Genomic DNA, 72,089 nt, shown 5'->3' on the forward strand with positions numbered 1-72,089 from the left:
CTCCAATTGGAACCACACCTTTTAGACTTGTTTATGGAAAATCATGTCATCTTCCAGTAGAAATTGAACACAAAGCATTTTGGGCTTTGAAGACATGTAATCTTGATTTACATGAAGCTGGACGTCTACGATTAAGTCAACTAAACGAATTAGAAGAATTAAGACATGAAGCATACGAAAATTCGTTAATCTATAAGGAAAGAACGAAGAAATGGCATGATAAAAGAATCAGAAGTTTAAAAGAATTTAAAGAAGGAGACAGAGTTCTTCTTTTCAAATCACGATTCAAGCTATTTCCTGGAAAATTGAAATCAAGATGGTCTGGACCATTCATAGTCAAAAGAGTTTTCCCATACGGAACGATAGAATTAATAAATTCAAATGGGATTGAATTTAAAGTTAATGGTCACAGAGTTAAACACTACATAGATAGTCCAATGGAATTCGATGATGAAGTTAATCATAATTTCGACACCACAGCTAACTAAGTGTGGGGAGAATCAAGTCTTTAAAGGATAATATGTATTTCTGTTAGAGTTAGATTGTCTGTTTTCATGTAGTTCTCGAAAATGGAACCCGAATGGTCTTTCCCTAGTAGACCCTAAAGAACTAGTCTTCTCCCCCCATTCTGAATTTTTATTTTTTTAGGAAATGAAGACTGCCTGTGATCTAAACCATGGTCTAATGCTACACGCTTTGATCACTAAACGTAATAATGACACACTTCCGAGTGAAATAGTATCAGTAATCAGAGAAAGATTGGACGGAGTTAGAAAAGAATCCAGATGCGAAGATAATAAGTTACAATTTGGTAAAGGAAAATCAAAATCCGCAGCGAAAAGAAGAGCACGACACCTAGAACGATGTCACAAATGCGGAAAATGGTCACATGGAGGTAAATGTTCAAATAATCAAACCTATTCAAATACCGAATTTGTTACTTTATGCAGAGACGGACCGTTCATATGTTTAGAAGAAAAGACACTGAATGCTCGAGGTTACGCCTATGTAGCCATGGAAAACCAATTAAACCGACTATCTTATGAATGAGATAGATCATATAACTAAGAAATCTATTTCACAGGTATGTTTGTACAGTTTTTATTATTTTTATTTTTAACCTTTTGATAATAAACTGGTATTGAATAAAATTATTGATATCATTCAAAAATTTATTACATCACTGCGAAATTTAGGTTTGGCGACCGAAATTATTGATATCATTCAAAAATTTATTACATCACTGCGAAATTTAACGTTTATTCTTAAGATATAAATATCTTTAATCAATCAACTCAAAATATTTCAAAAATTCGTCATGAGTTAAATTAGGTCATGGAACCGAAATTACTTTACCGAAAAGAGGGGCGCATATTTTTGATAATATTTGATTGATTAAAGTGGGATAAAAAGCCAAAAAGATTTTTAATTTTATTTTTAGCATGTTTTTAAAATTAATATATAAATCTTAAATTAATATTGTAAACTTTGTAAAAATAATATATTTAAAGTTCTAAAAATTAATATAAGTTTGGTGTGAATTTATAATATGAATTTTTAAATTAAGTTTGGTGTGAATTTTTAATTTTTAAAATATGAATTTTTAATTTTATGCATTTCAAATTTTAAGTTTGGTGTGAATTTTTAATATTAATTTTGAATTTTATATTTAAGTTGTGTGAATTTAAAAACAAAAATTTACTTTATCTCATTAAGTTAAAAATACGATTTTTAAAATTCGTCGTAAGTTGAAGACTAGGTCTTTGAACCGAAATTGCTTTACCCAAGGGAGGGACGAGAACTTTTATTATCACTATTTTTAATCTTATTGAAGTAAGGTATGCCAAAAAAATTAAAAAACCCAAAAATCTAAGCTTTTAAAACAATCGCTTGAAAAAGACAAATTTTAAAATTTTTTCGAAGGACGGACTAGGACATCGATCCGAAACGACCTCGTCCTAAGAAAAAGGGAAACAAAATTTTAAAATTAATCACTTAATTGTTTTATAAGTTAAAGTAAAAAAAAAAGCTGAAAACACTGTACCCGGACTCCCATGCGATCGCATGGGATTTTCACTAGATCGCATGGAGGCAAAAATCAGACCTGATACAAGACAGTCGACTGGTCTGTCTTTCTCCACAAAAACACACACATACCCGAAAACACACTCAAATTCTCTCCAAATTTCACCAAAATTCACCATAATTCGTCATTTTTCTTACTCTAATCATGCCTAGATTCTCATTCTTCAGCAAATTGGTAAAAATTACACCCCTAAACTCTATAAATTCCTAGTTTTTGTGATAATTACCAATTTTTTACCTAATGCAATTTTGTTAATTTCTAGTGTAATTAGTGTTAAATTGTTAGTATTTTATGCATGTATAACCTAGATTGATGCTATTTAACATGATTTGAAGCCAAAAACTTCAAAATTTTTAGAAATCTAGGGTTTGTGTTCTTGAGCAATTTGGGGCTTTTTGATATAAACAGGTTATGGCCGATTTTTGTCATGAATTATTGCTAAATTGAGTAGTGTAACATGTTTAGATAGTTAAATGATCCAAACAATGATCCTAAACATGATTTTTGGAGATTAAAGTGGACTTTTTAAGTCCAAAATTCATGAACTTGATTAATTTGATGTAATTGCCATTTGAGACTTGTTTAATTATTAGTAATGAATATTTTGACATGTTATTTGAGTTAAAAGCTTATGAACTTTGTATACATTTTCATATGTGCTTATTTGAAAAATGTAGAATTGAGAAAAATTGTGAAAATGTGTATAAGTTTAATTTTGATTTAACATGTTATAGTGATTGTTTTAAGTTGTTATTTTGCTAACACTAATGCATATTTGGATGCACAAATTTTGTGTTTAATGTGTTTTGCAGAAAGCCGATACTGGAGGTTCAGGAGCATCATCATCTAGACGACCAGCACCAGCACCAGAACCAGAACCAGAAATGCAACACGAACAAGAACCACAACAGGAACAACAACAGCCTGATCAGCACATACCTTATTATGATCCGGTACAGTTTGTTGATGAATTCATAGTATTCCCAATGAGGCCGCCAGTAGAATTCCCAACGATTCCTGAGCACACTCTGCATCCTAATCTGAGATTTGATAGGAGATGGAGAGATTACGAGACATATCAATGGAACAAATTCAAATTGGTAACAAAAAATGTAGAGGTGCCAAGGGTAATCGATTGGGCCCCTTTGGAAACGGTCCATCTAGCTGACCGTGTTAGACAGCTTTGGAAAGAGTTCAGCTAGCTAATAGAGTCAGACTGCTACTGATTCTGAGGTACGGGAACTCTTCTTTTACAGATTGGGAATGTCTTTTCACCATTCGTAGACCTGTATATAAGGAATGGTGTGTTGAGTTGATGAGTACTGTATCACTTGATGCAAATATAGTTATAATAGATGATAGAAGATTTCTTAGGTTTATCCTTGGCGGTAGGATGTACAGAATGTCCATGTTGGACATGGCCAGGGCCTTACAGATATATACTCCTGGTGAGTTGCTATTACCCGATTGTACAAATTTGATTCATTATGGTGAAAGGGTAGATAGTAACTTTGACGCTGACGCCATTTGGAGGCGTATGTCACATTTTGATGTTTTTACACGAGCAGGAGGACACTCCTATACACATATTGACAGAGCCGAGCTTCGTATTATTCATAGTTTTTTTTCTAACTCGATTACACAGAGAGGTCATAATAAAGAAAAAATTACCTTACATGATTTATTCTACCTAAAGTGTATTCGGGATCCTAGAAGCTTTGTCAATATCCCTTACTGTGTTGCTTTTTATTTATCTAAAATGGTAGAGGGAATGCAGGACGGGAGTATAATAGGAGGAGGTATTTTTGTGACTCTCATTGGAGAGTATTTAGGTGTTGATAGGAACCAAGGGGGTCCATTACAGCTTTGTAGAGAACAGGTTGAGCCCTTAGGATTGAAAGTTTATGTGGGTGCTAAGGTATTGAAAAGTAGACGTAACCAGGCAGTACCCTATGAGGGATCTCATCCTCAGGTAGAGAGAGGCTCAGACGAGGAAATGGATGAGGCGGAAGACATTAGGGATGTCTTTCGAGATGCTATTCTTGACGTCCATGTTCGTATAGATGAGGAAGCAATGACGAACGCGGCCAGACATAGTATGTATGAGAGTGGAACTCCGAGCGAGTATACGAGGATTATAGGCGACGCCAACACGATAGCTGGTTAGTTCTTAGCACCAAATCATGAGCCAGCTATCATATCAGGTACCAAATAACTATGTACCTACTCGACCTGCTCATTTTCCGCCATATAGCCCCGATATCCGACCACCCTTTAACCGGTATGACTATAACCAAGCCTATCAAAACACCTATAACCAACAATGGAACCCACCTGACGAGATGAACTGGAACCCATATCCAGACTGATTTAGTTCCATTTGGTTATTTTTATGATTTTTATGTTTTTATCTTTTGACTTTTTCATGTTTAAACTTATGTTATTGGATATATTTGTGTAATTTTTATTATTTTTATTGTGTACTAATATTTCATATTTAGAATTTGAAAGTGGGATATTGAGTCCCATTTCAAATTGCCATGCATGATTATATTTGTATGTATGTATATTGTTGATTGTACAAAACAGGGTAACACAGCGCATTTTCAAAGACTGGCATTAAGTTCAGCAAAATCTACTAATTTTGACGACAAGATGCAAAATATATGTGAAATAACAACAAGACGGAATGAACAAATGATGTGCACCATTTATCATTCAGCAAACAAACGCCAATATATTTGGAAACTTTGGTAAAAATTTAATCATTTTCACACAAATCACCCTCATTAATTTAAATTGTTACTGATTTCTTGCAAATGAGGGCATTGCAAGATCTTAAGTGTGGGAAGGGGTTAAATTCTTTCGGATTTTTTAAATTTTTATCATAAACACTTGGTTACTATTAAAAATACTAGTAAAGCAGTAGTTGTATTAGAATCTAGTGCTCTCTGATAATAAAGAACAGCCCTAGTCTTATATACTGACTACCCAATTCTAGTAAAAAAATTTCAAAATTTTCAATTAAATGAACTCAAAATCATGTTTATACAATTTTATGAACGATAAAACTAGGTTTTAACACCGAAATTATTGTTACCTCAGAAAGGACATAAATTGAGAAACAAACCAAAATGTTAAAATTCATTTAAAATGGAATAGAGGACAATAAAAAGGAAAATAAAAGCCAAGTGTGGGAAAAATTACCAAGTTATCTTAAACATGTCACATATTTCTGTAACAAATAACTGAAAATACTTTTGCTTTGGACTAAACTAAACTATTTTACCCGATGAAAGAAAAGAAGAGATGGATCTACACGATGAATCAATTCCATCATTAAAAGGAAGTAAAGTCTTCCGAAAAAGACGCGCTTCTTGATTTAGGTCAAGAAGTTGTCGTCCAGACCAGCTGTAGGTTGACGAAAAATCTAGAAAAGTCATCACTAAAATTAGCAGGAAATCCACGGACCTCAGCATTAAACAGGGTCGCCAAGTGGTCAGATTTATCCTAACCATGAGAAGGATTTATCTCGTACAATGGGGGGCACCATGCAAATTAGCTGGATAAGACTAATGAATCAGATCCCCAGAAAGGATAATCTCCTTAAAGATTAAAAATCAGCTTTTAAGCCTGATATTACTCAATCCTAGAGATTGACCTTAAAGATTGAGAATTCAAACTCATGGAATTCAATGATATCTAAACTCGAGCTTGAACGAGAAAATATTTTGATAAAATTACAAACCGATTTGTTTTCTAAAAACCCATTTTCAATGCGTTCATTATCATTGAACGTAAAATCCTAGGAATTCACCTGGAATTCATTAGGTCACCTGAACCAAATCGGGTGTCAACCGTAAGAACGGTGCTTGCATAGTGGTCAAAGACAGGACCTTGTGCCAAACCTACAAATTATAAGGGTGAGCTTTACTATTGCTCCTACAAAGGATAGTAATTGCGTCCGACACATTATAGACCATAATTAAAAGCATGTCAGGGGACATTGCCTTAACAGTTGCTTGTTCAACGCTTTCCTTTACAACCGGACGGTAGTTTACCGAAAGGTAATATACGGGACAAGTAAACTGGACGTGTTGCTTTCCTAATACAAGGTTAGCAAGTGGGTGACACAAAACCGCAAGTTTTGAGCTAAAATTTTCAAATCTGAAACCCACCAAGCCCACAAAAATATTTTGCAAACACCGGTGAAGGGTTATTCCGAAAAACTTATCTAGGGTAAAAACTAGATTTAATTTTCAAAAGATCAAATGTTTTCATAAAGATCCAATTTCCTTAATGGATCTAAATTTTTTATAGTCATGTGGGACTGTAAACCATATCGTTACTACCATTGTTTATACCGCCGTATAGAAATCACTGATGTACAAAATGTGAAGAATAAAGAAGTGATTCTAGTATTTCAAGACGATATTGCTTGAGGACAGGCAACGCTCAAGTGTGGGAATATTTGATAATGCTAAAAACGAACATATATTTCATAGCATTATTCCTCAAGAAAGACAAGCTTTTAGTTGCAATTGTTCTATTTAAAAGTGATATTCGTTTAAATAATAAAAGGTGAAGACAAAAGACAGATTCGACGAATTGAAGACGCAAACGACCAAAAGGCTCAAAAGTAAAAAAGACAATCAAAGAGGTTCCAATTATTGATAAGAAACGTCTCAAAATTACAAGAGTACAAGATTCAAAACGCAAAGTACAAGATATTAAATTGTACGCAAGGACGTTCGAAAATTCGGAACCGGGACCAGAGTCAACTCTCAACGCTCGACGCAACGGACTAAAAATTACAAGTCAACTATGCATATGAATATAATATAATATATAATTAATTCTTAAAATTAATATATATATTATATTATATTTATAAAACGTCGGCACAAGGAAACAAGCAACATGTGAGCTCTCCCAGCTGGCCATGCGATCGCATGGCCAGGAAGAAGAAAGTCCATGCGATCGCATGGCATGAAAAGAAAGTCCATGCGATCGCATGACGATTAAGGTCGTGTACAGTTTTTGCCGCTGTATTCGGCTTTTTCAGAATTTGTGGTATTGATTTGTAGACTGGGTGCTTTTTAGAATTTCAGAATGGAAGACCATAATTCTAAGAGATAAATGTTATACATATAACTGTTGATGTAGATATGCTGTGAGTTTTTAAAGTACTGATTGCTGATTCCCGGTAATTGGTATGGCAGTTCTCGTTACAAGATGCGGATTAGTATATGATAGGGTTTCAATGAAAAAATATAATGATTTATCGGAGAGATTTAAACCAAGAAGCAATGAGGTTGCTGGTACGTCTGCTGGTAATATGGTAGAATATGAAAGGTTCCCCGGTAACAATAAAAGAGCACGCATATATATATATATATATATATATATATATATATATATATATATATATATATATATATATCAAGGTTATAATAAGGTTGTTTCGATCGAAAAGTCGAAGTTGGCTTGCTGGAGCTGTGACAAAATTTGCTACCTTGAAAAGGAATTGCAAAGTTATTTTTGGTAATACCAACACCAAAGGAGTTAGAATAGATACGTGTTAAACGTTTACTCAGGTTCCTAGAGTTTTTCAGGTGCATAACTATATGCATAAATCTTTCATTTCATAGATGAAGTGAGGTTGGTTCATCCTCTCGATTGAGGTGTTTTCAAGAATCATGAAAGGTTTGAACGCAGATTGGAATCGTCAAGATGAAAATGAGGTTTAAGATGAAATCAAGTGGCAAACTTGAAGAATTGTTTAGTTTCATATGTTATAATCAATATTTTAATTCTTTTTAATTGTCCAATATTATTAGTCCACAGTCGATAGTCCACAGTTGACAGTCCAATAATTCATATATAGTTTAATATATAATGTTCGAATTAATTAATACGTATCGTGACCCGTGTACATGTCTCAGACTCGATCACAACTCAAACTATATATATTATTGTAGAATCAACCTCAACCCTGTATAGCTAACTCCAACATTACTGCATATAGAGTGTTTATGGTTATTCTAAATAATATATATAGATGCGTCGATATGATATGTCAAAACCTTGTATACGTGTCCCGATATTTAAAGTGTGTAAAATAAATAACAGAAATTAAATGACGATAAATAAAGTGCGTAAAATAAATAACAGAAATTAAATGACGATAAATAAAGTGCGTAAAATAAATAACAGAAATTAAATGACGATAAATAAAAGTGCGAGAATGTAAATTGCGATAATTAAATTACGATAAATAAAATGTAATCAGTTAGCTAGGAACAATTAGCTAGGAACAGTTAGCGTGGATTCTTAACAAAATTTCTCATAGTTAATTTGTTTGTTTCTAACAAATTTTATTTTGTCAAATGTTTTCTTCATTATGCCACTTGTTGTATTTCTGATAAGTCAAAATCCAAATATGAAATTGAATGAAAATGATTATTCTGTGGTGAACGAATACGTATGTCTGTGGATGTAAGTAGGATAGTAAATGTGTAGTGACCCGAACTTTTCCATGTTTATATATATATATATTAAATGAAATTGTTATTTTACATGATTAAGTGTTTCTAACATGTTAAGCAATCAAACTTGTTAAGACTTGATTAATTGAAATAGGTTTCATATAGACAATTGACCACCCAAGTTGACCGGTGATTCACGAACGTTAAAACTTGTAAAAACTATATGATGACATATATATGGTTATATATATAGTTAACATGATATTATGATAAGTAAACATATCATTAAGTATATTAACAATGAACTACATATGTAAAAACAAGACTACTAACTTAATGATTTTGAAACGAGACATATATGTAACGATTATCGTTGTAACAACATTTAATGTATATATATCATATTAAGAGATATTTGTACATCATAATATCATGCTAATATAATAATTTAAAAATCTCTTTTGATATTATAAACATTGGGTTAACAATATTTAACAAGATCGTTAACCTAAAGGTTTCAAAACAACATTTACATGTAACGACTAACGATGACTTAACGACTCAGTTAAAATGTATATACATGTAGTGTTTTAATATGTATTCATACACTTTTGAAAGACTTCAAGACACTTATCAAAATACTTCTACTTAACAAAAATGCTTACAATTACATCCTCGTTCAGTTTCATCAACAAATCTACTCGTATGCACCCGTATTCGTACTCGTACAATACACAGCTTTTAGATGTATGTACTATTGGTATATACACTCCAATGATTAGCGCTTAGCAGCCCATGTGAGTCACCTAACACATGTGGGAACCATCATTTGGCAACTAGCATGAAATATCTCATAAAATTACAAAAATATGAGTAATCATTCATGACTTATTTACATGAAAACAAAATTACATATCCTTTATATCTAATCCATACACCAACGACCAAAAACACCTACAAACACTTTCATTCTTCAATTTTATTCATCTAATTGATCTCTCTCAAGTTCTATCTTCAAGTTCTAAGTGTTCTTCATAAATTCCAAAAGTTCTAGTTTCATAAAATCAAGAATACTTCCAAGATTGCAAGTTTACTTCCAAGTTTTCTAAATCCATTCTAAGTAATCATCCAAGATCAAGAAACCTTTGTTACTTACAGTAGGTTATATTTCTAATACAAGGTAATAATCATATTCAAACTTTAATTCAATTTCTATAACTTTAACAATCTTATTTCGACTGGAAATCTTACTTGAAATTGTTTTCGTGTCATGATCCTGCTTCAAGAACTTTCAAGCCATCCAAGGATCCTTTGAAGCTAGATCCATTTTTCTCATTTCCAGTAGGTTTATCCCAGGAACTTGAGGTAGTAATGATGTTCATAACATCATTCGATTCATACATATAAAGCTATCTTATTCGAAGGTTTAAACTTGTAATCACTAGAACATAGTTTAGTTAATTCTAAACTTGTTCGCAAATAAAAGTTAATCCTTCTAACTTGACTTTTAAAATCAACTAAACACATGTTCTATATCTATATGATATGCTAACTTAATGATTTAAAACATGGAAACACGAAAAACACTGTAAAACCGGATTTACGCCGTCGTAGTAACACCGCGGGCTGTTTTGGGTTAGTTAATTAAAAACTATGATAAACTTTGATTTAAAAGTTGTTATTATGGGAAAATGATTTTTATTATGAACATGAAACTATATCCAAAAATCATGGTTAAACTCAAAGTGGGAGTATGTTTTCTAAAATGGTCATCTAGACGTCGTTCTTTCGACTGAAATGACTACCTTTACAAAAATGACTTGTAACTTATTTTTCTGAATATAAACCTATACTTTTTCTATTTAGATCCATAAAATAAAGTTTAATATGAAACCATAGCAATTTGATTCACTCAAAACGGATTTAAAATGAAGAAGTTATGGGTAAAACAAGATTGGATAATTTTTCTCATTTTAGCTACGTGAAAATTGGTAACAAATCTATTCCAACCATAACTTAATCAACTTATATTGTATATTATGTAATCTTGAGATACCATAGACACGTATACAATGTTTCAACCTATCATGTCGACACATCTATATATATTTCGGAACAACCATAGACACTCTATATGTGAATGTTGGAGTTAGCTATACAGGGTTGAGGTTGATTCCAAAATATATATAGTTTGAGTTGTGATCAATAATGAGATACGTATACACTGGGTCGTGGATTGATTCAAGATAATATTTATCGATTTATTTCTGTACATCTAACTGTGGACAACTAGTTGTAGGTTACTAACGAGGACAGCTGACTTAATAAACTTAAAACATCAAAATGTATTAAAAGTTTTGTAAATATATTTTGAACATACTTTGATATATATGTATATATTATTATAGGTTTGTGAATCAACCAGTGGCCAAGTCTTACTTCCCGACGAAGTAAAAATCTGTGAAAGTGAGTTATAGTCCCACTTTTAAAATCTAATATTTTTGGGATGAGAATACATGCAGGTTTTATAAATGATTTACAAAATAGACACAAGTACGTGAAACTACATTCTATGGTTGAATTATCGAAATCGAATATGCCCGTTTTTATTAAGTCTGGTAATCTAAGAATTAGGGAACAGACACCCTAATTGACGCGAATCCTAAAGATAGATCTATTGGGCCCAACAAGCCCCATCCAAAGTACCGGATGCTTTAGTACTTCGAAATTTATATCATATCCGAAGGGTGTCCCGGAATGATGGGGATATTCTTATATATGCATCTTGTTAATGTCGGTTACCAGGTGTTCACCATATGAATGATTTTTATCTCTATGTATGGGATGTGTATCGAAATATGAAATCTTGTGGTCTATTGTTACGATTTGATATATATAGGTTAAACCTATAACTCACCAACATTTTTGTTGACGTTTAAAGCATGTTTATTCTCAGGTGAATACTAAGAGCTTCCGCTGTTGCATACTAAAATAAGGACAAGATTTGGAGTCCATGTTTGTATGATATTGTGTAAAAACTGCATTCAAGAAACTGATTTCGATGTAACATATTTGTATTGTAAACCATTATGTAATGGTCGTGTGTAAACAGGATATTTTAGATTATCATTATTTGATAATCTACGTAAAGCTTTTTAAACCTTTATTTATGAAATAAAGGTTATGGTTTGTTTTAAAAATGAATGCAGTCTTTGAAAAACGTCTCATATAGAGGTCAAAACCTCGCAACGAAATCAATTAATATGGAACATTTTTAATCAATAAGAACGGGACATTTCAGTTGGTATCAGAGCGTTGGTCTTAGAGAACCAGAAAATTTGCATTAGTGTGTCTTATCGAGTTTGTTAGGATGCATTAGTGAGTCTGGACTTCGACCGTGTTTTCTTTAAAAATGATTGCTTAACATTTTTGTTGGAAACTATATATTATTAACATGTATGTATTATGTGATATATTAATCTCTTAACATGTTTGATATTGTGTGATAGATGTCTACCTCTAGCACAAATCCCATTGACTCACCTAATAATAACGAAGAGTCGAATATATATTGGACTGATTCACAAGTTCCCGAAGAAGAACCGGAAGAAGAATCAGAATCGGAAGAAGAATCAGAACCGGAAGAGGAGGAACCGGAGGAGGAAATAGAACCGGTGGGGGAAATAATAAAACGGTTAAGTAAAAGAAAATTCTCAACCAACCGACCAAGGTTAATTATGGTCAATGGTGTTTCCGCCAAGGAAGCAAAATATTGGGAGTATTACCAATTCTCTGATGAATCGGATTCCGACGAGAATTCCGATGATGTTATAGAAATTACCCCAACTGAATTTAAAAAGGTAAAAGAAAATAATAAGGGAAAGGGCATAAAAATAGAGAAATCTAATTCCAGCCCCGATGAACTTTATATGTATCGTCAACCCCCAAAGCCCTTAAGTTGTAACAATGACCCGGGAACCTCTAAACCACCAGGTTTTTCTAAACCGTTGTGGAAAACGACAGCTCGTATTAGGGGAACATCATATATCCCTAGAAACTTGGCAAAACGAACCAAAACCGAAGAAGAAGAAACGAGCGAGTCGGAATAAGATAGTTGTATTCGTGTGGTGTAATATATGTAATATAGTGTGCTTATGCTTTATGATATATGTAAAAATTGCTTATATTAATAAGTATTTTTTTTATGAATCTAACTCTTGTCTATTTTACAGTATAAAAACACAAAATGGATAGACAACTCAATATTTTAAGAGACCTACCCGGAGACATGATTGATGAAATCTTGTCTAGAGTCGGTCAGAATTCTTCGGCACAACTATTTACGGCGAAATCAGTATGTAAGACATTCGAAGAACGTTCCAAGAATGCCTTAGTTTATAAGAGACTTTCGTTTGAAAGGTGGGGGATATCACATTGAGAAACCCATAAGTTACGATGTGTTTACTTTGATGCATATATTGCGGGGAACCCAAATGCTATTTTACGCAACGGGTTAAGAAATTATTTTGACTCAATGTATCCGAATATAGGACTTCATGATTTAGAAAAAGCGGCTAACATGCAACATAAAGAAGCATGCTATGCTTACGGGTTAGTAATGTTCGTTTCTCACCAAAGTGAGAAAAAGAACATCGGGCTACAACTATTAAACAAAACGTTCCCACAAGTGACGGAGTCGGTAATTGGGGTAAGAAATGAGGTTTTTAGATTATTACGAGACTGTTGGTCATTACGTAACCCTCGTCCCTTTGAAGACGTTACAACACGCTATCTTATCAACGGCCATAACGGTTATGTTCCACAAGACCAAGGATGGGAAGTAGTCCTAGTAAAACCAGAATGCATGACTTGTTTCTGGACGTATGAATTACGTGTCTTTATTGCCTTTGCTGAACGACTTGTATGAAATGTCCCGTTCTTATTGATTAAAAACGTTCCATATTAATTGATTTCGTTGCGAGGTTTTGACCTCTATATGAGACGTTTTTCCAAGACTGCATTCATTTTAAAACAAACCATAACCTTTATTTCATCAATAAAGGTTTAAAAAGCTTTACGTAGATTATCAAATAATGATAATCTAAAATATCCTGTTTACACACGACCATTACATAATGGTTACAATACAAATATGTTACAACAAAATAAGTTTCTTGAATGCAGTTTTTACACAATATCATACAAGCATGGACTCCAAATCTCGTCCTTATTTAAGTATGCGACAGCGGAAGCTCTTAATAATCACCTGAGAATAAACATGCTTAAAACGTCAACAAAAATGTTGGTGAGTTATAGGTTTAACCTATATATATCAAATCATAATAATAGACCACAAGATTTCATATTTCAATACACATCACATACATAGAGATAAAAATTATTCATATGGTGAACACCTGGTAACCGACATTAACAAGATGCATATATAAGAATATCCCCATCATTCCGGGACACCCTTCGGATATGATATAAATTTCGAAGTACTAAAGCATCCGGTACTTTGGATGGGGTTTGTTAGGCCCAATAGATCTATCTTTAGGATTCGCGTCAATTAGGGTGTCTGTTCCCTAATTCTTAGATTACCAGACTTAATAAAAAGGGGCATATTCTATTTCGATAATTCAACCATAGAATGTAGTTTCACGTACTTGTGTCTATTTTGTAAATCATTTATAAAACCTGCATGTATTCTCATCCCAAAAATATTAGATTTTAAAAGTGGGACTATAACTCACTTTCACAGATTTTTACTTCGTCGGGAAGTAAGACTTGGCCACTGGTTGATTCACGAACCTATAACAATATATACATATATATCAAAGTATGTTCAAAATATATTTACAACACTTTTAATATATTTTGATGTTTTAAGTTTATTAAGTCAGCTGTCCTCATTAGTAACCTACAACTAGTTGTCCACAGTTAGATGTACAGAAATAAATCGATAAATATTATCTTGAATCAATCCACGACCCAGTGTATACGTATCTCAGTATTGATCACAACTCAAACTATATATATTTTGGAATCAACCTCAACCCTGTATAGCTAACTCCAACATTCACATATAGAGTGTCTATGGTTGTTCCGAAATATATATAGATGTGTCGACATGATAGGTCGAAACATTGTATACGTGTCTATGGTATCTCAAGATTACATAATATACAATACAAGTTGATTAAGTTATGGTTGGAATAGATTTGTTACCAATTTTCACGTAGCTAAAATGAGAAAAATTATCCAATCTTGTTTTACCCATAACTTCTTCATTTTAAATCCGTTTTGAGTGAATCAAATTGCTATGGTTTCATATTGAACTCTATTTTATGAATCTAAACAGAAAATGTATAGGTTTATAGTCGGAAAAATAAGTTACACGTTGTTTTTGTAAAAGTAGTCATTTCAGTCGAAAGAACGACGTCTAGATGACCATTTTAGAAAACATACTTCCACTTTGAGTTTAACCATAATTTTTGGATATAGTTTCATGTTCATAATAAAAATCATTTTCTCAGAATAACAACTTTTAAATCAAAGTTTATCATAGTTTTTAATTAACTAACCCAAAACAGCCCGCGGTGTTACTACGACGGCGTAAATCCGGTTTTACGGTGTTTTTCGTGTCTCCGGGTTTTAAATCATTAAGTTAGCATATCATATAGATATAGAACATGTGTTTATTTGATTTTAAAAGTCAAGTTAGAAGGATTAACTTTTGTTTGCGAACAAGTTTAGAATTAACTAAACTATGTTCTAGTGATTACAAGTTTAAACCTTCGAATAAGATAGCTTTATATGTATGAATCGAATGATGTTATGAACATCATTACTACCTTAATTTCCTTGGATAAACCTACTGGAAAAGAGAAAAATGGATTTAGCTTCAACGGATCCTTGGATGGCTCGAAGTTCTTGAAGCAGAATCATGACACGAAAACAAGTTCAAGTAAGATCATCACTTGAAATAAGATTGTTATAGTTATAGAAATTGAACCAAAGTTTGAATATAATTATTACCTTGTATTAGAATGATAACCTACTGTAAGAAACAAAGATTTCTTGAGGTTGGATGATCACCTTACAAGATTGGAAGTGAGCTAGCAAACTTGAAAGTATTCTTGATTTTATGTAACTAGAACTTGTAGAATATATGAAGAACACTTAGAACTTGAAGATAGAACTTGAGAGAGATCAATTAGATGAAGAAAATTGAAGAATGAAAGTGTTTGTAGGTGTTTTTGGTCATTGGTGTATGGATTAGATATAAAGGATATGTAATTTTGTTTTCATGTAAATAAGTCATGAATGATTACTCATATTTTTGTAATTTTATGAGATATTTCATGCTAGTTGCCAAATGATGGTTCCCACATGTGTTAGGAGACTCACATGGGCTGCTAAGAGCTGATCATTGGAGTGTATATACCAATAGTACATACATCTAAAAGCTGTGTATTGTACGAGTACGAATACGGGTGCATACGAGTAGAATTGTTGATGAAACTGAACGAGGATGTAATTGTAAGAATTTTTGTTAAGTAGAAGTATTTTGATAAGTGTATTGAAGTCTTTCAAAAGTGTATAAATACATATTAAAACACTACATGTATATACATTTTAACTGAGTCGTTAAGTCATCGTTAGTCGTTACATGTAAGTGTTGTTTTGAAACCTTTAGGTTAACGATCTTGTTAAATGTTGTTAACCCAATGTTTATAATATCAAAAGAGATTTTAAATTATTATATTATCATGATATTATCATGTATGAATATCTCTTAATATGATATATATACATTAAATGTCTTTACAACGATAATCGTTACATATATGTCTCGTTTAAAAATCATTAAGTTAGTAGTCTTGTTTTTACATATGTAGTTCATTGTTAATATACTTTATGATATGTTTTCTTATCATAGTATCATGTTAACTATATATATATATCCATATACATGTCATCATATAGTTTTTACAAGTTTTAACGTTCGTGAATCACCGATCAACTTGGGTGGTCAATTGTCTATATGAAACATATTTCAATTAATCAAGTCTTAACAAGTTTGATTGCTTAACATGTTGGAAACATTTAATCATGTAAATATCAATCTCAATTAATATATATAAACATGGAAAAGTTCGGGTCACTACAATACCTACCCGTAAAATAAATTTCGTTCCGAAATTTTAAGCTGTTGAAGGTGTTGACGAATCTTCTGGAAATAGATGCGGGTATTTCTTCTTCATCTAATCTTCACGCTCCCAGGTGAACTCAGGTCCTCTACGAGCATTCCATCGAACCTTAACAATTGGTATCTTGTTTTGCTTAAGTCTTTTAACCTCACGATCCATTATTTCGACGGGTTCTTCGATGAATTGGAGTTTTTCGTTGATTTGGATTTCATCTAACGGAATAGTGAGATCTTCTTTAGCAAAACATTTCTTCAAATTCGAGACGTGGAAAGTGTTATGTACAGGCCCGAGTTGTTGAGGTAACTCAAGTCGGTAAGCTACTGGTCCTACACGATCAATAATCTTGAATGGTCCAATATACCTTGGATTTAATTTCCCTCATTTACCAAATTGAACAACGCCTTTCCAAGGTGCAACTTTAAGCATGACCATCTCTCCAATTTCAAATTCTATATCTTTTCTTTTAATGTCAGCGTAGCTCTTTTGTCGACTTTGGGCGGTTTTCAATCGTTGTTGAATTTGGATGATCTTCTCGGTAGTTTCTTGTATAATCTCCGGACTCGTTTTCTGTCTATCCCCCACTTCACTCCAACAAATCGGAGACCTGCACTTTCTACCATAAAGTGCTTCAAACAGCGCCATCTCAATGCTTGAATGGTAGCTGTTGTTGTAGGAAAATTCTGCTAACGGTAGATGTCGATCCCAACTGTTTCCGAAATCAATAACACATGCTCGTAGCATGTGTTCAAGCGTTTGTATCGTCCTTTCGCTCTGCCCATCAGTTTGTGGATGATAGGCAGTACTCATGTCTAGACGAGTTCCTAATGCTTGCTGTAATGTCTGCCAGAATCTTGAAATAAATCTGCCATCCCTATCAGAGATAATAGAGATTGGTATTCCATGTCTGGAGACGACTTCCTTCAAATACAGTCGTGCTAACTTCTCCATCTTGTCATCTTCTCTTATTGGCAGGAAGTGTGCTGATTTGGTGAGACGATCAACTATTACCCAAATAGTATCAAAACCACTTGCAGTCCTTGGCAATTTAGTGATGAAATCCATGGTAATGTTTTCCCATTTCCATTCCGGGATTTCAGGTTGTTGTAGTAGACCTGATGGTTTCTGATGTTCAGCTTTGACCTTAGAACACGTCAAACATTCTCCTACATATTTAGCAATATCGACTTTCATACCTGGCCACCAAAAATGTTTCTTAAGATCCTTGTACATCTTCCCCGTTCCAGGATGTATTGAGTATCTAGTTTTATGAGCTTCTCTAAGTACCATTTCTCTCATATCTCCAAATTTTGGTACCCAAATTCTTTCAGCCCTATACCGGGTTCCGTCTTCTCGAATATTAAGATGCTTCTCCAATCCTTTGGGTATTTCATCCTTTAAATTTCCCTCTTTTAAAACTCCTTGTTGCGCCTCCTTTATTTGAGTAGTAAGGTTAGTGTGAATCATTATATTCATAGATTTTACTCGAATGGGTTCTTTGTCCTTTCTGCTCAAGGCGTCGGCTACCACATTTGCCTTTCCCGAGTGGTAACGAATCTCAAAGTCGTAATCATTCAACAATTCAATCCACCTACGCTGCCTCATATTCAGTTGTTTCTGATTAAATATGTGTTGAAGACTTTTGTGGTCGGTATATATAATACTTTTGACCCCATATAAGTAGTGCCTCCAAGTCTTTAATGCAAAAACAACCGCGCCTAATTCCAAATCATGTGTCGTATAATTTTGCTCGTGAATCTTCAATTGTCTAGACGCATAAGCAATCACCTTCGTTCGTTGCATTAATACACAACCGAGACCTTGCTTTGATGCGTCACAATAAATCACAAAATCATCATTCCCTTCAGGCAATGACAATATAGGTGCCGTAGTTAGCTTTTTCTTCAATAATTGAAACACCTTCTCTTGTTCATCCTTCCATTCAAATTTCTTCCTTTATGCGTTAATGCAGTCAAGGGTTTTGCTATTTCGGAGAAATCTTGGATGAATCTTCTGTAGTAACCAGCCAATCCTAAAAATTGACGTATATGCTTCAGAGTTTTTGGGGTTTCCCACTTTTCAACGGTTTCGATCTTTGCCGGGTCCACCTGGATACCTTCTTTGTTCACTATGTGACCGAGGAATTGAACTTCTTCCAACCAAAATGCACACTTTGAAAACTTAGCGTACAGTTTTTCTTTCCTCAATACTTCTAGCACTTTTCTCAAATGTTCTTCGTGCTCTTGATCATTCTTTGAGTAAATAAGTATGTCATCGATGAAAATAATGACAAACTTGTCAAGATATGGCCCACACACTCGGTTCATAAGGTCCATGAACACAGCTGGTGCATTAGTTAAACCAAACGGCATGACCATAAACTCGTAATGACCGTAACGTGTTCTGAAAGCAGTCTTTGGAATATCATCTTCTTTCACCCGCATTTGATGATAACCGGAACGTAAGTCAATCTTTGAATAAACAGACGAGCCTTGTAGTTGATCAAATAAGTCGTCGATTCTCGGTAGTGGGTAGCGGTTCTTGATGGTAAGTTTGTTCAACTCTCGGTAGTCGATACACAACCTGAATGTACCATCTTTCTTCTTGACAAACAAAACAGGAGCTCCCCACGGTGATGTGCTTGGTCGAATGAAACCACGCTCTAAAAGTTCTTGTAATTGGCTTTGTAGTTCTTTCATCTCGCTGGGTGCCAGTCTATAAGGAGAACGAGCTATTGGTGCAGCTCCTGGTACAAGATCTATTTGAAATTCAACGGATCGATGTGGGGGTAATCCCGGTAATTCTTTCGGAAATACATCGGGAAATTCTTTTGCAATGGGAACATCATTGATGCTCTTTTCTTCAATTTGTACTTTCTCGACGTGTGCTAGAACAGCATAGCAACCTTTTCTTATTAGTTTTTGTGCCTTCAAATTACTAATAAGATGTAGCTTCGTGTTGCCCTTTTCTCCGTACACCATTAAGGGTTTTCCTTTTTCTCGTATAATGCGAATTGCATTTTTGTAACAAACGATCTCTGCTTTCACTTCTTTCAACCAGTCCATACCGATTATCACATCAAAACTCCCTAACTCTACTGGTATCAAGTCAATCTTAAATGTTTCGCTAACCAGTTTAATTTCTCGATTCCGACATATATTATCTGCTGAAATTAATTTACCATTTGCTAATTCGAGTAAAAATTTACTATCCAAAGGCGTCAATGGACAACTTAATTTAGCACAAAAATCTCTACTCATATAGCTTCTATCCGCACCCGAATCAAATAAAGCGTAAGCAGATTTATTGTCAATAAGAAACGTACCCGTAACAAGCTCCGGGTCTTCCTGTGCCTCTGCCGCATTAATATTGAAAACTCTTCCGCGGCCTTGTCCATTCGTGTTCTCCTGGTTCGGGCAATTTCTAATGATGTGGCCCGGTTTTCCACATTTATAACAAACTACATTGGCATAACTTGCTCCGACACTACTTGCTCCGCCATTACTCGTTCCGACACCATTTGTTCCTTTCGTTCTATTAACCCCTGGTCCGTAGACCTCACACTTCGCTGTGCTATGACCATTTCTTTTACACTTGTTGCAAAATTTGGTGCAGAACCCCGAGTGATACTTTTCACACCTTTGGCATAGCTGCTTCTGATTGTTGTTGTTGTTGCGGTTATTATTGTTGTTGGGATGATTGTTGTAGTTGCTGTTGTTGTTGTTGTTGTTGTTGTTGTTGTTGTTGTTGTTGTTGTTGTTGTTGTTGTTGTTGTTGGGCCGTTTATTGTAGTTGCGATTGATGTTGCGATTGCTGGGATAATTGTTGCGATTATTATTGTAATTGTTGTTGTTGTTGTATTGGTGATTCTTATCACCGTTTTCCTCCCACTTTCTTTTGACTTGCTTCACATTGATCTCTTCAGCAGTCTGTTCTTTAATTCTTTCTTCAATCTGGTTCACTAGTTTGTGAGCCATTCTACATGCCTGTTGTATGGAGGTGGGCTCGTGTGAACTTATATCTTCTTGGATTCTTTCCGGTAATCCTTTCACAAACGCGTCGATCTTTTCTTCCTCATCTTCGAACGCTCCCGGACACAATAGGCACAATTCTGTGAATCATCTTTCGTACGTGGTAATATCAAATCCTTGGGTTCGTAACCCTCTAAGTTCTGTCTTGAGCTTATTGACCTCGATTCTGGGACGGTATTTCTCGTTCATCAAGTGCTTGAATGCTGACCACGGTAGTGCGTACGCATCGTCTTGTCCCACTTGCTCTAGATAGGTATTCCACCATGTTAACGCAGAACCTGTGAAGGTATGCGTAGCGTACTTCACTTTTTCCTCTTCAGTACACTTACTTATGGCAAACACCGATTCGACCTTCTCGGTCCACCGTTTCAATCCGATATCAAATTCCAAAGGTTTGCAGGCAGTGAATTCTTTGTAGGTGCATCCTACACGATTTCATGTACTGCTAGATCCAAGGTTATTGTTGGTATGTAGCGCAGCCTGTACTGCGGCTATGTTTGAAGCTAGAAAAGTACGGAATTCCTCTTCATTCATATTCACGGTGTGTCGAGTAGTCGGTGCCATTTCCTTCAAAATAGTCAAATGGAACAAGTTAATCATACAGAATATTAAGAGTAGTTAATAGTATTTCGTAGCATAATATGAACTCATTTATAAAAGCTTTTTCTTCATATTAGCGTTTTATAAGTTTAAATTCGGGTAGTACCTACCCGTTAAGTTCATACTTGGTAGCTAATATACAATTCAACTACTACAATTCTATATAAAAAACTGATTATAATAATATTTCGCGTTCAAACTTTTACACAATATTTTACAAACTTACAATACCGCTTATTTTACATATAGCATGAAATATAGCACACAATAAATTTGATACAAGATGGTTGTGAAGATAATTCTAGCTAGTACACAAGTCGTTCAGCAAAGGCAATAAAGACACGTAATTCATACGTCCAGAAACAAGTCATGCATTCTGGTTTTACTAGGATTAATTCCCATCCTTGGTCTTGTGGAACATAACCGTTATGGCCTTTGATAAGACAGCGTGTTGTAACGTCGTCAAAGGGACGAGGGTTACGTAATGTGCAACAGTCCCATAACAATCTAAAAACCTCATTTCTTACCCCAATTACTGACTCCGTCACTTGTGGGAACGTTTTGTTTAATAGTTGTAGCCCGATGTTCTTGTTCTCACTTTTGTGAGAAGCGAACATTACTAATCCGTATGCATAACATGCTTCTTTATGTTGCATGTTAGCCGCTTTTTCTAAATCACGAAGTCCAATATTCGGATATATTGAGTCAAAATAATTTCTTAACCCATTGCGTAAAATAGCATTTGGGTTCCCCGCAATATATGCGTCAAAGTAAACACATCGTAACTTATGGATTTCCCAATGTGATATCCCCCATCTTTCGAACGAAAGCCTTTTATAAACCAAGGCATTCTTGGAACGTTCTTCAAATGTCTTACAAACTGATCTCGCCTTAAATAGTTGTGCCGAAGAATTCTGACCGACTCTAAACAAGATTTCATCAATCATGTCTCCGGGTAGGTCTCTTAAAATATTGGGTTGTCTATCCATTTTGTGTTTTTATACTGTAAAATAGACAAGAGTTAGATTCATAAAAAAAAATACTTATTAATACAAGCAATTTTTACATATATCATAAAGCATAAGCACACTATATTACATATATTACACCACACGAATACAACTATCTTATTCCGACTCGCTTGTTTCTTCTTCTTCGGTTTTGGTTCGTTTTGCCAAGTTTCTAGAGATATATGATGTTCCCCTAATATGAGTCGTCGTTTTCCACATTGGTTTAGAAAAACCTGGTGGTTTAGAGGTTACCGGGTCATTGTTAAAACCTAAGGACTTCGGGGGTTGACGATACATATAAAGTTCATCGGGGTTGGAATTAGATTTCTCTATTTTTATGCCCTTTCCCTTATTATTTTCTTTTGCCTTTTTAAATTCAGTTGGGGTATTTTCTATAACATCATCGGAATTCTCGTCGGAATTCGATTCATCGGAGAATTGGTAATCCTCCCAATATTTTGCTTCCTTGGCGGAAACACCATTGACCATAATTAACCTTGGTCAGTTGGTTGAGGATTTTCTTTTACTTAACCGTTTTATTATTTCCCCCACCAGTTCTATTTCTTCATCTGGTTCCGATTCCTCTTCCGGTTCCGATTCTTCTTCCGATTCCGACTATTCTTCCGGTTCCTCTAGGGGAACTTGTGAATCAGTCCACGAATCATTCCAATTTACATTTGACTCTTCATTATTATTAGGTGAGTCAATGGGACTTGTTCTAGAGGTAGACATCTATCACATAATATCAAACGCGTTAAGAGATTAATATATCACATAATATTCACATGTTAAAAATATATAGTTTCCAACAAAATTTGTTAAGCAATCATTTTTCAAGTAAACACGGTCGAAGTCCAGACTCACTAATGCATCCTAACAAACTCGATAAGACACACTAATGCAAAATTCTGGTTCTCTAAGACCAACGCTCGGATACCAACTGAAATGTCCCGTTCTTATTGATTAAAAACGTTCCATATTAATTGATTTCGTTGCGAGGTTTTGACCTCTATATGAGACGTTTTTCCAAGACTGCATTCATTTTAAAACAAACCATAACCTTTATTTCATCAATAAAGGTTTAAAAAGCTTTACGTAGATTATCAAATAATGATAATCTAAAATATCCTATTTACACACGACCATTACATAATGGTTTACAATACAAATATGTTACAACAAAATAAGTTTCTTGAATGCAGTTTTTACACAATATCATACAAGCATGGACTCCAAATCTCGTCCTTATTTAAGTATGCGACAGCGGAAGCTCTTAATAATCACCTGAGAATAAACATGCTTAAAACGTCAACAAAAATGTTGGTGAGTTATAGGTTTAGCCTATATATATCAAATCATAATAATAGACCACAAGATTTCATATTTCAATACACATCCCATACATAGAGATAAAAATCATTCATATGGTGAACACCTGGTAACCGACATTAACAAGATGCATATATAAGAATATCCCCATTATTCCGGGACACCCTTCGGATATGATATAAATTTCGAAGTACTAAAGCATCCGGTACTTTGGATGGGGTTTGTTAGGCCCAATAGATCTATCTTTAGGATTCGCGTCAATTAGGGTGTCTGTTCCCTAATTCTTAGATTACCAGACTTAATAAAAAGGGGCATATTCGATTTCGATAATTCAACCATAGAATGTAGTTTCACGTACTTGTGTCTATTTTGTAAATCATTTATAAAACCTGCATGTATTCTCATCCCAAAAATATTAGATTTTAAAAGTGGGACTATAACTCACTTTCACAGATTTTTACTTCGTCGGGAAGTAAGACTTGGCCACTGGTTGATTCACGAACCTATAACAATATATACATATATATCAAAGTATGTTCAAAATATATTTACAATACTTTTAATATATTTTGATGTTTTAAGTTTATTAAGTCAGCTGTCCTCGTTAGTAACCTACAACTAGTTGTCCACAGTTAGATGTACAGAAATAAATTGATAAATATTATCTTGAATCAATCCACGACCCAGTGTATACGTATCTCAGTATTGATCACAACTCAAACTATATATATTTTGGAATCAACCTCAACCCTGTATAGCTAACTCCAACATTCACATATAGAGTGTCTATGGTTGTTCCGAAATATATATAGATGTGTCGACATGATAGTTCGAAACATTGTATACGTGTCTATGGTATCTCAAGATTACATAATATACAATACAAGTTGATTAAGTTATGGTTGGAATAGATTTGTTACCAATTTTCACGTAGCTAAAATGAGAAAAATTATCCAATCTTGTTTTACCCATAACTTCTTCATTTTAAATCCGTTTTGAGTGAATCAAATTGCTATGGTTTCATATTGAACTCTATTTTATGAATCTAAACAGAAAATGTATAGGTTTATAGTCGGAAAAATAAGTTACACGTTGTTTTTGTAAAGGTAGTCATTTCAGTCGAAAGAACGACGTCTAGATGACCATTTTAGAAAACATACTTCCACTTTGAGTTTAACCATAATTTTTGGATATAGTTTCATGTTCATAATAAAAATCATTTTCTCAGAATAACAACTTTTAAATCAAAGTTTATCATAGTTTTTAATTAACTAACCCAAAACAGCCCGCGGTGTTACTACGACGGCGTAAATCCGGTTTTACGGTGTTTTTCGTGTCTCCAGGTTTTAAATCATTAAGTTAGCATATCATATAGATATAGAACATGTGTTTAGTTGATTTTAAAAGTCAAGTTAGAAGGATTAACTTTTGTTTGCGAACAAGTTTAGAATTAACTAAACTATGTTCTAGTGATTACAAGTTTAAACCTTCGAATAAGATAGCTTTATATGTATGAATCGAATGATGTTATGAACATCATTACTACCTTAATTTCCTTGGATAAACCTACTGGAAAAGAGAAAAATGGATTTAGCTTCAACGGATCCTTGGATGGCTCGAAGTTCTTGAAGCAGAATCATGACACGAAAACAAGTTCAAGTAAGATCATCACTTGAAATAAGATTGTTATAGTTATAGAAATTGAACCAAAGTTTGAATATAATTATTACCTTGTATTAGAATGATAACCTACTGTAAGAAACAAAGATTTCTTGAGGTTGGATGATCACCTTACAAGATTGGAAGTGAGCTAGCAAACTTGAAAGTATTCTTGATTTTATGTAACTAGAACTTGTAGAATATATGAAGAACACTTAGAACTTGAAGATAGAAATTGAGAGAGATCAATTAGATGAAGAAAATTGAAGAATGAAAGTTTTTGTAGGTGTTTTTGGTCGTTGGTGTATGGATTAGATATAAAGGATATGTAATTTTGTTTTCATGTAAATAAGTCATGAATGATTACTCATATTTTTGTAATTTTATGAGATATTTCATGCTAGTTGCCAAATGATGGTTCCCACATGTGTTAGGTGACTCACATGGGCTGCTAAGAGTTGAGTATTGGAGTGTATATACCAATAGTACATACATCTAAAAGCTGTGTATTGTACGAGTACGAATACGGGTGCATACGAGTAGAATTGTTGATGAAACTGAACGAGGATGTAATTGTAAGAAATTTTGTTAAGTAGAAGTATTTTGATAAGTGTATTGAAGTCTTTAAAAAGTGTATAAATACATATTAAAACACTACATGTATATACATTTTAACTGAGTCATTAAGTCATCGTTAGTCGTTACATGTAAGTGTTGTTTTGAAACCTTTAGGTTAACGATCTTGTTAAATGTTGTTAACCCAATGTTTATAATATCAAATGAGATTTTAAATTATTATATTATCATGATATTATCATGTATGAATATCTCTTAATATGATATATATACATTAAATGTCTTTACAACGATAATCGTTACATATATGTCTCGTTTAAAAATCATTAAGTTAGTAGTCTTGTTTTTACATATGTAGTTCATTGTTAATATACTTTATGATATGTTTTCTTATCATAGTATCATGTTAACTATATATATATCCATATACATGTCATCATATAGTTTTTACAAGTGTTAACGTTCGTGAATCACCGATCAACTTGGGTGGTCAATTGTCTATATGAAACATATTTCAATTAATCAAGTATTAACAAGTTTGATTGCTTAACATGTTGGAAACATTTAATCATGTAAATATCAATCTCAATTAATATATATAAACATGGAAAAGTTCGGGTCACTACATTGTATACTAGCTAGAATTATCTTCACAACTATCTTGTATCAAAGTTATTGTGTGCTATATTTCATGCTTTATGTAAAATAAGCGGTATTGTAAGTTTGTAAAATATTGTATAAAAGTTTGAACGCGAAATATTATTATAATCAGTTTTTCATATAGAATTGTAGTAGTTGAATTGTATATTAGCTACTAAGTATGAACTTAACGGGTACGTACTACCCGAATTTAAACTTATAAAACGCTAATATGAAGAAAAAACTTTTATAAATGAGTTCATATTACGCTACGAGATACTATTGACTACTCTTAATATTCTGTATGATTAACTTGTTTCATTTGACTATTTGAAGGAAATGGCACCGACTACTCGACAAACCATGAATATGAGCGAAGAGGAATTTCGTACCTTTCTTGCTGCAAACATAGCCGCAGTACAGGCTGCGCTACATACCAACAATAACCTTGGATCTAGCAGTACAGGAAATCGTGTAGGATGCACCTACAAAGAATTCACTGCCTGCAAACCTTTGGAATTTGATGGAACCGAAGGACCGATCGGATTGAAACGGTGGACCGAGAAGGTCAAATCGGTGTTTGCCATAAGTAAGTGTACTGAAGAGGACAAAGTGAAGTACGCTACGCATACCTTCACAGGTACTGCGTTAACATGGTGGAATACCTATCTAGAGCAAGTGGGACAAGATGATGTTTACGCACTACCGTGGTCAGCATTCAAGCACTTGATGAACGAGAAGTACCGTCCCAGAACCGAGGTCAATAAGCTCAAGACAGAACTTAGAGGGTTACGAACCCAAGGATTTGATATTACCACGTACGAAAGATGATTCACAGAATTGTGCCTATTGTGTCCGGGAGCGTTCAAAGATGAGGAAGAGAAGATCGACGCGTTTGTGAAAGGATTACCGGAAAGAATCCAAGAAGATATAAGTTCACATGAGCCCGCCTCCATACAACAGGCATGTAGAATGGCTCACAAACTAGTGAACCAGATTGAGGAAAGAATTAAAGAACAGACGGCTGAAGAGGCCAATGTGAAGCAAGTCAAAAGAAAATGGGAGGAAAACGGTGATAAGAATCATCAATACAACAACAACAGCAATTACAACAATAATCGCAACAATTATCCCAACAATCGCAACATCAATCGCAACTACAACAAACAGCCCAACAACAACAACAACAACAACAACAACAACAACAACAACAACAACAACAACAACAACAACAACAACAACAACAACAACAACAACAACAACAACAACAACAACAACAACAACAACAACAACAACAACAACAACAACAACAACAACAACAACAACAACAACAACAACAACAACAACAACAACAACAACAACAACAACAACAACAACAACAACAACAACAACAACAACAACAACAACAACAACAACAACAACTACTACAACAACAACAACAACTACTACTACTACTACTACTACTACTACAACTACAACAATCATCCCAACAATAATAACAACCGCAACAACAACAACAACAATCAGAAGCAGCTATGCCAAAGGTGTGAAAAGTATCACTCGGGGTTCTGCACCAAATTTTGTAACAAGTTCAAAAGAAATGGTCATAGCGCAGCGAAGTGTGAGGTCTACGGACCAGGGGTTAACAGAACCAAAGGAACAAATGGTGCCGGAACGAGTAATGGCGGAGCAAGTAGTGTCGGAGCAAGTTATGCCAATGTAGTTTGTTATAAATGTGGAAAACCGGGCCACATTATTAGAAATTTCCCGAACCAGGAGAGCACGAATGGACAAGGCCGCGGAAGAGTTTTCAATATTAATGCGGCAGAGGCACAGGAAGACTCGGAGCTTGTTACGGGTACGTTTCTTATTGACAATAAATCTGCTTACGTTTTATTTGATTCAGGTGTGGATAGAAGCTATATGAGTAGAGATTTTTGTGCTAAATTAAGTTGTCCATTGACGCCATTGGATAGTAAATTTTTACTCGAATTAGCAAACGGTAAATTAATTTCAGCAGATAATATATGCCGGAATCGAGAAATTAAACTGGGTAGCGAAATATTTAAGATTGATTTGATACCAGTAGAGTTAGGGAGTTTTGATGTAATAGTTGTTATGGACTGGCTGAAGAAGGTGAAAGCAGAGATCGTATGTTATAAAAATACAATTCGCATTGTACGAGAAGAAGGAGAACCCTTAATGGTGTACGGAGAAAAGGGCAACATGAAGCTACATCTTATTAGTAATTTGAAGGCACAAAAACTAATAAGAAAAGGTTGCTATGCTGTTCTAGCACATGTCGAGAAAGTACAAACTGAAGAAAAGAGCATCAATGATGTTCCTGTCGCAAAAGAATTTCCCGATGTATTTCCGAAAGAATTACCGGGATTACCCCCACATCGATCCGTTGAATTTCAAATAGATCTTGTACCAGGAGCTGCACCAATAGCTCGTGCTCCTTACAGACTCGCACCCAGCGAGATGAAAGAACTGCAAAGTCAATTACAAGAACTTTTAGAACGTGGTTTCATTCGACCAAGCACATCACCGTGGGGAGCTCCTGTTTTGTTTGTCAAGAAGAAAGATGGTACATTCAGGTTGTGTATCGACTACCGAGAGTTGAACAAACTTACCATCAAGAACCGCTACCCACTGCCGAGAATTGATGACTTATTTGATCAACTACAAGGCTCGTCGGTTTATTCGAAGATCGATTTACGTTCTGGATATCATCAAATGCGAGTAAAGGAGGATGATATTCCAAAAACTGCTTTTAGGACGCGTTATGGTCATTACGATTTTATGGTTATGCCGTTTAGATTGACTAATGCACCAGCTGTGTTCATGGACCTTATGAACCAAGTGTGTGGGCCATATCTTGACAAGTTTGTCATTGTTTTCATCGATGACATACTTATTTACTCAAAGAATGATCAAGAGCACGAAGAACATTTGAGAAAAGTGCTAGAAGTATTGAGAAAAGAAAAACTGTACGCTAAGTTTTCAAAGTGTGCATTTTGGTTGGAAGAAGTTCAATTCCTCGGTCACATAGTGAACAAAGAAGGTATCCAGGTGGACCCAACAAAGATCGAAACCGTTGAAAAGTGGAAAACCCCAAAAACTCCGAAGCATATACGTCAATTTTTAGGATTGGCTGGTTACTACAGAAGATTCATCCAAGATTTCTCCAAAATAGCAAAACCCTTGACTGCATTAACGCATAAAGGGAAGAAATTTGAATGGAAGGATGAACAAGAGAAGGCGTTTCAATTATTGAAAAAAAAGCTAACTACGGCACCTATATTGTCATTGCCTGAAGGGAATGATGATTTTGTGATTTATTGTGACGCATCAAAGCAAGGTCTCGGTAGTGATTTAATGCAACGGACGAAGGTGATTGCTTATGCGTCTAGACAATTGAAGATTCACGAGCAAAATTATACGACGCATGATTTGGAATTAGGCGCGGTTGTTTTTGCATTAAAGACTTGGAGGCACTACTTATATGGGGTCAAAAGTATTATATATACCGACCACAAAAGTCTTCAACACATATTTAATCAGAAACAACTGAATATGAGGCAGCGTAGGTGGATTGAATTGTTGAATGATTACGACTTTGAGATTCGTTACCACCCGGGGAAGGCAAATGTGGTAGCCGACGTCTTGAGCAGAAAGGACAGAGAACCCATTCGAGTAAAATCTATGAATATAATGATTCACACTAACCTTACTACTCAAATAAAGGAGGCGCAACAAGGAGTTTTAAAAGAGGGAAATTTAAAGGATGAAATACCCAAAGGATCGGAGAAGCATCTTAATATTCGGGAAGACGGAACCCGGTATAGGGCTGAAAGAATTTGGGTACCAAAATTTAGAGATATGAGAGAAATGGTACTTAGAGAAGCTCATAAAACCAGATACTCAATACATCCTGGAACGGGGAAGATGTACAAGGATCTTAAGAAACATTTTTGGTGGCCACGTATGAAAGCCGATATTGCTAAATATGTAGGAGAATGTTTGACGTGTTCTAAGGTCAAAGCTGAACATCAGAAACCATCAGGTCTACTACAACAACCTAAAATCCCGGAATAGAAATGGGAAAACATTACCATGGATTTCATTACTAAATTGCCAAGGACTGCAAGTGGTTTTGATACTATTTGGGTAATAGTTCATCGTCTCACCAAGTCAGCACACTTTCTGCCAATAAGAGAAGATTACAAGATGGAGAAGTTAGCACAACTGTATTTGAAGGAAGTCATCTCCAGACATGGAATACCAATCTCTATTATCTCTGATAGGGATGGCAGATTTATTTCAAGATTCTGGCAGACATTACAGCAAGCATTGGGAACTCGTCTAGACATGAGTACTGCCTATCATCCACAAACTGATGGGCAGAGCAAAAGGATGATACAAACGCTTGAAGACATGCTACGAGCTTGTGTTATTGATTTCGGAAACAGTTGGGATCGACATCTACCGTTAGCAGAATTTTCCTACAACAACAGCTACCATTCAAGCATTGAGATGGCGCCGTTTGAAGCACTTTATGGTAGAAAGTGCAGGTCTCCGATTTGTTGGAGTGAAGTGGGGGATAGACAAATTACGGGTCCGGAGATAATACAAGAAACTACCGAGAAAATCATCCAAATTCAACAAAGATTGAAAACCGCCCAGAGTCGACAAAAGAGCTACGCGGACAGTAAAAGAAAAGATATAGAGTTTGAAATTGGAGAAATGGTCATGCTTAAGGTTTCACCTTGGAAAGGCGTTCTTCGATTTGGTAAACGGGGGAAACTAAATCCAAGGTACATTGGACCATTCAAGATTATAGATCGTGTCGGACCAGTAGCTTACCAACTGGAGCTACCTCAACAACTCGTGGCTATACATAACACTTTCCACATTTCAAATTTGAAGAAATGTTTTGCTAAAGAAGATCTCACTATTCCGTTAGACGAAATCCAAATCAATGAAAAACTTCAATTCATTGAAGAACCCGTCGAAATAATGGATCGTGAGGTTAAGAGACTTAAACAAAACAAGATACCGATTTTTAAGGTTCGATGGAATGCTCGTAGAGGACCCGAGTTCACCTGGGAGCGTGAAGATCAGATGAAGAAGAAATACCCGCATTTATTTCCAGAAGATACGTCAACACCTCCAACTGCTTAAAATTTCGGGACGAAATTTATTTAACGGGTAGGTACTGTAGTGACCCGAACTTTTCCATGTTTATATATATATTAAATGAAATTGTTATTTTACATGATTAAGTGTTTCCAACATGTTAAGCAATCAAACTTGTTAAGACTTGATTAATTGAAATAGGTTTCATATAGACAATTGACCACCCAAGTTGACCGGTGATTCACGAACGTTAAAACTTGTAAAAACTATATGATGACATATATATGGTTATATATATAGTTAACATGATATTATGATAAGTAAACATATCATTAAGTATATTAACAATGAACTACATATGTAAAAACAAGACTACTAACTTAATGATTATGAAACGAGACATATATGTAACGATTATCGTTGTAACGACATTTAATGTATATATATCATATTAAGAGATATTCGTACATCATAATATCATGATAATATAATAATTTAAAAATCTCTTTTGATATTATAAACATTGGGTTAACAACATTTAACAAGATCGTTAACCTAAAGGTTTCAAAACAACATTTACATGTAACGACTAACGATGACTTAACGACTCAGTTAAAATGTATATACATGTAGTGTTTTAATATGTATTCATACACTTTTGAAAGACTTCAATACACTTATCAAAATACTTCTACTTAACAAAAATGCTTACAATTACATCCTAGTTCAGTTTCATCAACAAATCTACTCGTATGCACCCGTATTCGTACTCGTACAATACACAGCTTTTAGATGTATGTACTATTGGTATATACACTCCAATGATCAGATCTTAGCAGCCAATGTGAGTCACCTAACACATGTGGGAACCATCATTTGGCAACTAGCATGAAATATCTCATAAAATTACAAAAATATGAGTAATCATTCATGACTTATTTACATGAAAACAAAATTACATATCCTTTATATCTAATCCATACACCAATGACCAAAAACACCTACAAACACTTTCATTCTTCAATTTTCTTCATCTAATTGATCTCTCTCAAGTTCTATCTTCAAGTTCTAAGTGTTCTTCATAAATTCCAAAAGTTTTAGTTTCATAAAATCAAGAATACTTCCAAGATTGCAAGTTTACTTCCAAGTTTTCTAAATCCATTCCAAGTAATCATCCAAGATCAAGAAACCTTTGTTACTTACAGTAGGTTATCTTTCTAATACAAGGTAATAATCATATTCAAACTTTAATTCAATTTCTATAACTATAACAATCTTATTTCGACTGGAAATCTTACTTGAAATTGTTTTCGTGTCATGATTCTGCTTCAAGAACTTTCAAGCCATCCAAGGATCCTTTGAAGCTAGATCCATTTTTCTCATTTCCAGTAGGTTTATCCAAGGAACTTGAGGTAGTAATGATGTTCATAACATCATTCGATTCATACATATAAAGCTATCTTATTCGAAGGTTTAAACTTGTAATCACTAGAACATAGTTTAGTTAATTCTAAACTTGTTCGCAAATAAAAGTTAATCCTTCTAACTTGACTTTTAAAATCAACTAAACACATGTTCTATATCTATATGATATGCTAACTTAATGATTTAAAACCTGAAAACACGAAAAACACCGTAAAACCGGATTTACGCCGTCGTAGTAACACCGCGGGCTGTTTTGGGTTAGTTAATTAAAAACTATGATAAACTTTGATTTAAAATTTGTTATTCTGGGAAAATGATTTTTATTATGAACATGAAACTATATCCAAAAATCATGGTTAAACTCAAAGTGGGAGTATGTTTTCTAAAATGGTCATCTAGACGTCGTTCTTTCGACTGAAATGACTACCTTTACAAAAATGACTTGTAACTTATTTTTCCGACACTCTATATGTGAATGTTGGAGTTAGCTATACAGGGTTGAGGTTGATTCCAAAATATATATAGTTTGAGTTGTGATCAATACTGAGATACGTATACACTGGGTCGTGGATTGATTCAAGATAATATTTATCGATTTATTTCTGTACATCTAACTGTGGACAACTAGTTGTAGGTTACTAACGAGGACAGCTGACTTAATAAACTTAAAACATCAAAATGTATTAAAAGTTTTGTAAATATATTTTGAACATAATTTGATATATATGTATATATTGTTATAGGTTTGTGAATCAACCAGTGGCCAAGTCTTACTTCCCGACGAAGTAAAAATCTGTGAAAGTGAGTTATAGTCCCACTTTTAAAATCTAATATTTTTGGGATGAGAATACATGCAGGTTTTATAAATGATTTACAAAATAGACACAAGTACGTGAAACTACATTCTATGGTTGAATTATCGAAATCGAATATGCCCCTTTTTATTAAGTCTGGTAATCTAAGAATTAGGGAACAGACACCCTAATTGACGCGAATCCTAAAGATAGATCTATTGTGCCCAACAAGCCCCATCCAAAGTACCGGATGCTTTAGTACTTCGAAATTTATATCATATCCGAAGGGTGTCCCGGAATGATGGGGATATTCTTATATATGCATCTTGTTAATGTCGGTTACCAGGTGTTCACCATATGAATGATTTTTATCTCTATGTATGGGATGTATATCGAAATATGAAATCTTGTGTTCTATTGTTACGATTTGATATATATAGGTTAAATGATGTTTGAGCAGAGTGGTATAAAATACTATTAATTTTTAGCAGGAAATACTATTAAATACGATACAATTTTACACAAGATATTTATTTATTTATAGAATGGATATACTTAAACCTTGCTACAACACTTATAGGCAGTGTACCTAATCGTACAGTAGTGTAGTTTTTAGTAAGTCCGGTTCGTTCCACAGGGAAAATCTTTAAACAAAGCTTAACGCTATATTAGTTTACTCTTATAAAAATACAAATATATATATAAGTAATATTATTATTATAAAGGGGGTTTTTACCGTTTAATGACCGGTTTGTCGATTTTAAAACTTTAGTCGCAGTTAAAACCAAATGTAAAATAATAAATAAATACAAGACTTAAATTAAAGCGTAAAGTAAATAACAATAATGAAATTGCGATAAATAAAAGTGCGATAAACTTGCGATTAAAAAGTACGAAAATTAAAGTGCAATTAAATACAATAACAATAAATAAAATGCGATAATTAGAAGTGCAATTAAATATAAAATAAAGGAAATAAAATATGGAATAAAATAATTATACTTATTTAAACTTCCGTAATCATGATGTTTGACGTGTTGATTTTAGTTTTATGCCCATGGGTTAATTGTCCTTTGTCCTGAATTATTTAATATGTCCGTCTGGTTTTTGTCCATAACAGTCCATCAGTCATAAATATAAAGTGCGAGTGCCCTCGTCAAATTATCCTTATACCCGAAGTTAAATATTCCAACTAATTGGGGACTTAAACTTTAACAAGATTTTAATACTTTGTTTAATAATTACACCAGGATGTCGACTGAGTGTAACCCAAGGTTTTAATATTTTGTTATCAATTATACCAAGTGTCCTTGTACATAATTTTACCCCTGTTTTAATAATTCTAGTGGCTATTAATCCATTCCCGTGTCCGGTTAAATGAACGATTATTTGTACATATAAATACCCCGCTCATCGTGTCCGATCGAGTGTATATGGTAATTTATAGGGACGCCCAATTGTAAATCTTTATATTAACATTAACAAACTATCATTTAGTTAAACAAATATAAAGCCCATTAATAGCCCATAGTCTAATTTCCACAAGTGTCGTTCTTTTGTCCAAACCCCAATTATGGTACAAAGTCCAATTACCCAATTTTAGTAATTAGCCCAACATCATGATTACTTCGGATTAAATAAGCATAATAATAACTTAGCTACGAGACATTAAATTAAAAAGGTTGAACATAACTTACAATGATTAAAAATAGCGTAGCGTTACACGGACAGAATTTCGACTTACACCCTTACAACATTTGCTAACATACCCTTATTATTAGGATTAAAATTAAAATTAAAATTAAAATATAAATTATAAATATAAATATTACGTATATAGATAGAGATATTGATGGATATTTATGTTATTTTTTTACGATCAGAATGCGCGAGCTTTATAGGCAGTTTCTAAATTTGGGGCTCCGCGACTCGTGGTACATTTGGCCTTCGAACTCCGCAAGTCACGGAGTTCGTTTCTACAGCTCATTCATCCTTGGCTCTTTGTTTGCCGACGATTTTAAATATTAATATAATATATATATAATTTTTAAGAATTATTTATATATTATATTATATTCATGTGCATAGTTGACTTGTAATTTTTAGTCCGTTGCGTCGAGCGTTGAGAGTTGACTCTGGTCCCGGTTCCAGATTTTCGAACGTCCGTGCGTACAATTTAATATCTTGTACTTTGCGTTTTGAATCTTGTACTCTTGTAATTTCGAGATGTTTCTTATCAATAATTGGAACCTCTTTGATTGTATTTTGTACTTTTGAGCTTTTTGGTCATTTGCGTCTTCAATTCGTCGAATCTGTCTTTTGTCTTTACCTTTTAATATTTAAACGAATATCACTTGTAAATAGAACAATTGCAACTAAAAGCTTGTCTTTCTTGAGGAATAATGCTATGAAATATATGTTCGTTTTTAGCATTATCATTAAACCTATAACTCACCAACATTTTGTTGACGTTTAAAGCATGTTTATTCTCAGGTGAATACTAAGAGCTTCCGCTGTTGCATACTAAAATAAGGACAAGATTTGGAGTCCATGTTTGTATGATATTGTGTAAAAACTGCATTCAAGAAACTGATTTCGATGTAACATATTTGTATTGTAAACCATTATGTAATGGTCGTGTGTAAACAGGATATTTTAGATTATCATTATTTGATAATCTACGTAAAGCTTTTTAAACCTTTATTTATGAAATAAAGGTTATGGTTTGTTTTAAAAATGAATGCAGTCTTTGAAAAACGTCTCATATAGAGGTCAAAACCTCGCAACGAAATCAATTAATATGGAACGTTTTTAATCAATAAGAACGGGACATTTCAAAATGAATGTTGAATCAGATTTGAAAGAATGTACAGTGTAACTTATTAATGTGAAATCTGAATATTCCTCGGGTATTACCTACCCGTTAAAATATTTTCACAATTAACACTTTGTACGAAAGAATTTTTAATTACGATCTTTATGAAAACATATATACATATATATTTTCTTCAGATGTAATCATGGATTTAATGAGTCAATGTGATATTAAACTCATTTGATTTAACGTTAGAACGAAAATATATATAATCTCTAAAACATTAGAGATTACATAATCGCCATGAAGAACAAATACAATTAATGTAGAACGATACGTAGAATGATGATTATACTCGAGGTACAGAATGAGATGTTGAGGCATGGACTGTTGATGGTACTGATGCTGTTTATTGATGGTACTGTTGATGCTGATGATGTTGCTGAAGATGGTAAATTTTGCACCATATTCTCCAAATTGATTACTCGAGCGCGAAGTTCGTTGACTTCTTCTAGTATTCCGATATGATTGTCGGTCGGAACGAGCGGATGAATAAGGATTTGAATTTTTAGATAGAATATAATCGTAGCGAGATATTTGGGAAATGAGGGTGAAAATGGTATTACGAACAGGTTCGCCGGTAACTGTTTCAGGTTCATCGCCAAGAGGTAAATTCGGTTGGTGGAAGGGATCGCCTTCTTCGCGTCTCCATTGATTAAGTCGTCTACGAACCCATCAGATGAATGGGGGATGACTGATTGGTTGATTCATTCTGGTGACGCTGATAGGTGAAACTCCATATCGGAATAGCTGTCGGAATCCGAGGAATTCGAACTGGTTGAGGGATTCATCTCGTACGATCAGATGATGGATTTTCAATAAGAAATAGATTATAGGATGTAGATTAGTACCCTGCAATACATAGTTTACATATGCATATATAATACTAAAATCCCATAAGTTACGGAGAAATCTACGGAAGCTGTCAGGCAAAGTCTACAGTAGCATATACGCTAAGATATGAATTAGCAGATACTCTAAGATATGAATTTTGTCTATACACTATTCATGCAATCATTGCAGTAAGATGTGTCTAGACTAAGGATGATAAGCAGATGATTTTTGACAAAAACGATAAGCAAAACTTTTGACATGCAGACACAGTCGAAGTCCAGACTCACTAATGCATCCTAACGACTATCAGTTAGACTCACTAATGCAAGACCTGGTTCGCTAAGACCACTGCTCTGATACCAACTGTAGTGACCCGTCCCAATCCATCTGGACGAAGTCTTCAACAGCTGATTCCATTGCGATGATCGACTCCAAATAATATCTATAAAATGAGCAGATGCACAACGGAAGGTTTCTTTCATACCTGAGAATAAACATGCTTTAAAGTGTTAACCAAAAGGTTGGTGAGTTCATAGATTTATCATAAAACAATAAAATTTATCATTTTGATAGACCACAAGATTTAAATCCTGCATGGTACAAATGGGCCCGAATCATATACCCACCTGTAATGTACATGCGATATCTTTTAAATACAGTACACCTTTCTCGTGTACGAAACCATCTTTCATAAATCTTAGTAACCGTACACATATCTCGTGTACAAAATATAATACACATAACCTGTGTATAAAAATCATTCTCTCGATACATAACATTCACATCAATTGGTGGCAATTATCATGTCCTCATAATTCAATGGTGGAAATTATCATGTCCACATAATTCAATGGTGGCAATTATCATGTCCACATAATTCAATGGTGGCAATTATCATGTCCACATAATTCATTCGAGGAATGTTTTGCTTGTGTCTATCTCGTCAAACATTTATAAAAGCAATTCATGTATTCTCAGTTCAAAATATATATTTCAAAAGCATTTAATAGAGCAGTTATAAAAGCAGCGCATGTATTCTCAGTCCCAAAAATGTAAAGAGTAAAAGGTAATCAAATGAACTCACCATACTGTATTTCGTAGTGAAAATACATATAACATCATTGAACAAGTGTAAGGTTGGCCTCGGATTCACGAACCTATATTAAGTATATATATTAATACACATAATTGTGATCGAACAAATATATTACTATTAGTGATGTAATTCATTTATATAGTAGATTAATACGTTTCATTATATATATTTTCAGTTTATTTAGATATATTAATATAGTAAAGTTATGTGTATTAAAAATATATTTATATATATAATCTTTATTCCTATACTTATAACTTTAATAATATCATTAATACTTTTATTTTCATAATCGTAATTATCTTAATACTAATGATATATATAATTCTGATAATGATAATAATGATAGTTTTAGTAAAAATAATACTTTTAATAATAATGGTAATTTTTAATAATTTTAATAGAAATTTTAGTAATCATACATTATTACTGAAATTAATGTTTAACAGATAAGTCGATTAATGATACTTTGTAATATTAATAATACTAAGTATAATACTAATGATACTCCCTATGTTAATGTTAATAATAATACTAATAATTCTAAAATTTTTATAAAAATACTTTTATTGATTTTTATATAGATAACAATAATAATCCTAACAATATTGTTGAATATATAATAATAATAATTTTAATCATAATAATAATAATAATAATAATAATAATAATAATAATAATAATAATAATAACAATAATAATAATAATAATAATAATAATAATAATAATAATAATAATAATAATAATAATAATAATAATAATTCTACCTCAAAATTAAGGTTTCTAAAAAGAATTGCCATAGCCCAGACTCGAACCCGCGACCTCTCGCTTCTTGTCAACACCCTTAACCATAGCACCATCTGCTTCCTTCTAATTTATTTCTCGGATTAAATTCTTTTAACACCTGTGTGACTGTATCTTTCTGCTTCATCATAAAAAAAATAAAAACTTTGCAGCAGCCTAAGATTGAACCCAGGACCTCTAGATAATCATCAAACACGTCTGACCCTCCCTCTGCTTCTCTATTTCTGATTTAATTCACCACTCTAATCTATTTAATCCTAACGTTTCCGTTCCTTCATATAAGCAAACCCATTTAACCTTCTTCCTTAACATCTATGTTTCGAATCATCCTAATGGCTATTGTTTCCATCATCATACGATTTCCACCATGTCACCATCATAAGCATATCTTCATAATATCATAATGATCATCATCATGATTCATTATTTCATGTATCACTTAACAAATATCATTATATTCATTTTACTTCTACACAACATTAATCGTTTTCTCTTTCTAATTTCAATCCCTTCAGCCCACATGGAACACATACATGTATCTCGACCCAAAAGCAATATTACAAATCCAATATACACCAGCCCACATTAAGCAGCCTGTTACTTTGCTCGAGCAACACAGTTTCCGTTTGAAAAGATAATAAAAGAAAGGGCTTCTTAATAATTCACGTAGGGTAGTTTGCTAGTAGGTGTCGGCCAACATAAAAAGAGGAAATCACGCATGAATAATGGATAGCTCTATCTTGTCCCACCCATTTCTTAAAACAATTAAACGTGGCTCCATCTTTAACATACCGGTTCCCACTTTCATTACTTTAATCACAATCAAAATAATCGATGTATACATATAGAATTCAAGGAAACCTGTCCTTATCCTGACTCACCCTTCCACTCTTCTTTTATTCTTTAAAAAGGCGACTAATAATCATTTAATCACTTAATCTATTCATTTACGCAAGTTAACAGTTGTGGGAGCTGGAATTTATATAAGATTCGAAGCAGCGGTAGTCTGAGTTATTGTGGTTTTCGAATAGCAAGATCACAGATGTAACAGCTGTAGCAAAGACTGTCTAGTCCCAACGTTTATGTTTGTTAGCTAATAACGTGGTAGTGGTGACAGATTATGGTTTATGTTCGGTGATTGTTCATGGATTCAATAAGACAGAAGTAGGAGATGAAGAGAGAGAGAGAAGAGAGAGAGTAGGGTGATGGTTCAATCAAGAAGATACATAATTGATAAGTAAGGTGATGGTATGGTGTTTGATCGAAACTGAAAAGAAAACAGAAGTGGGTTGTAACAAAATAGAAGGTATTCGGATTGCAGGTATTGCTTGAATTGTAACCGAAGTAGCAACGGATACGAGTAGCAAGTTCACGTAGGTTGTGATGGTTCGTGGGTTTTGAATGAATCAAGAATTAAAATCAATGTTTGTTTATGGTTTGGTGGTGAATGATTTCGTGATAGTTGAAGATGGCATCGATGTGGCTTTCGAAAGGAAACAAGATCATAGAGTGGCGATTGGATTTAAAACAAGGTATGTGGTGATGATTAAATGGGTGTATCTGCTATAATTCATCACACTGCTAAGTGAAGTTGATGTATAACAAATAGGAGACACAAAATATTCTCGCAGACAAAGAAAATAATAAATGAGATTGACTGCTAACTAATTCTTGGATTCATTCTGTGAGTTAAATTCGTGATTTGTACTAGAGAATAAATCATCTACAGATTGATAATGAATGGAAACTGATTTTGATTCTCTTAGTATGAAATACGTAATTGTTTTTATTTGTAAATGTATATAATTGTGTTTATATAAATATATATCAGTATATGTATTTTATATATGTATATCTATATTTTATATATATCTATAAGTATTTATATATATCTATTTATATATTTGATTATATATAGTTCATAAACTTTAATATTTATAATGTTATTAATAATAAATACTAAATACTAATATTAATAAAATTGTTAATAATTATTTCAAAATACTAATAATAATAATAAAAATAATAATAATAATAATAATAATGATAATAATATCAATAATAATAATAATTGTATTAATAATATTTATAAATATTAGTGATATTAAGAATCATAAAATTTATAATTTAAATAAGTTTACTAATTACAATCATAATAAAATGATAACAATAATATGTTTATTAATACTAATAATAATACTACTTATCATAATATTGTTGATAATAATAATATTAATAATTTTGATAATATAATAACTTATATCAAATTTCATATATACTTTATATAATAATATTAATGATACAAATATTGATAATAATTGTGAAATTAGTGGTAATAATATTAATATTACAAATATATTACTATCAATTATATAATTTATTGAATCTTTAATATTTATAATTTACCATATATATAATATTACTTATGTATAGAATTTGTTTATACACATATATTTACATATTTATCTACACACAATTGTTCGTGAATCGCCAAGAGTAGTCAAAGGGTAATTTGATTATATGAATATAGATTTCAAAACTTTCGAGACTCAACATTACAGATTTTGCTTATCGTGTCAGAAACATATAAAGATTAAAGTTTAAATTTAGTCGGAAATTACCGGGTCATCACATCGTCCTCTATACTTAGGGTTAGTTTCTTACCAAACACGTCTATTATTGCTTTAGCCGTGTTTAAGAATGGTCTTCCTAATATAAGAGGAACTCAAGAATCTTCTTCCATGTCCAGAATAACAAAGTCTACTGGAAATAATAAAGTACCAACTTTAACTAGCATGTTCTCCATTATCCCTCTAGGATATTTTACTGATCGATCGGCTAGTTGTATGGTTTTCATTTTGGTTTCAATTCTCCGAGGTCTAGTTTAGCGTATAGTGAATATGGCATTAAATTTATACTAGCACCTAAGTCTGCCAATGCTTCTATTGAACTAAGACTTCCCAGAAAACAAGGAATTGTGAAACTTCCTGGATCTGATAATTTTTCTGGTAGTTTATTCAATAGCACTGCAGAATAATTAGCATTCATTGTAACAGTCGAGAGTTCTTTCATTTTCTTTCTATTTGTGATTAGATCTTTTGGGAATTTAGCATATCTTGGCATTCCCGAAATCACATCAATGAAAGGAAGATTGACATTTATTTGTTTAAAATATCCAAGAATTTGGATTGCTCTGCTTCAAGTCTTTCTTTTCTCATTTTACTCGGGTAAGGAAGTGGTGATTGGTATGGTTTAACATAAGGCTTTGCCTTAACTGTGTTATCTTCATTAACCTTTTCAACTACCGGTTCTGATTCCTTCTCTTGCTCAGATTGTGATGTCTGTGTAGTAGGAGTAGAGTCATCAGAAATTACAGGTATTTCTGATGGGTTAAGTATAATACCACTTCTTGTGGTAATGGCTTTAGCTGTTTTATTTCGGGGGTTAGCATTTGTATCGCTAGGTAGACTCCTTGGTTTTCTTTCACTTATCAACCTTGCTAGGTTGCTCACTTCTTGTTCCAGATTTTGAATAGAAGCTTGTTGATTTCTAAATGCTTAAGCATTTTATTCATTCGTTTGTTTCTGAGATGTGAAAAATTGAGTTTGAGATTCAACTAGCTTCGACATCATGTCTTCTAAATTTGGATTTTTATCATTGGTTTGTGGTGGTTTATTTGGAAAAATAGGTCTTTGCTGATTGTAAGTATTGTTAGATACTTGTTGATTGCTAGGACCTTGTTGGTTGTTGTATGAAACATTTCGGTTATAATTCTTGATTTTGATTGTAGTTTGGTCTTGGCGGTTGATAATTATTTTGATAATTATTTCTAGGCCTTTGGTTCATATATGAAACATTTTCTCTTTGTTCCATTGTTTGTTCAATACTGAGACAATCTTTTGTCAAATGTGGTCCTCCACACTGCTCACAACTAATTCGTATTGCGTGAATATCTTTAGTCATCTTTTCCATTCGTCTCTCGAAAGCATCTAATTTTGCGAAAATGAAATCAAAGTCATGGCTAGAATCGGCTCTAGCCGCTTTAGATTAACGAAAAATATCTTTTTCTTGATGCCACTCATGTGAGTGAGATGTTGTGTTATCAATGATTTTGTGAGCTTCAGTTGCAGTTTTTTTCATAATGGAACCACCAGCTGCTGTGTCGATGTCTTTTCGTGTAGCAACATCGCATCCTTGGTAGAATATTTGTACTATTTGAGAAGTGTCTAAATCGTGTTGAGGACATCCTCTCAACAACTTTCCGAATCTTATCCACGCCTCGTATAATGTTTCATTTGGCTTTTGCACGAACGTAACAATTTCTCCTTGAAGTCTCACGGCTTTAGATGCCAGAAAGAATCTTTTAAGAAATTTCTCAACTAAAACATCTCATGTGTCAATTGCCTCTTCAGGTAACGATTCTAACCAATCTTTGGCTTCTCCCTTTAAAGTCCAGGGAAATAACATGAGATAGATCTGTTCATCCTCAACTTCTCTGATTTTAAATAGAGTACAGATCCTATTAAAGGTTTGAAGATGTTCGTTTGGATCTTCTTTTGGCGTACCACTAAATTGGCATTGATTAGTTACCGTGTGTAGGATTTGTCCTTTGATTTCATAATCTGGTGCATTAATATCTGGTTGAGTAATTGCATGACCTTGGCCAGTGCGTGTAGCTCTCATTCGGTCTTTCATACTTAGAAGTTCCTGATTTTCCATGATTGAATTTGTTGAATCTGAATCACTAGAGGATTCTGATTTAATGGTTTCTTCCTCGACAATCTCTGGTTGAATGATTGGTGGTTCCGGAGGAATGATTAGTGGTTCAAGATCTCTGAATTGTCCTTGAATATCCTCCGGGTTCTCAATTGTGAAGTCTGGTTCAAAAAATGGATTATCGGAAATTTGAATTCGAATACTCGTTCGACTAGATGATGATTCTAAAGAAAAATCAATGGCGACGATATTGGCTAGATGTCTTAATCGAGTTACAGGAGGTGAACGTATGAAAGGTGGTGAACGTTTTGCTCGGTGCATTCACTGAATATCCTATTAGTTATAAAGATAAAAATTATATAAGTTATCAAATCAATAGAATTTTCTGATTTTGCCCACGTTTCGAATAGCCAATAGATGCAGCAGGTAGCCAGGACCTTTGAAATCGGAAATTCACAACTCACCACTAACAAATCCAACTATTACTACGAACCAGAAAATTTTGGATTTCTATCATTTTAACCGCTTAAAATAATTTTTCGTTGAAATTGAAAGAAAAATCTATATCCTAAAAACTAGAGCGTAGAAATGAAAAAGAAAAAGCGCGTCGAAAAATAAGAAGTCGAAAAACAAACCGTCGAAAAATAATAAGAAAGTAAAGCGTCGAAAGTTAAAAGTCTAAAAACTAAAAATTAAAACTTGCGTCTAAAGGTATTAAAGCTTAAAAGGAATTCTAAACGGAAAACGGCAATTACTTAAAAAGGCACTTAAATCTTAAAACGGCGTCGCAAAATTCTAAAGCACCTAAATCTTAATCTAAAGAAAAAGTACTTAAGGGATTTTATGGCAAAGCCTAAAAATCTAGAAATATAAAATAACTACGGTAAAAACTAAGTTTACAACTAATTACGAACGATAAATATACAAATTACGAAATTAAAAGATTAAAATATACAATTTATAAAAAGAAACAAAAAATGATAAAATTACTTATTTTTTTATAAAAATATTATTTTTATATTATTATTTTATAAAAGTATTAATTTTATAATTAATAAAACTAATTAAAACTTAAAAATATAAATTTAATTAAAAACTAAAACTAAATATTCCTAATTAACTAATTAATTAATAATAATAACCTAACCCTAATTCTGATCAGACGAGGTACCAGACCTGTCAAATCACCTCATGCGATCGCATGAGGTTTCTTTGATATGACTATGCGATCGCATGGCTTCGGATACCAGGCAAGTTCTTGGGCTGCTACAGTACCAGGCCCGATTATTTATTTATTTATTTATTTTTATTCTGATTTAAATTTATAGAAAATATTATGTAATTTAAATAAAACTTATATTTTTTAAAAAATTTACTTATTAGTTTTTAAAACTTTTAACAAAAAAAAATATAAACTTTTTAAACACTTAAAATATATATATATATATATATATATATATATATATATATATATATATATATATATATATATATATATATATATATATATATATATATATATATATATATATATATTTATTTATTACTTATTTTTTTTATGTTTTTATATTTTTGAAACTTAAAACTTATATAAAAATATTTTTACAAAAATACCTTAAAAACTATTTTTTTTATAGAGTTTCGCTTTCGGCGTGATGTTCCCTGGCAGCGGCACCAAAAATACTTGATATGTGCAAGGTGTAGTACGAAATACTATTAATTTTATTACGAAATAATATTAAATACGATATAATTTTACACAAGTTGTTTATTTATTTATAGAATGGGATATACCTAAATCTTGCTACAACACTTATAGGCAGTGTACCTAATCGTAGAGTAGTGTAGTTTTTAGTAAGTCCGGTTCATTCCACAGGGAGCTAGCTGAGTTTAACGCTATATATATATATATATATATATATATATATATATATATATATATATATATATATATATATATACATATATATATATATATACACATATATATATATACACATATATATATATACACATATATATATATATACACATATATATATATACACATATATATATATACACATATATATAAGTAGTATTATTATTATAAAAGGGGGTTTTACCGTTTAATGACCGGTTTGTCGATTTTAAGTCCTAATGCAAAATATTAAATATAACTTAATTTAAAGCGTAAAGAAAATGACAATAAATCAAAGTGCGATAATTAAAAGTGCAATAACTTAAAGTACGATAAATAAAATGACAGTAAATAAAAATGCGATGAGATATAAAATAAAAGAATTATGCTTATTTAAACTTCCGTAATCATGATGTTTGACGTGTTGATTTTAATTTATTACCATGGGTTAATTGTCCTTCGTCCTGGATTATTTGATAAGTCCATCTGGTTTTGTCCATAATAGTCCATCGGTCATAATTATAAATTGCGAGAGTCTTCGCCAAATTAACCTTATATCCGAAGTTAAATATTCCAACTAATTGGGGATTTAAACCGTAATAAGGTCTTAATACAATGTTAATGATTACACCAGGTTATCGACTGCATGCAATCCAAGGTTTTAATATTTTATTAACAATTACACCAATTACCCTTGAATGTAATCCACCCCTGTTTTAACGAGTCCATTGACTATTAATCCATTCCCGTGTCCGGTCAAATGAACAATTATTCGTATTTATAAATATCCCGCCCACCATACCCAGTAAAGCGTATGTGGTTATATATAGATACGTCAAATTGTAACCTTTATATTAAATTAACTTGATATCATTTAGCTAATTAAATATAAAGCCCATTAATAGCCCATAGTCCAATTTTCACAAGTGTCGGTCTTTTGTCCAAACCCCAATTATGGTCCAAAGCCCAATAACCTCGTCTTAATATTTAGTCCAACATCACGATTACTCCGGTTTAAATAAACATAATAATAATTTAGCTACGAGACATTAATTTAAAAAGGTTGAACATAACTTACAATGAGTATTAATCGCGTAGTGTTACACGGACAGATTTTGACTTACAAACTTAAAACAATCGCTACTATAACCTTATTATTATTAACTTAATATTAAAATTATAATTATAAAATATAAATATATATATTTGAGAGAGAGCGGAGATTAAGATTGAATAAGGTGTAATTTACTCGTCGAATATAGTGGTATTTATAGGACCTGGCCAAGTTTTCTGGCTCATGCGATCGCATGGAAATAAAGCCTCCAGGCCATGCGATCACATGGCTCCCTTTTATTGCTCAGGATCTTTTGTTTTCTTGTTTGTCGACGTTTTATTTTAATATATATCATATAATATATATAATTTTATATAATTATATATAATATATTATATTCTTGTGCATAGTTGACTTATAATTTTAGGTTCGTTGCGTCGCGCGTTAATAGTTGGTTCAGGTCTCGGTTCCGGATTTTCGAACGTCTTTTTGTACGCTTAGATATCTTGTACTTTGCGTTTCACGGCTCGTACACTTGTAATTTTTAGACGTTTCTCATAAAAAAATTGAACCACTTGAATTGTATCTTGTACATTTGAGCTTTTTGGTTATTTGCATCTTCAAATCGTCGAATCTGTCTTTTGTTTTCACCTTTTATTATTTAAACGAATATTGCTTGTAAATAGAACAATTGCAACTAAAAGCTTGTCTTTCTTGAAGGATAATGCTATGAAATATATGTTCGTTTTTAGCATTATCAGAAACCGTTGTATAATCAATCTCTGTATGTTATAATCGATTTCTGCATATTTTATTTTAGGTTAAAATAATTTTGTGAATCTGGCTCTTGTGAAACCCTAATTAAGATAGCGCAAAGCCCCCTAAATCAATTATGCCATTATTGTATTTTCAGATTGAATTTTTGAGATTTAGGCTTTGTAATGGTTGGGGTGTAGAGACGACGAAGTAGAATGGGGATGAACGTACGGTGTTTTTTTCCTTGACAGCGTGGCATGATTAGGTGTTAAGTGTGATTAAAGATGGATTAACACGTCAGCAACACAGATTAGGAGGTGCTAATGGTCTGACAAGTCAGATTTATTTTCATGATTTATAAGATGTTATAGATTTAATGAAATGTCTCGTTCATATTGATTATAAACTTTCCTTATTAATTGATTTCGTTGCGAGGTTTTGACCTCTATATGAGACGTTTTTCAAAGACTTCATTCGATTTTAAAACAAACCATAACCTCTATTTTATCAACAAAGGTTTAAAATGATAGTAAAAAATATAGCATTTTCACACGACCATTACATAATAGTTTACAATAATATTACACAACAATATATGTCTTCGAATGCAGTTTTCAAACAATATTAAACAAGCATGGACTCCAAATCTTGTCCTTAATTTAGTATGCAACAGCGGAAGCTCTTAACAATTACCTGAGAGTAAACATGCTTAAAACGTCAACAAAAATGTTGGTGAGTTATAGGTTTAACCTATATATTTTATCAATCATAATAATAGACCACAAGATTTCATATTTTCATTTTTCATAAACATCATCCCATACATAGAGATAAAAATCATTCATATGGTGAACACCTGGTAACCGACATTAACAAGATGCATATAAGAATATCCCCATTATTCCGGGACATCCATCGAACATGATATAAAAACTCAAAGTACTAAAGCATCCGGTACTTTGGATGGGGTTTGTTAGGCCCAATAGATCTATCTTTAGGGCACTAATTCTCAAAATTAGTGATGTTCCCTAATTCTTAGGCTACCAAGTAAAAAGGGGCATATTCGGCTTCGATCCTTCACCCATATAATGTAGTTTTGATTTCTTGTGTCTATTTCGTAAAGCATTTATAAAACTGCATGTATTCTCATCCCAAAAATATTAAATTTTTTAAAAGTGGGACTATAACTCACTTTCACAGATTTTCACTTCGTCGGAAAATAAGACTTGGCCACGGGTCGATTCACGAACCTATAACAAATATGTACATATATATCAAAGTATGTTCAAAATATATTTACAACATTTTTATTACATTTTAATGATTTGAGTTTGTTAAGTCAGCAGTCCTCGTTAGTAACCTACAATTAGTTGTCCACAGTTAGATGTACAGAAATAAAGCAATATATAATATCTCAGATCAATCCACGACCCAGTGTCTACAAGTCTCATACTCGATCACAACTCAAAGTATATATAATATTTTGGAATCAACATCAATCCTGTATAGCTAACTCCAACATTACTGCATATAGAGTGTCTATGGTTGTTTCGATATATATATATATATATATATATATATATATATATATATATATATATATATATATATATATATATATATATATATATATATAGATGGGTCGATATGATATGTCAAAACATTGTATTCGAGTCTATGGTATCCCAAGATTACATAATATATGTTAGAATACATGTATAATACAATATAAGTTAGTTAAGTTATGATTTGTATAAATTTGTTACAATTTTCACGTAGCTACGACACGCAAAATTATCCAATCTTGTTTTACTCATAACTTCTTCGTTTTAAATCCGTTTTGAGTGATTCAAGTTGCTATGGTTTCATATTGAACTTAAGTTTATGAATCTAAATATAAAAAGTATAATTTTATAGTCGTAAATACAGGTTACAAGTCGTTTTTGTAAGGGTAGTCATTTTAGTCGAAAGAACGACGTCTAGATGACCATTTTGGAAAACATACTTCTACTTTGAGTTTACCCATGATTTTTGGATATAGTTTCATGTTCATAAGAAAAATTATTTTCCCATAAGAATTGCTTTTAAATCAAAGTTTATCATAGTTTTTAATTATCCAAACCAAAACAGCCCCCGATTTTACTACGACGGCGTATATCCGGTTTTACGTTGTTCTCCGTGTTTCCAAGTTTTAAATCATTAAGTTAGCATATCATATAGATATAGAACATGTGTATAGTTGATTTTAAAAGTTAAGTTAGAAGGATTAACTTTGTTTGCGAACAAGTTTAGAATATACTAAACTATGTTCTAGTGATTACAAGTTTAAATCTTCGAATAAGATAGTTATAGATATATGAATCGAATGATATTATGAACATCATTACTACCTAAATTTTAGTACGTAAACCTACTGGAAGTGACAATAAATGATCTAGCTTCAAAGGATCTTGGATGGCTTGAAAGTTCTTGAAGTAGGATCATGACACAAAAACAAGTTCAAGTAGGATTTTTACTCGAATTAAGATAGTTTATAGTTATAGAAATCGAATCAAAGTTTGAATATGAATATTACCTTGAATAAGAAAGATAACCTACTGTAAATAACAAAAGTTTCTTGATCTTAGATGATTACTTGGAATGGATTAGAAAGCTTGGAAGTAAACTAGTAAACTTGAAAGGATTTTTGAAGTGTTCTTGAAGTGTTCTTCCTATGATGATTATAGCTTGATTCTTGAAGTAATTTTTGATAAGATGATGATTAGTTTACTGGAAAAATTCATTCATAAGTGTGTGTAGGTGTTGAGAGAGAGTTAGAAAAAGAATTAGAAGTGAAATGGATTGATTGGTGAGTGATGAATGATGAGTGGTGAGTGGGGTTAAAAGGAGTTCTAGTTAGTTGACTAGTTCATGGTAGAAGTTAAATTTGATTAGTCATGCATGACATAATCAAGAGTAGAATCTCGTGCTAGTTCCTATTGGTATATACTCATAGTAAGTACGTCTAGAAGCTATGTATAATACGGATACGAATACTGAATGACTACGAGTATAATTGTTGATGAAAATGAATGGAAATGTAATTTTAAGCATTTTTGCTAAGTAGAATTACTTTGATATGTGTCTTGAAGTCTTTCAAAAGTGTACTAATACATCTGAATACACTACATGTATATTCATTTTAACTGAGTGGTTAAGTCATCGTTAGTCACTCACCAGGGGCTCTACCCCTTAGACCCCGCCAGGAGTTGCCACCCCTTGGACCCCGCTATCAGGGGCGCTGCCCCCGAACCCCCGTCATAATCAAGATAAGTTCAAACAAGTGTGCACTCCACACTTTTCCAAACTTGTTCGATATTTATCAAGGTTATTTTGGTTAGCAAATTAATCTCATTACACTTAAATCGTATTGGTGATACAAATCACCAACAATGAATATATCATAATATGATACATATGAATTTAGTAAGGCATTGCTATAACGATAATCGTTATATATATCGTTTCGAGTTTCATAATTCAATAATCTCATTTTATGTATATAACTCATTGTTAATATACCTAGTGAGATACTTACTTTTCATAATATCATGTTAGCTATATACAAATCCATATATATATATATCATCATATAGTTTTTACAAGTTTTAACTTTCGTGAATCGCCGGTCAACTTGGGTGGTCAATTGTCTACATGAAACCTATTTCAATTAATCAAGTCTTAACAAGTTTGATTGCTTAACATGTTAAAAACACTTAATTATGTAAATATCAATTTCATTAATATATATAAACATGGAAAAGTTCGGGTCACTATATATATATATATATATATATATATATATATATATATATATATATATATATATATATATATATATATATATATATATATATATATATATAATACAAGTATTTAATAGTTATAACTCGTTGCGATCATCTCCCGTTTCGACTATGCCAATGCAGCGATAATAACCCCGCCCCCATCACTGCCCGGGAGGAAACCTTGAAACCGATCCAAGGGCACGATCAAGTAAAACCCCCTCCCCTTTACCCCCCAAACGATATGGGAAAAGTGCCATGGGTGGGTAATTCATGGCAGGGATGAAATTGTGTTTTTAGTATGTAGCCAACGGGGGTCGAACTCCTGACCTCCCCTAAATGAGGCATGCCACCAACCGCTGGACCACATCACAACTTCATGAAAATTAATTATGATGCATCAAAATATTTAGAAGATATTGTACTCCGTAATTAGTTTGTCCTAAATTAATTTGTAATTAATTTAATAATATATAATATAGATATATTGATATAATATATAGATACAAATATCCTAAAATAACTTTGAACCACAATTCACAAAAAACTTTTGATATATATATGTGTGTGTGTGTGTATATATATATATATATATATATATATATATATATATATATATATATATATATATATATATATATATATATATATATATATATATATATATATATATATATATATATATATATATATATATATATATATGTATATGTATGTATATAGTGGTAGGATCAATGGGAAGTAACCAATCGGGGGAAAGCGGGGGGAAGTAAAATTGTTTTTTTTCTTCGTGTTTTGAAAAAACTTTGTTCACGAACATTATAGATTGGATGAAAATATGAACATTTAATAGAGACACTTTGTGATAAATGTTTTTATTTTGGCGGAAAAACCCAAAACACCAAACCCAAAACCCTAAACCCTAAAATCTAAATCGGGCTAAATTTTACTTCACAAAATATGAAAAAAAAAAAAAAAAAAAAAAACGTTCACATTCTTCATGAATACTATTATCTTGAATGTTATTTTTGTCGATCGTTTTCCCGCCTAAATAATAAGATTCATCACGAAGTGTCTTTTCTAAATGTTCATATTTTCGTGTGATCTTCATGCCGGAAATTTTGTTTCCAAAAAAACGAAAATTTTTTTTTTGCTTCCCGCCGCTTGGTTACTTCCCCATTGATCCTGCCCCTATATATATATATATATATATATATATATATATATATATATATATATATATATATATATATATATATATATATGGCAGGATCAATGAGGAAGTAACCAAGCGGGGGGAAGCAAAACTTTTTTTTTTTCGTTTTTTGAAAAAAAAAACTTTGTTCACGAACATTATAAATTGGATGAAAATATGAACATTTAATAAAGACACTTTGTGATAAATGTTTTTATTTTGGCGGAAAAACGCTCGAATAAGTATTATATAACAATTATCGTGTTTTTCGAGCGTATGTTGAGGTTTTAGATATTAGGGTTTAGATATTAGGGTTTAGATATTAGGGTTTAGAAATTTAGGGTTTAGATTTAGGGTTTAGATTTAGGATTTAGATTGAGTTTTTAACACGAGCAATTTAGAGTTTAGGGTTAGGGGTTTTGGGTTTAGGGACTAAACCCAAAACACCAAACCCTAAACCCTAAACCCTAAATCCTAAACTCTAAATCGGGCTAAATTTTACTTCACAAAACATGAAGAAAAAAAAACGTTAACATTCTTCACGATCAATATTATCTTGAATGTTATTTTTGTCGATCGTTTTCCCGCCTAAATAATAACATTCATCACGAAGTGTCTTTTCTATATGTTCATATTTTCGTGTGATCTTGATGCCTGAAAAAATAATTCAAAAAAAAAACGAAGAAAAAAAATTTCCTTCCCCCCGAATGGTTACTTCCCCATTGATCCTCTCTCTCTCTCTCTATATATATATATATATATATATATATATATATATATATATATATATATATAGTGGTAGGATCAATGGGGAAGTAACCAATCAGGGGGAAGCCAATTTTTTTTTCCTTTTTTGAATAAACTTTGTTCACGAACATTATAGATTGGATGAAAATATGAACATTTAATAAAGACACTTTGTGATAAATGTTTTTATTTTGGCGGGAAAACGCTCGAAGAAGTAATATATAACAATTATCGTGTTTTTCGAGCGTATGTTGAGGTTTTAGATATTAGGATTTAGATATTATGGTGTAGATATTAGGGTTTATAAGGTTTAGATATTAGGGTTTAGAAATTTAGGGTTTAGGGTTTAGATTTAGGGTTTAGATTTAGGATTTAGATTGAGTTTTTTAACACGAACGGTTTAGAGTTTAGGGTTTGGGGTTTTGAGTTTAGGGACTAAACCCAAAACACCAAACCCTAAACTCTAAATCGGGTTATATTTTACCTCACAAAACATGAAAAAAAAAGCGTTAACATTTTTCACGATCAATATTATCTTGAATGTTATTTTTGTCGATCGTTTTCCAGCCTAAATAATAACATTCATCACGAAGTGTCTTTATTAAATGTTCATATTTTCGTGTGATCGTGATGCCTGAAAAAAATTCCAAAAAAAGGAAAAAAAAAAAATTGCTTCCCCCCGATTGTATACTTCCCCATTGATCATGCCCCTATATATATATATATATAGTTATATAAAAGAGAGTTTAAAAATGATGACTTGTAATTAGCACCTTGATTATAGGTAATTATGTCAAGTGGAATATCCAAGTGTCCCTTCCACAATTATTCACAAAATTAAACAGCCATATATCAATGATTTTGTGATCCCTATCACTCAATAAAACCCGGACGTAAGATGGACGAAGGTGTACTTAGGTGTGCGTTTCTTGCATTTCCTCAATCCATGATTGAACAAGTTTAATTCTTTTATCATTGTTTAACATTTTTAGGCCGTGTAATTGGAATCTTCTCCATTTTTCTTACTTTATTAAATATTAAAGATCTGGATCACCGATTCTAACAAACCAATTGGAGTAACCCTAAAGATACCATGAGATGAGGAGGTCGAATTATATCAATGGTTTCAGAGGATTTAGATGACAAAAATACATAAAAGGTTTTGGAGGAATGAGGATTTAGATGCCATAGATACATAAACCTATAATAAATTAGTTTTTTTTTTTTTTTTTTCAAATATTTGTCTCTTTCTGTTTCTAATATTTAGAAGGATGACAAGAGGATTGAAGCGGGGGAAGAGAGCAGAATTCTTGAGCTGCTTCCATTTGAAATTTTTTTTAGGCCAATCCGGTTAGCACACCAAGTGTTTGATTAATTGCTTGGATGACTAAAGGAAAAAAAAATTAAGCTATCCTTATCTTAGGTTTTAAATAAGTCTTTTTATTGAATGATTAAAATGGGGTCGTACCAGTTTTTTTAATTCAAACGTTACACTTGAATTTAAGTTCGATTATCACATATTGTCCTTCCTCCTTTTGGAAGTGTACTAAGAATGGTATTTTAGTTTGGTATGATGTTTTAAATTTGGTTTGAGTTTTTGATTGAACGTATGATAATGGGGGCATTCTTATCAGATTGGTATAATCTAACAGTAACACATTCATATATAGAAGTATCGATTCTTGATTATGATTTAGCATTATTGTTATGCTTATGCTATACTCACTTTTGTTGTACTTCTAATATAATTATGGATTTTTTATGTTAATGAGTATTGAACATTGGCAATCAAAATGAAATAATGTTAGTAGGGACATCCCCTGGTCTTTCTTAACAGCAATTAATGTGTGGAATGAACCAGGAAGATACAATAAAAAAAGGTGAATGATACTATCCCCTTTTATCTATAATCAAGAAAATGGCAAAAGTTTATCTAATTTTGTTATAACCGTTATGCTTTTGATTTCTCACGTGGGTCAGATTCATGTGTTAACTTGTGATCTTGAAGGTGAAAATTAGAATAACGGACAAGTTAATATGTGGATGTCAAAAGTTATGTAGGTTATACCGGTGTTGATTGGTAAAAATACCAACTCTTTATACTGCCAGACGACTATGAAGAAAAAGACTAACTAGCACTTTGTTGGTTTTGTTTGATTAAGTGGCGATATGTTGATATTATAATATATTCGTTGGATTTCATTTAAATGTAGACATCTTCTGTGATCTTTTCAAATGTTTGAGCGAAGTATATGATATGTATATAATGTTTCGTTAGTAAATCATTATTAGTTCAATGCTAAACCTCACCTCATCATAGAATAAAATATTTGTATCTATATATAGCTACTTTTTAACGGTTTGTGAGCAACCGTGCAACGCACGGGCTCAAAACCTAGTATATATATATATAATAGGTCAAGGCCGGTGAAGCGTTTTAAACTTTACACGTCGTTACACTATAGACTGTTTACACGTAACAATTTTCATATATAGATGATTTAAACAAACTAAACATAAGGATAATGGTAGCTCAGTTACTCTCCTCTTTAATTATTTATAGTAGCTTAAGACCACCAAAATTTGCGGGTTTTGACAATAAAAATATCAAATAGAATATATTATGTATGGACACATCAACGTAATCCACAAACATTTTGTACAACATATAAATCAAAGGAAAATATGAAGTTGAACAATAATATACATATAAATTAAATAGTATAAAAAAACTGAATATGACTAAAGTTCAAACGATCTACAAAGAAAAAAAGATAATTGATAAAAACATGTTAGATATTTAGTTGTAGTATGAGTTTTTGATGATTGCCAATTATCATGTAGCTAAATATATTTCTGATAGATTTTCCATAGATTACTCAATGCAACCAATCGTTTGAAGTAGTCATTTAGAGTTGACACAATTGCAAGACCGCAGTTACATCAAGAGTTTACAGTCAACATCTTCTATCATGATTATTAACTAATCATGTCTTCTCCATTATGTACAAGTGCAAAAGCACATAAATCAAAGACCATAAATAATTGTTAGAAATAATTAGTTCTTTGTAAACGTAAATACATTTTTAACGACTTCATGAAGCAATTGGTTTTCAACAATCGGTCACTCGATCCATCATAGAGCATTGGATAATTTACAATATGATAATTGAGTAGCTCCGTGTGACTTTCTCCCTATATTAAACGGCTAAGATATCTCTTTATATAAATTTGATTTAATGAAACCAAGAAAGCTAATCCAATTTAAAGTGTGTAATATAACGATAAGCTAATTTATTGAATAGACGGATTCATCATGTTTGATCTATTGAAATTACATTTTCGGCACATTACAACCCTTTCACCTCAATTCACTCGATCCAACTAAGAAGGAATCTCATTATAAGATACCTTAGGCTGTTTGTTTAACGCAAATAACCATCCCATTGTGGACACTAACTCTGCGAATTTTAAAAAATAATTCAGTAATAAATAAATGAAACTTGAAGCATGTAAGTTATGTTGTAGCTGTTTGATATGAAAAACATGGTAATAATGTATTGAAACCTGAATACGCTTTTAAGTACACTGTCATATTAAAACACAAATTAAACTAAATCCAAATCCAAATGGCTTTTCAAATAAGAAATCCAAATCCAAATGACATTCAAAAGAAAAAACTCACTAATTAAAATCTATTACAAACTTACTTCAGAGTTCAGACATGCAATATTACTTGGATCTGGGCATAGTCACATTGCAGAATATCTTCTTGGTAGAAACTTTAGCTTCGTTTTCGCTTGTGATTGTCATCAAACTGTCACCATCATCACTCGGTACATCTTGAAATTGTTCATCTTAAATACTTAACATAGTTGTGTTTATTAAATTCATCATCATGTTCATATTAAAAGTCGAAGTATTCTTTTGATTCAACCTACGTAAATAATTAATCGTGATCCCCTCATCGTTCTTCTTACCAGTTTCATCCGAGGTAACAAATTCAATTAAACTCCGAATCATTAAGCTTCATTTTCATGCTCACTTTATATATCTCAGATTGAGGTCTCCTGTTGGGTATCAAAAAAATGTTTGGTATCACATATTCTGGATAACTCCTACAAAATGACAAATTAATGTAAGATACTTTACAATTAGCATTGGTGTTTTACTTTTCTGCATTGAAGTTACCTTCGTGCGTTAGGCAATATAAGGGACCATGACTCATTGATATGAAAATCTTAACAAATATGTAAGAAGAATACAAAAAATTTTAAAACTAAATGCTTTCAAATTAACACCTTAAGATTTACCTTATCTTGTGAATTATGTTATATAAGTCAGAAAAAATGAATAAGAAATCATCGTAGAAATAAAGAATCACGATATTAAACGATATAAGGTAAATAATAAATGGATGAACTCACAAGTCACAACCATATCCGCCTTCTATGGTTGATTGTCTTTGACCGCATCTTGTTTCTGATGCAACACCTTACTACCACCCCAAATGAACCTGACACAAACAATATATGTAAGTTATGAATCAAACATTAAACACTCCATTTTTAATATAACTATTTGATTTACAACAAATATGCATGCCTCAATAATTGTAGTAGCATCAACAATAATAAATGAAATATTCACTAAGCATGTTAATGACTCTGCAAGTAGCGTCTTCATTCTTACTTAACTATATACTAAATTACTAAGTGTTACCTAAAAGGATCTTTTTTTTTATTATCCCTGGTTCTTGTCATCAGCTTGCAATTAAGGTTTTATAACAGCTCTGTTTAAAAGGCGAAGGAAATTACCTCTAAAACCTGGAAAATTCAATAGACAAAAGTTTGTAAAATAATGCTGTACGCTTGTAGTCAACATACCACATGGCTACATACCATATTACATTGTTAACATGACCTTCAATGCTATGCATCGTTGACCACTGATAAAGATAACTCAAAAAGGTTAAGACGGATAAACATTATAATTATGCTAGAGTCCATTACAGTTATTGATTTATATTTAGTCCAATAAGTTAATACGTATTACATGAGTGTATGAAAGGTTGTATGCATTAGGAATATAATTGGGCAACTCTCAACTTGTTCAACCCATTTGACTTATTTCTTTTTAACTAACTTGTTTAATTTGACTCGTCTAAGATGTAAATTAACCTAAGTTGACATACTCATATGTAAGGGGTCGATGATTCAGGATATCACCATATCCTAACACCCCATATAGATTGATAGCCAAACTAAATGATTTAAGCAACACCACATTTCTCTTTCACTTTTAATAAAATCTCGTGTTTCCAAAAAAAATTAAATAAATGAAATAAAAATATATGGATATGTAGAATAGATTGTAACCTGTAAGAAAAGCCTCCTTAGAAAATGTTTGATGCAGCCAATTCTAAATCTGCATCCTCGAGAATAATGCAATCGTCTTTTAAGGCATTTTCTCATGAACTCCATATGTCAGAACGAAAAGTTCATTCGCTATCCCTTTCGCAATAAACTCCATAATGTTCCTATAAAAACAGTCAATGTTAATGTAGCACAACCATTACAAAATTACATGCAATACACATGATACAAACCTTAAACATTGCAACACTTGACCCGCCCAAATGACTTATTTCAACATTTAGCCAGAGCGACTGGCCCGCTCATTTTGTTACCTACACAACGTAAAAAAATATGTAAACCAAAACAATACACAACAAACCTTACATTTCAGTTGACAAATGCTAACACTCCTGACTCCTGAAACTTTATAGGGTAAATTCGGATTATATCATATTTCTAACATACCGTGAGAAAATTTAGATGAATAGAAGTAATAAAGAAGATTTAAAGGAAACATGATAATAATCCTTATAGTAATGTACTTTTTATGCACAAAACCCCCTATACCACACAAATAAAAAAAAATATTATAGAATTGGCATTAGTTTGTATTGATCTCTGACATAACGTATATATGTTGAAAATTGAAAACCAATGGATTTATATGCAGATTTATGTGAGGTCCATAAACATGAAGAAATATATTTCAGATAAAACATAGTAAAACAAACCTCAACATGAATCTCGGCAATGTTAGTTTCTGTCGTTAGTCATTTAAGCCTTTCACCTATGAACACAAATACAGAGAAGCAGAAAATGAGTGAGTTAAGTCTCTTTCAGATTTTGACATATGAATCACATCCATAGGAAAATAACAAATTTACCTATATGGTTATTAACATTTACTATAATCAAGTAACACGTCTATTATTACATTTTAGGAGTTCAAAAGTGATAATCATGTAACTGTCACATACAAATATCAATTCCTTATAAACTACACATACATACCAGGTCCTTATACGGTGACAATAGTGAAATGACTAATTGGCAGGTGAATTTCATTTAAATGTACATTTTATTTTAAATTAGTAGTATAAGTATATGAAAGCGACTGCATTTTGTAGCCTACTGTTCAGCCGTTATCCAACCCACTCATTTACATTTTCTATTACAACCCAATATCAATGTCAAACACATGAAAAAAGTCAATAACTTGAATGAGAACTTGCACAAGCCGTTATCCAACCCACTGATTTACCATTCTTGTTTGAAAACCAATATCAAAGTCACAAACCATTTATATTTCACTACTTGCTGTAAAAAAACCAATATTAAAGTCACAAACCATTTATATTTCACTGTTTATTGTAAACAATGACAATATGTTAATTGGGCGTAATTCTTGCTGTTCTTGAGGAAGAAACTGTCAATCTAAAACTGAGTTCAGTTTTAAAACGGTTTTAATAACATGTTATTACTCGAAATCAATATGAGTTAAACATATTTTAATTAAAGCCGGAATAAACAAATGAAGATTTTAATTTTTTTTTTATAAACATATAATAAATAACCTGAGTATTTGATGAAGATGAAAACCATGTATCATCCATCCTTTATGCATATCAAGATGAGTAATGTGATTATAATATCTTGAACTTACATTTACCGACAAAAAACAACGTAAGAAATCATAGTAGTTAATATAAATCTAGCAGTTTAATGGATTTACAATGCTATTAAGCATTAACAAACTCAGAGTTAACATCATTTGCGGCAGACGTTAACATCAAATCTACAAGGAAATCTTTTAACTTAAAAAGTGATATGGATTGTTAACCCTTGTTATGTTGATTCATACTGACAATAAGAAACAAAAACTAAAATATGTTTGTTAAACAGTCATCGAAATGAAATCGATAAAGCACACCTGATGCTGTTTTTTATATTCCGAAATCAATTCGATGACCCAACTATGAATCAACCCTACAAATGAATAGTGTTTAAAGAAACAAAATTAGGGTTTTGATTTTAAATATGATAAAGTAACGAACAGAAACAAAATTTAGGGTTTTGAATCATGCAAATGGTATCTTCAAAAATCGCTTGAAATATGGATACATCGATCTTCAAGTAGATTTCAATTTGATTGTAATGACAAAAATCCCTATTCATCCATCTACGGCGAGAATGAATCGTGATTAGTGAGACTAATGGCATAGAGGGTTCTCAATGGTTCAGATTCCCAAATCGTTTTTAATTCCTCACAATTAGAATACAACGGAGATTTTATTTATCATATTATCAAATAGCAAACTTTGGGTAGAAATCAAATGAAAAAAAGGCTTTAACAAAATCTAGTTGTTATATCTGTTCATAAAACATTATCAAGGAACCAAAAGTTTCATTCTTTATTAATTTCAAACCTTATAAAAATAACAACAAAGAAAAAAGTTTACCACCGCCACCTTCTTCAACCTCCGCCATTGTTTCGATCTTCTATCACCGGCGCCGATTAAGCCACCTGAATAATCAATTGGGTAAACCAATATATCCTTCGTATTAAATCAATGGGATTTCGCTATTTGCTAGACTAATTTTTTAGTCGGTGATTTGGGGAAAGAAGCGTAGGTTTTTTTTTTTTTTTAATGTTGTAACGATTGAGTATTCTGAAACCCCTTATTTTATTCATCTGTAAAACTTTGACCCGGCGAAAAAGAGAGAGTTTTGCCCTAATTTGGAGTTTTGGTTTGTCTGAATGAAAGGGTGTTGCATTGTAGAATTTTTGCCCGCGTTTGTTTGCTGAAGGGCATTTAGAGAAAAGTGGATATTGAAAATAGTTATAAGCTTATAATTAGATCTAATGGTGTTCAAGTAAGGGTAATAGTTGTCTTTTTTTAGATCCAATGGTCTAGATTAGAAGTTGATATTTTAATATATTGTTCATCGTCCGTCAAATTTGACTTTTAAAAGCCCTATTTTTAGAGTACATATATAGTAATAGTTGTAGTATATAACACAAATGCATTGGTAGTTGAATGGTTTGGTGCGCCGTTTTACAAGCGGGTGGTTGCGGGTTTGAGACACAGATGCGGCTTTGATCATGTATTTTATTTTTAAAAAAATACGAATTTGACTTTAACACATATGAATGGTTGGTCAATGGGTTTGGCGTGCTGCTTTGCTACCAGGTGGTCGTGTTTTCGAGACTTGGAAAGGTTTTTTTTCTTTTTTAACTTTTTTTAGAAAAATTACGCCTCTGTAACGCTATTCCAAAACTTGTTTCTTTCAATGTGGATTGTTGTATGTACTCGATACTATATTACTATTTTTTCTATGTTACTTTTACAGTACCTGTTTATTAAAAATATTTTTTAGTATTAATCATTTTCTTTTTTAATATTAATACTATATTATATAATATACTAAATGAATGTTATTCAATACTTTGTCATCTTATTAAATTTAAGATATATATATATATATATATATATATATATATATATATATATATATATATATATATATATATATATATATATATATATATATATATATATATATATATATACTCTTATATTTATGGTAAATTTGATCAAATTTATTTAAAATATGAGTGTTTGAGAGTTATAAATGAGAGTAAATTGAATAATTTAATGATATTTAATAATTAGTTTTTATAACTATACAATTATTTTAAAACTAATATAAATAGTAAGGTAAACACTTATTTAGTGATGTAGATGTATAAACTAGTAGTAAAATATTTTAACTTTTATGAAAGCTATAAATAAACAATTTTAAAACACATACGTTACGTCGAGATCACGGAAACTATCAAATGTTTTGTACGAACATATTTTACCATGTTCTGTACAAAAATGACTGATCACAATGTTAATCATGTTACATCCTTTTGTACAATTATATAATATAACATATTACTAGTTAAAGACTCGGGATTTCGCGGGATTCAATAAATTCATGATAACACAAATAAAAATATAACATTGTACAATTACATATGCGTAAAAATATAAATAATAAAATTTTGTTCATAACTTTGAATTCGACAGCCATTTATTTTTGTGTACAATTCGTATTAAGCGATTTATATAGAAAAAATATAAGTTGGTAAGACATAGTGCTACTATTAAACTAATAACCAAACACAATACTCGTAGGGACATAAAGCTACCAATACCATATAAGAAAAGACTTTATATATAAAGAAGTCATGATATTAGCAGTTTGTGGTAATAATCTCTTTTTAAGTCATGATATTTGTAACTTGTGAATTGTGATAAAAAATTGATTAATATACAATTTAAAATATTGATTACTAACTGAATATTTTCAGATTAAATCATATGAACGAAATCAACCTGGGATTTTATTAATTGGTTATGATTGAAGCATGTGCGCATGTAACAAGTTTAACAAAAATTCTTTTTGCTAAAAAGGATCACATCCTCTAACATCGTCTTTTATAGGCATGTTATCCTTAACAATCAATCTTTCCAACTCATCTTATCACATCATTTTACTTTTCAACTCGTTGTTAGAAATTGCAATATTTACTTTATACAAAATGCAGAATTCCTTGGACATATGGAATTGTGTAGCTCTCCAAACCTTCAAAAAGTGTATAACTGTAAAAAAAAAAAAAAAAAAACAAAAAACTAAGGCGTTGACTGCCAAAACTCTAAATAATGTCATAGCACATGAAATACTATGTAGTAGGGATGCAATTAAAACTAACATATACACATCTTTAATGAAAAAAATCTTATCCACTGAATTGTCACAAGATAAAATAAGCATATATAGAGAGAAATTATATACTTCTATAATACATGTTCATACTATCTTTGCTCAATATTAATAAATTCAATATATTATGATATCATCACAAAAATGTAGGGTCCTTTCATAATTACATCCCCAACATGGTCACAACTTTACCATTGAACTAAATTGTCTGATATTGATACCTAAACCCTAAAAACTCTGAACACTAACCCTAAACCCTAAGCCCTAAAATATAAATCCAAAAAACTCTGAACCCAAACCCTAAACCCTAAACCCTAAAATATAAACCCTAGAATCTAAACCCTAAACCCTAACATAAATCCTAAACCCTAAAATCTAAACCCCAAACCCTAAATCTAAACCCTAAACGCTAAATCTGAACTCTTAAACCCTAAACCTAAACCCTAAACTCAAAATATAAACCCTAAACTCTAAACCTAAACTCTAAACCCTAAACCTAAACTCTAAACCCTATAATATAAACCCTAAACTCTAAACCCTATAATATAAACCCTAAAATATAAATATAAACCCTACACTATATATCTAAACACTAACTCTAAATTAAACCATAATCAATTATATCATAAATAAATATATCATAATATTCAGATTTTAAATTACACCAAAAACAATTATATCATAAATCTAAACCCAAAACCCTAAAATCTAAACCCTAAACCTAACCTAAACCATAAACCATAAATCCAAACCCAAAACCCTAATATCTAAACCCTAAACCCTAACCCTAAATCTAAACCCAAAACCCTAAACCTAACCTCTAAACCCCAAACCCTAAATCTAAACCCTAAGCCCTAAACCTAAACTCTAAACCCTAAAAACTCTGAACGCTAACCCTAAGCCCTAAAATATAAACCCTAAAAGCTCTGAACCTTAACCCTAAACCTAAGCCCTAAATATAAACCCTAGAATCTAAACCCTATAACATAAACCTTAAACCTAAATTCTAAACCCTAAAATCTAAACCTCAAACCCTAAATCCAAACCCTAACCTAAACCATAAACCCTAACCTTAACCCTTGTAACACCCTGTTTCTGTTTTTGCCTTTTCAATTATATGGGACGCCGTCTAGAATGGGGGACGTCGTCCAAAAGTGAAGGACTGGACGCCGTCCAGAATGTTAGACGCCGTCCAACTTGTCTGTCGGGCCAGCTGTTTTACTTTGAGATATTTAGAGGGGCAAAATGGTATTTTCACATGTGGAACGAGTTAAGGCCACAAGATCAGTTCTAGGAGCCTCATTTGCTCCACTAACACCCACACAAACCCTCTCATCTTGTTCTAGTGAGAGAGTAAGGGTTTAGAGAGAGAGCTTGATTTGGAGAAGAAGGAGTCGGATTCTCACCAATGCTCGGGTTTTAAAGTTGTTCATCTCATTCACGGCTACGTTGTGGTAGTATTGGTAGGCTCAAACTCCGAATTTAAATTGTTAGATTTGATATTCAAGTTAGGGTTTTGAGCTAGTTTGGTGTAATACCCTTTTAGGTGATGAAATGGGTTCATGGTGACTAGTTATTCTCGTCACTTGGCGGGTTTTGGGTTGGTTGACGTTTTGGCCTTGATTAGGCTTTAAAAATGAGTTTAATAGCTAGGTTTAGTGATTATGGAAGTGTTGAAACACTTTTGGGTGTGTTTTGTTGCCTAATCTTGAAATGGGTCAAATTAGGGTTTTGGTGTCAAAATGGGTATGACACGTGTTTAACATTTGTGTTCGGGTTTAATCGATGTATTAGGACCATTTTCACTCGTGTTAGTGATTATTGGTTAGTTTGGACGCGGTTTGTGCTTGGAAGTGCATTTGGGTCGAAATTGCACTAAGCGTCATTTGGGTTGGTTTGTAAGTCAACCCTAATTGTGTTGTTGTATTGGTGTTAATGGAATAGGTACATTCCATCGGCGAGTTGCAGATTATTCGGTTGTATTCATCAAGGCGACAAGGTGAGTGTTAATATCCTATGTGCATATGTATGTGTAGGATGGGTGCGGGTCGGATGAAGTGGTTCTCGATTAGAGAGCTCACTTCACATATAGGTGGATTTGATGGACTTGCGTTTAGGTCCAATTGGCACGGTTGTGCATTTTGGTTGACCACCTTTGGCGAGGTACACGTTTTGTGCGTACGTTATCACACGTGTTTGTGATGTGGAGTATATAACCCCAATGGCGAAGGGTTGATATTGTTGTGATGTGGATAACCCCAATGTGGTGGATTTTATAATCCCGTGACCGTGGGTTTTGAGTTGGAGAAGTGGATCTCGTGTAGTTCGGATTCACAGTGATGCGTGTAGTTCGGTCATCTTATTGAGGTAGTGATCTCGTGTAGTTCGGATTACTAAGGCTCGTGTAGTTCGGCCAACCTTGATGTTGTCTTGTTGAAGATAGTAATCTCGTGTGGTTTCGGATTACTAAGGCTCGTGTAGTTCGGCCAATCTTCATTGTGGTGTTTGGTATTCGATAATGGGTTAAGGGGTTAACCTTATTCGTTTATATATTGTTATGTATATATTAATGTATTGTTGTGATGTAGCTAACCCTCCGGATGTAGCTATTAGGCGTTGTTCACATCGTCGTTGGTGAACTTATGTTTGTTGTTGTATCTTTAGCTCGTTGCTTAGTGATTGTACGGTATGCTTAGACTAGCTTGCCTTTATGCTTGGATGCTCCGGTATGTGGTATTTGATTATTTGTGTGGCGTGTCCATTTTATGCATATATATGTATGTAGTATATTTGTGACAACCCGGAAATTTCCAACCAAATTTAAACTTTATCTTTATATTATTCCGACAAGATAAGCAAAGTTTGTTAAGTTAAATCTCAAGAATTTTAAATTGTGTTCATACATTCATTATAACCTCGACCAAATTCTGACGATTCACGAACCGTTATATATAAATAAATATGTATATATATGTATATATATATTATAACTTGAGAATATTAATAAAGTATTAAACGTATAATACTTTACATGAATGTATTTGTTTCAATATGTTTATTAATGGAATTAGAAGATAATATCAAATGATTGATTTATCAGATACATTATGATATGATTACGGGTCTATGTTATGAGGTCCACTGTGATTTAAGAAATCTATTCTTTTTGACAACATTCGGAAAATGGTAAAGTGATTTATAAGTAAGAACGTGAAGTGTAAACAACTTAGATGTTGGATATCGACAAGTTATGTAACTCGACATTTTTCATTAAGATGATTTCATACGTTTATTTAACCTTTGAACTTTATCCCATGCTTCACCAACAAACTGTAATTTAAAAACTTGAAACCTATTATGAATATATATGATTCTACTTTTCTAAAACATTTTATGATATAACGATTTCCATTATTTTAACCTTTAAACAAAATGATTCTTAAAAATATATTTGGTTTTGGAAAACAAAATTATTATATTTATTTGATTTAGTTTCAAACGTACAAAAACATTTTCAGTTTAAAAAGAACTTTATTATTAAAATGTATATAACTTTTATAAATATCTAGAACCACTTTTGATAACTCATTACTTAACCAGTATGATAAAGATAACGATATTTATATTTTATTTTATTAAATATATAACGATTTAAATTAATATTATATATATTTATACGCGTATTATACGTACATAGTTTTATACTTTTACTATACTTAAACTTTACCTTTACTTTATTTTTACTTTACTTTAACTTTAATAATTCACTTTAATAATTCATACTTTAATAATTTACTTTAATAATTCATACTTTAATAATTCACTTTAATAATTCATACTTTAATAATTCACTTTAATAATTCATACTTTAATAATTCACTTTAATAATTTAAAAATCTATTATAAATAGAATTCAATATGTTTCATTATTTCATAAGAAACTTGAAAATATTTTTCTCTAAACTCTCTCAATCGATTTACATATATATAGTTACTCCGTATTATTTCAAGATATTATTAGTATACATAAAATATTACGTCAGAGTGATGTCCTAGTGATTTCGAAATTGTTTTTCGAGTGGGATTGGATTCAGGAAATTATGGGTTATAGCTATGGAGGTGATTGGGTATGGTTCATGGGTATGCTCGTGAATCAATATAGTGTTTATCATCTCCGTTGCGTCTACGTACCTTTCCTGCAATATTGAATCTCAATATTGATACGTTCGTGAATCCGAGGCCAACCTTGCACTTGTTCAATGACGTTATATGTATTTTTACTACGAAATACAGTATGGTGAGTTTCATTTACCTTTTTACCCTTTATATTTTTGGGACTGAGAATACATGCGCTTTTATAAATGTTTGACGAAATAGACACAAGTAATTGAAACTACATTCTATGGTTGAATTATCGAAATCGAATATGCCCCTTTTTATTAAAGTCTGGTAATCTAAGAATTAGGGAACAGACACCCTAATTGACGCGAATCCTAAAGATAGATCTATTGGGCCTAACAAACCCCATCCAAAGTACCGGATGCTTTAGTACTTCGAAATTATATCATGTTCGAAGGAGGATCCCGGAATGATAGGGGATATTCTTATATGTATCTAGTTAATGTCGGTTACCAGGTGTTCACCATATGAATGATTATTTTTTGTCTCTATGCATGGGACGTATATTTATGAGAACTGGAAATGAAATTCTTGTGGTCTATTAAAATGATGGAAATAAATGATTATGATAAACTAATGAACTCACCAACCTTTTGGTTGACACTTTAAAGCATGTTTATTCTCAGGTGTTAAAGAAATCTTCCGCTGTGCATTTGCTCATTTTAAAGATATTACTTGGAGTCTTTCATAGCATATTTCGAAGAACGTTGCATTCGAGTCATTGAGTTCATCAAAGATTATTATTAAATCAATTTATAGTTGGATAGTGGATATTATGAAATGGTATGCATGCCTGTCAATTTTTGATGTAAAGAAAGATTGTCTTTTAAAAACGAATGCAATGTTTGTAAAATGTATCATATAGAGGTCAAATACCTAGCAATGTAATCAACTATTGTGAATCATTTATAATGTATATGAACGGGTCCTTTCAGTTGGTATCAGAGCGATGGTCTTAGCAAACCAGTTCTGCATTAGTGTGTCTAACTGATAAGTCGTTAGGATGCATTAGTGAGTCTGGACTTCGACCGTGTCTGCATGTCAAAAGTTTTGCTTATCATTTCTAGTCGGAAATCATCTGCTTATCATCCATAGAAAATTACCTGCTTATTATTATTAGTCTAGACACATCTTGCTACATTAATTGCATGAGTAGTGTATAGACAAAATTCATATCTTAGCGTATCTGCTAAATCATATCTTATCGTATCTGTTACTTAAACTTTGCCTGACATATCCCACAAATTCCTCCGTAATCTATGAAATCTTTTGATCTCTATATATAGATATCCTATGTAAATAGAATACCACCTGATAGCTGAAAAATCATTTTATATCGAAAATCCTTTATCCAATCGTACGAAATGGAATTTGTCATCAGTTCAAGTCACTCGGATTCCGAAATGGAATCTCACTCAAGCTCCGAAAGCAGTGTGACCGAAATGGATCAACCAATCAGTCATCACCTATTCTGGATGAATTGGGGATGGGTTCGTAGCCTCCTCAATCATTGGAAACAAGAAGAAGGCGATCCTTTCCATCCACCACATTGGCCTCTTGGCGAAGAACCTGAAGCACTTACCGGCGAACCTGTTTGAGACACCATTTTCTCTCTCATTTCCAGGGTATCTCGTCATGATTATATACTACATCAAATTCTAGATTTTATTTATCCGCTCGTTCCGACCGACAATCATCCTGGAATAATAGAAGAAGTCAACGAACTTCTCGCTCGGGTAGTGGCTTTGGAGAATATGGTGCAGAGATTACAAACACCAGCAGCATAACCAGTACCACCATCATCAACGCCAACAGTACCATTACCACCTCCAACCACAACCGCGTTGTAAACCTCAACTTCACAATCTGTCCCACGAGCATCAACGTCATACGCACCATAGATACCATGGAGTACCAACAACAATAACTGACGAAGTATTAATTCATAACTTCATTGGAGAAACATTCCGCAGCGATTATATAATCTCTAAAGTCTTAGAGATTATCTAATCTAGCCCTAACCATAAATCAGTTAAGCGAACCAAAATGATAGAAGGAAGAGTAGAAGCCTTGACAAAAATGGTGTGTGATTAACAAGTTAAAATTGTTTTACCAACAGCATCAACAGTACCGTCAACGTCACCAGCATCGTCAGTACAGTCAACACCAGAATCAACAACACCTATAACATCACAAACTCTGTCAGTTCAAGAATCACTGTGGACATCATTACGAATCAATAACGTGTATATTGTATCAACAAGTTATGAAGAATTAACTCATTCCCTCTGAAGAAATTATATATATATATATATATATATATATATATATATATATATATATATATATATATATATATATATATATATATATATATATATATATTTTGAAAAAAAAAATAAATCTTTCCGTGCTAAGCTATTGTGTGTGAATCTTAACTACTCGGTTAATTCATATTACAAATATGCAATAATGTACGTCCCTCGCCCGCAACTTAACCATCGTTAACTACGATCTCTGTCTCAATTCAACAAGTTCCAATTCCTAATAAATCAAGTATATATTTGATTTTACACTTCATCATTGATGTAACCGAAACTTTTCAGATAACATCATTCGTACTTTGCGAAGTTCACAAGAATTTAACGAAAACCAACATCACATCTCAACAAATAACGAAGTATTGATTCATAATTTCAATATTATTGAAGAAATACTTATGTAACCTCTAAAGCCTTCAAGGAATTATTCAATTCTAGTTCCAACCGTAAATCGAATGAGTTTAATTTAGTATTAACTCATTAAAATCTATGTTACATCTGAGGAGAATATATACATATATATTTTCATAAAGACTGTAATAAAATTCTTATGTACAAAATATTAATTGTGAAATTTTTTTAACGGATAGGTAATACCCGAGAGAGATATATAAATTCACAATTAATATGTTACATTCTTCGAATCAGATTAAGCAAATTATCAATTATACTTCCTACTTTCACAATAATATACATTCTTTCATAGAAATCAAAACAACCATACTCATTCAAACCCAATTACATATTCTGATTTTAAAAACTCAGAATTCAATTCGAGATATAACCGATACCATCACTTTTAGATTCCTACATCTTTCAAAGCTATACTTTGACTTCAAAAGTGTGTTAGAACATCAAATGTATACAAACGATTACAATCTGTGTTCAAACCCTTCGAAAATCTCTGAAGACACTTCAAATAATGAGCAATCGAGATGATGATCCAACCACATATTACCCACAGTTATGTACTTAAAAAGCTCTCGAAACCAAAGTCATAATTCAACACATATCTGTGTCAGATCTTTTGGCATTTATTAGCCAAAATAACCTTGCAATTCCTTTGCAAAGTAGCAAATTATATCACAGCTCCAGCAAGACAACTTCGATTTTTTCATTAGGAGTAGCCTTATCATAATTTTGATATATGTGATTACCCTTTTGTTACCGGAGAACCTTTCATATTCCACCACATTAGCAATAAACTTACCAACAACTTCACTGATCTTGGGCATTCCGAAGAATCTTTATATTTATCGAAACCTCATCATTTACTCATCTACCTCTTGTAACGAGAATTGCCATACGAATCATTGGGAATTAGCAATCAGTATTTTGAAATCTCACAGCATGTTGACGCCAACAGTTATACATAACGTCTATTTCTAAGGCTTACATACTTCGAATGTGAAGTTTCTGAAAAATACTCTGAACCGCGAACTAGTTCTCGAAATGCTGATGAAGCAACAAAAACTGTAAACGACCTTAGCAGTAAAAAGTTTGATGATAAAGATTAGTGTATTAACAAAGCTCAGAAATAGAGAAGTTTTGGAACTGGAAAACGGATTGAGCAAAGTATGAAGGAGGCTGTGGACAAATCACAAAGACTGAACCTGCCTTCAAAGAATCCAAATGATTCAGTGTATGCTGAAGTCATTAACGAATA

This window comes from Rutidosis leptorrhynchoides, chromosome 1 (assembly GCF_046630445.1).
Source record: "Rutidosis leptorrhynchoides isolate AG116_Rl617_1_P2 chromosome 1, CSIRO_AGI_Rlap_v1, whole genome shotgun sequence".
In the NCBI taxonomy this organism is placed as follows: Eukaryota; Viridiplantae; Streptophyta; class Magnoliopsida; order Asterales; family Asteraceae; genus Rutidosis; species Rutidosis leptorrhynchoides.